Source organism: Triticum urartu, chromosome 7A, assembly GCF_056163025.1.
Source record: "Triticum urartu cultivar PI428250 chromosome 7A, HENAU_Tu73, whole genome shotgun sequence".
In the NCBI taxonomy this organism is placed as follows: domain Eukaryota; kingdom Viridiplantae; phylum Streptophyta; class Magnoliopsida; order Poales; family Poaceae; genus Triticum; species Triticum urartu.
This window is the reverse complement of record NC_141879.1, coordinates 280,825,533-280,896,647: the sequence shown is the minus strand read 5'-3', so window position 1 is coordinate 280,896,647 and position 71,115 is coordinate 280,825,533. Positions and strand designations below refer to the sequence as shown.

The 71,115-nt window shown below is 50.7% G+C and overlaps 3 protein-coding genes and 1 pseudogene across 3 annotated transcripts; 1 reads left to right on the top strand and 3 right to left on the bottom strand.

Annotated features, from left to right (window-relative positions):
- Positions 1-20,277: 20,277 nt before the first annotated feature.
- On the bottom strand, positions 20,278-22,031 carry LOC125524941 (UPF0481 protein At3g47200). Its single transcript, XM_048689970.2, has one exon. The coding sequence runs from the start codon at positions 22,013-22,015 to the stop codon at positions 20,483-20,485; it is 1,533 nt and encodes a 510-aa protein (XP_048545927.1). The 5' UTR covers positions 22,016-22,031; the 3' UTR covers positions 20,278-20,482.
- Positions 22,032-22,177: 146 nt separating this feature from the next.
- On the bottom strand, positions 22,178-27,584 carry LOC125524940 (glycine--tRNA ligase, mitochondrial 1). The gene is made up of 9 exons (XM_048689969.2): positions 27,039-27,584; positions 25,627-26,009; positions 25,425-25,542; positions 24,390-24,584; positions 24,003-24,227; positions 23,771-23,830; positions 23,461-23,541; positions 22,956-23,361; positions 22,178-22,705 (listed from the first exon to the last, which is right to left on the bottom strand). The coding sequence occupies exons 1-9, from the start codon at positions 27,558-27,560 to the stop codon at positions 22,470-22,472; spliced, it is 2,226 nt and encodes a 741-aa protein (XP_048545926.2). The 5' UTR covers positions 27,561-27,584; the 3' UTR covers positions 22,178-22,469.
- Positions 27,585-46,818: 19,234 nt separating this feature from the next.
- Positions 46,819-48,218, bottom strand: LOC125518742 (uncharacterized). Its single transcript, XM_048683594.2, has 4 exons — positions 47,829-48,218; positions 47,574-47,658; positions 47,153-47,419; positions 46,819-47,069 (listed from the first exon to the last, which is right to left on the bottom strand). Exons 1-4 carry the CDS (start codon positions 48,216-48,218, stop codon positions 46,819-46,821), a joined length of 993 nt encoding a protein of 330 aa, XP_048539551.2.
- A 4,543-nt stretch (positions 48,219-52,761) lies between these two features.
- Positions 52,762-53,382, top strand: LOC147959311 (uncharacterized; annotated as a pseudogene).
- The last annotated feature ends 17,733 nt before the right edge of the window (positions 53,383-71,115 follow it).

Sequence of the window (71,115 nt, the reverse complement as noted above, 5' to 3'; positions counted from 1 at the left end):
TTTTCTAGCAACAAAGTCATTTTTATCATACCTTTTATTCTTAGGTTGTGGGTTATCAAGATCAACAGGTGGTTCTATCTCAACATCATTGTCTTGTTCTTTTTCATTATTAGGTTGAGAGTCTTCATGAACATCAGCATTATCTTTTTCATTGTCACTAGGTGAATGTTCATTATGAGACTGAGTGTCAGCATCAGAGATAGAAGTTTCATTATCATTATCAGGAGGTTTTTCTATTTCAAGTTCACTAGGAGCATGCAAAGTCCTATCATTTTCTTCTTATTTTTCTTTCTAGAAGGACTAGGTGCACTAGTATTATTTCTTTGAGAATCTTGTTCAATTATTTTTGGGTGTCCCTCAGGATAAAGTGGTTCCTGAGTCATTTTACCTCCTATAGTTGCAACTCTAACAGCAAAGTCATGTATATTATTATACATTTCACCAAGCAATTCTCTTTGAGATTTAGCAACTTGTTCTAACTGAGTTTGAACCATAGAAGCATGCTTTCCAACACCGCTAACATCATTTGATATTCTAAATAACAAGTCACTCAAGCGAGCAATCATATCAGAACTGTAATTCAATTGTTTCATAACATTTGCATTGAAGTGATCTTGTTTTCTAATGTAGTTTTCAAACTCATAAAGGCATTGGCTAGGGTCCATATTGTGAGTTGTACTTATCACTGAATTTCATAAGAGAATTTACCTCTACCACCTTAGGAGGTGGTGGTGTATTAAGCCCATGTATTTCTTCAATAGGAGGTAAATTTTTAACATCCTGAGCTTTAATACATTTTTCCTTCATAGATTTCTTTGCCTCTTGCATATCTTCAGGACTGAGATATAATATACCCCTCTTCTTCGGAGTGGGCTTAGGCGGTGGTTCAGGAAGAGTCCAATCATCATAATTTTTCAATATGTTATTCAGTAATTCTTCAGCTTGACCAACAGTTCATTCCCTAGAAACACAACCAGCACAACTATCTAGGAAATCCCTAGAAGCATCGGTTAGTCCATTATAGAGGATATCAGGTATTTCATTTTTCTTAAGAGGATGATCAGGCAAAGCATTAAGTAACTGGCAAAGCCTCCCCCAAGCTTGTGGGAGACTCTCTTCTTTGGTTTGCACAAAGTTAAATACTTCTTGTAAAGCAGCTTGTTTCTTATGAGCAGGGAAATAATTTTTAGAGAAGTAATAAATCATATCCTGGGGACTACGCACACAACCAGGAGCAAGAGTATTGTACCAAGCTTTAGCATCACCCTTTAATGAGAACGGAAATAATTTGAGAATAAAGTAGTAGCGAGTTTTCTCATCATGAGTAAAAAGGGTGGCTCTGTCATTCAACTTAGTAAGATGTGCCACAATAGTTTCAGTTTCATAACCATGGAAAGGATCAGATTCAACCAAAGTAATTAACTATAGGTCGATAGAGAATTCATAATACTTATCATCAATAAAGATAGGTCAAGTAGCAAACTAAGGATCATATTGCATTCTATCATTCAGAGATTTTTCTTTATACTTGCATAATAATTTCTCTAGATCATCTCTATCCTTACAAGCGAGAATATCTCTAGTTGTCTCCTCATTCATAACATAACCTTATGGTACCTTATGCAATTCATATCTAAGAAGGCTAGTTCTAGCAGGTGTTTCAGGAGTTTCAGTTTCAAGCTCATCATCAAATTCAACAACATCATGTTGTATTAGTCTAGCAATTTGTTCTTCAAGAAAGTCACCAAGTGGCACATCATCATTATCAAGCAAGGTACTAGAATCATCATAATTATCATTCACAGCAGAAGTAGCATCATCAATAACTTGCGACATATCATGATTAATAGCATGTGGTGGTGTTGCAAGTTTACTTATAATAGAAGGTGAATCTAAAGCAGAACTGGATGGCAGTTCCTTACCTCCCCTCGTCTTTGAGGGAAAAATCTTAGTCTTAGCATCCTTCAGATTCTTCATAGTGATAAATTGATAATAATCCCAAGTGACTCAACAAATATAGTTATGCTCCCCAGCAATGGCGCCAGAAAAGGGTCTTGATACCCCACAAGTATAGGGGGTCGCAACAGTTTTCGAGGGTAGAGTATTCAACCCAAATTTATAGATTCGACACAAGGGGAGCCAAAGAATATTTGAAGGTATTAGCAGCTGAGTTGTCAATTCAACCACACCTGGAGATTAATTATCTGCGGGAAATTGATCAGTAGCAAAGTAATATGATAGTTTGATAATAGTGACAGTAGTAATAGTAACAGTAACAGTGATAGCAGTAGTTTTGTAACAAGTGCAACAGTAACAGCAGCAGTAGTAACTTAGCAAGATCAATATAAGATAAATCCGTAGGCATTGGATCGATGACTTGTTGGATGATATTCATCATGAGACAGTTATAACCTAGGGCGATACGGCACTAGCTCCAGTTCATCAATATAATGTAGGCATGTATTCCGTAAATAGTCATACATGCTTATGGAAAGAACTTGCATGACATTTTTTTCCTACCCTCCCGTGACAGCGGGGTCCTATTGGAAACTAAGGGGTATTAAGGCCTCCTTTTAATAGAGAACATGAATAGAGCATTAACACACCGTGAATACATGAACTCCTCAAACTACGGTCATCACCGGGAGTGGTCCCGACTATTGTCACTCCAGGGTTGCCGGATCATAACACGTAGTAGGTGACTATAACTTGCAAGATCAGGTCTAGAACATGGATATAATGTTAAACGGTTCAGATCTGAAATCATGGCACCCGGGCCCAAAGTGACAAGCATTAAGCATGGCAAAGTCATAGCAACATCAATCTTAGAATATAGTGGATACTAGGGATCAGGCCCTAACAAAACTAACTCAACTACATGATGAATATCATCCAACTCCTCACCGACCAGCGAGCCTACGAAGGAATTACTCACTCCCGGTGGGAAGCATCATGGAATTGGCGATGGAGAAGGGTTGGTGATGACGAAGAACGAAGATCCCCCTCTCCGGAGCCCCAAACGGACTCCGGATCTGGCCTCCTGATGAAGAACATGAGGTGACGGCGGCTCTGTCTCGTGGATCACGATAATTCTTTCTCCTTGGTTTTTTCTGGAAAAATAGGATTTTATAGCGTTGGTTTCAGGGTCTGCAGGGCCTCCAGGTGGGGACAACCCACCTGGGCGTGCCAGGAGGGGCGCGCCATGGTGGGTTGTGCCCACCCAGGTGCCCCCCTCCAATGGATCTTGGCTCCAGAAATTCTTATTTATTGTATAAAAAATCATCGCAAAGTTTCATTCCATTCCGACAACTTTATTTCTGCACAAAAACAACACCATGGTAGTTCTGCTGAAAACAGCATCAGTCCGGGGTTAGTTTCATTCAAATCATGCAAATTAGAGTCCAAACCAAGAGGAAAAGCGTTAGGAAAAGTAGATACGTTGGAGACGTATCACGGGCCTCCCCGGGTGAGCGACGGCGGCGTCCAAGGCTAAAGACGAGGTTCGGAGGCGGCGCTTCCTCCTGTTTTAACCCTGCAACATTTACTGTGCCTCGTGGAGGCGTGAGAACTTCTGCTCTGAGTTTTAAGAGACAGTGTGTTTTGTAATAATTTGCTAGGATTTTGCGATTCCTCCCTGTTTGCTTTAGTGTTTTGCGTCGGTAGGGCCCGGCCCCGCACATACCTCAGCCGCCGTTGGGGCATCCGGATCACCAAGACAAGACCAAGGGGTGAGGGGCTACGCGACCAGTGAGGCCCCTAAGTCGCGATGCTCAGGGGTCCCCCTTGACGTGCGAATAGCCCTCAGGAAGGAGACGTGAGTGTTGTTTTTAGCATTCTGCGTCGGCAGGGCCCGGCCCCGCGCATACCTCAGTCGTCGTCGGGGCGTCCGGACCACCAGGACGAGACCAGGGGGTGAGGGGCTACATGACCAATGAGGCCCCTGAGTCGTGATGCTTAGGGGTCCCCTTGATGTACGAACATCTCTCCATACCTTTCCTCGTCGGGCTTTTGCTCGGGAGGGGTGCGAGAAGACCAGGCCCGAGGGACCTGGTGAGGTGGTATACACTAGGCGTGACCTGAGCGTAGCCCCGTGCCCAGCCCCCTCGTGCGACCTTCCTGAGGGGAAAGCGGTGCGGTGAGGCTGAGCAGCGAGCCTGGTGGCTCTCCTGAGGTTACTGCAGCCGCTAGGCTTCCCTCGGTTGTGTATTCACCAGCGTAGAGCATGGTGCTTCCGCTCTTGCACGGGCATAGCCGCTCCTCGACCGTGTCGTTCGCCAGCGCGGAGCATGGGGCTTCCACTGGTTCGTGGGTGGGAACTCCCTCTAAGGGGAGACTCTGGGGCGTGTACAGCCCCGTCAAGGCGGGTTGAGCCTGAATTTGGTTCGGGACATTTGCAAGGGTCCTGCGAGATGGTTAGGTAGCCTGCGCCGAGTGAATCTCCTGAGGATATCGCATGAGAAGGCCAAACACCAACGACCCCAAGCAGAGCTCGGCCATTGGGTTTGTCGACGCTGTAGGGACCGACTCGAGCACAGACGTTGTGCTCTGTCTTCTCATGCGAAGATCCTGAAGAAAGACAACCGGTGTGCGGCTCCCGTGACGGCGAGGCACTGGGTCGTGCGCCCTAATTTACCCGCTCTTGATTAGCTCATGAGAGAACAAGGCACCAAGGACCATGGGAGGTGATGTGCACGGGAGTTGGCCCGCGAGACAGAGCTCAGCCACTTGGGTTTACCGATGCTACAGGACGGGCCCAAGCATAGATGTCATGCCAGTCCTTCATCATGAGGCGGTCACGGGCGGGTTTGCAAGGGCGTACGACGTTCATGGCGACGAAGGACCGGACAAGCAGGTGATGACATAAAGCAACTCATGAAAGGGTAAGGCCAATTCTGATATATGCGAAAAACGATACATGCCGCGGGGATGGGCCTACGGCTTGGGGATAATGCAGCCCGAGGGGCACCCCCAACTGAACAAATCAAAAAGTGTCACCTAGCACCATTGCTGAAGAAGTGTTGGATTAGCTGAAGACGCGTGCCACAGAAGTTGCTCCTCACGAGCCGTCCAGCTCCCGAACCTCGTGAGGCTCCAAAGGCCCAAGGGGCTCCGAAGGTTCGTCACCTCTTCCGTCTGGAATGCCTCACACCTGGCCTCGTCAGCCTCCAGGACGGCCTGCATGTGGCGCTGGTGCACGGCAGCTGATGTCTACTACACAACCTTCTTCTTGTAGACGTTGTTGGGCCTCCAAGTGCAGAGGTTTGTAGACAGTAGCAAATTTCCCTTAAGTGGATGACCTAAGGTTTATCAATCCGTGGGAGGCATAGGATGAAGACTGTCTCTCTCAAACAACCCTGCAACCAAATAACAAAGAGTCTCTTGTGTCCCCAACACACCCAATACAATGGTGAATTGTATAGGTGCGCTAGTTCGGCGAAGAGATGGTGATACAAGTGCAATATGGATGGTAGATATAGGTTTTTGTAATCTGAAAATATAAAAACAGCAAGGTAACTAATGATAAAAGTGAGCACAAACGGTATTGCAATGCTTCAGAACAAGGCCTAGAGTTCATACTTTCACTAGTGCAAGTTCTCTCAACAATAATAACATAATTGGATCATATAACTATCCCTCAACATGCAACAAAGAGTCACTCCAAAGTCACTAATAGCGGAGAACAAACGAAGAGATTATTGTAGGGTACGAAACCACCTCAAAGTTATTCTTTCTGATTGATCTATTCAAGAGTCCGGAGTAAAATAACACGAAGTTATTCTTTCCGTTCGATCTATCCTAGAGTTCGTACTAGAATAACACCTTAAGACACAAATCAAACAAAACCGTAATGTCACCTAGATACTCCAATGTCACCTCAAGTATCCGTGGGTATGATTATACGATATGCATCACACAATCTCAGATTCATCTATTCAACCAACAAAAAGAACTTCAAAGAGTGCCCCAAAGTTTCTACCGAAGAGTCAAGACGAAAATGTGTGCCAACCCCTATGCATAAGTTCACGAGGTCACGGAACTCGCAAGTTGATCACCAAAACATACATCAAGTAGATCACGTGAATATCCCATTGTCACCACAGATAAGCACATGCAAGACATACATCAAGTGTTCTCAAATCCTTAAAGACTCAATCCGATAAGATAACTTCAAAGGGAAAACTCAATCCATTACAAGAGAGTAGAGGGGGAGAAACATCATAAGATCCAACTATAATAGCAAAGCTCGCGATACATCAAGATCGTGCCGAATCAAGAACATGAGAGAGAGAACAGAGAGAGAGAGAGAGATCAAACACATAGCTACCGGTACAGACCCTCAGCCCCGAGGGTGAACTACTCCATCCTCGTCATGGAGAGCGCTGGGATGATGAAGATGGCCACCAGAGAGGGATTCCCCCCTCCGGCAGGATGACGGAACGGGTCTAGATTGGATTTCGGTGGCTACGGAGGCTTGAGGCGGCGGAACTCCCGATCTAGGTTTCTTTCTGGAAGTTTGGGGTCATATAAGAAGCGTTGGCGTCGGGAACAAGTCAGGGGGGTCCACGAGGCGGCCACGAGATAGGGGGCGTGCCCAGGGGGTAGGGCGCGCCCCCACCCTCGTGGTGGCCTCGGGACTCTTCTGGTCCATCTCCGGTACTCTGTGGGCTTCTTCTGGTCCAAAAACAATCTCCGTAAATTTTAAGGTCAATTGGACTCCGTTTGATATTCCTTTTCTGCGATACTCAAAACAAGGAAAAAACAGAAACTGGCACTAGGCTCTAGGTTAATAGGTTAGTCCCAAAAATCATATAAAATAGCATATAAATGCATATAAAACATCCTAGATAGATAATATAATAGTATGGAACAATCAAAAAATATAGATACGTTGGAGACGTATCAGCAACCACGCTCGGCAGACCGAAAGGCATGCGAACGTAGCTGTGAGGGGGGCCCTCACACCGGCCAACGTGGGACGGCTAGAAGAGCTCCTGAGACGCGGATCTATTGAGCCCTGGGATGTTGACGCAGGCACGCAGCTCGCTGCCCTCGCCAAGGAAGGGAGCCGCACTGGGTGGAGCGAGGCGACGCTTGCCCCGCATGGTGCTTGCTTCCTGAAGCTCCTCGATTGCCTTGGTGATGAACTCCTAAGCACCTGGTGCCCCGCTCCCTGCACTCTTTTCGCGGAAGTGCGCTTTGAAGCACGCCTCCACATGGTGCCTGCACGCCTCCCTCATGACGCTGGCCAAGTCTGAGGCCCTCCAGAGGAGAGCCCCTGAGCCCAACTTGAGAGGGGCGTTGGGCACTCCTTCCTATGCGAGAGGGGAAGGCACCCCATCGGTGGGCGCAGGGCCTGAGACACGATCGTGGTCGCCCCCTCTTCCTGAGATCCTCGGGGGAGAAGCTGCTTCTTCTTCTTGGGAATGACCTCCGGGGGGTGGACGGCGCCTTCGTCATCCGGGTTCTCGACCGCCGCAGCTTGGTAGGCGCGCTCAAGGGAGCACACCGCATCCTTTTCATCGCAAGAGACCATGATGATGTCGCCGCTCCCCGGCATCTTGAGGACATTGTAGCCATGGTGGGTCGCGGCCATGAACTTGGCTAGATATGGATATCCAAGGATGGCGTTGTACGGGAGGCGAATGTGGGCGACGTCGATGTCGATGAGCTCCGTGCGGTAGTTGTCGCGCTTGCCGAAGGTGACGGGGAGGCGGATATGCCCTATGGGGATAGTGGAGACGTCGGTTACCCCCAAGAAGGGCTTGGTAGGCTGGAGCTGGTTGATACGTCTCCGTTGTATCTATAATTTTTGATTGTTCCATGCCAATATTCTACAACTTTCATATACTTTTGGCAACTTTTTATACTATTTTTGGGACTAACATATTGATCCAGTGCCCAGTGCCAGTTCCTGTTTGCTGCATGTTTTTTGTTTCGCGGAATATCCATATCAAACGGATTCCAAACGGGATAAAACCTGACGGAGATTTTTTTTGGAATATATATGATTTTTGGGAAGAAAAATCCACACGAGACGGTGCCCGAGGGAGGCACAAGGCAGGGGGGCGCGCCCCACCCCCCTGGGCGTGCCCCTGACCCTCGTGGCCACCCCGTAAGGCGGTTGGTTCCCTTCTTTCGCCACAAGAAAGCTAATATCCGGATAGAGATCGTGTTAAAATTTCAGCCCAATCGGAGTTACGGATCTCCGAGAATGTAAGAAACGGTGAAAGGGTAGAATCTAAAAACGCAGAAACAGAGAGAGACAGAGAGACAGATCCAATCTCGGAGGGGCTCTCGCCCCTCCCACACCATGGAGGCCAAGGACCAGAGGGGAAACCCTTCTCCCATCTAGGGAGGAGGTCAAGGGAGGAGAAGACGAAGGGGCCCCCTCTCCCCTTCTCTTCCGGTGGCGCCGGAACGCTGCCGTGGCCATCATCATCACCGCAATCTTCACCAACAACTTCACCGCCATCATCACCAACTCTTCCCCCCTCTATGCAGCGGTGTAACCTCTCTCTTACCCGCTGTAATCTCTACTTAAACATGGTGCTCAACGCGCTATCCTATGATGTTTGAGTAGATCTGTTTTGTCCTATGGGCTATTTGATCAAGATTGGTTTGGGTTGCATGTTTTATTATTGGTGTTGTCATATGGTGCTCTCCGTGTCGCGCAAGCGTGAGGGATCCCCGCTTTAGGGTGTTACAATACGTTCATGATTTGCTTATAGTGGGTTGCGTGAGTGACTGAAACACAAACCCGAGTAAGGGGGTTGTTGCGTATGGGATAAAGAGGACTTGATGCTTTAATGCTATGGTTGGGTTTTACCTTAATGATCTTTAGTAGTTGCGGATGCTTGCTAGAGTTCCAATCATAAGTGCATATGATCCAAGTAGAGAGAGTATGTTAGCTTATGCCTCTCCCTCATATGAAACTGCAATAATGATTACCGGTCTAGTTATCGATTGCCTAGGGACAAATAACTTTCTCGTACAAAAAGTTGTTTACTAAAACTAACTTAGTTGTGTCTTTACCTAAACAGCCCCTACTTTTTATTTACTTGCTCTTTATTATCTTGCAAACCTATCCAACAACACCTACAAAGTACTTCTAGTTCCATACTTGTTCTAGGTAAAGCGAACATCAAGCGTGCCTAGAGTTGTATCGTTGGTTGATAGAACTTGAGGGAATATTTGTTCTACCTTTAGCTCCTCGTTGGGTTCGACACTCTTACTTATCGAAAACGGTTGCGATCCCCTATACTTGTGGGTTATCAAGACCTTTTTCTGGCGCCGTTGCCAGGGAGCAATAGCATGGGGTGAATATTCTCATGTGTGCTTGTTTTCTTTATCACTAAGGAATTTTTATTTGATGTTCTTAGTTGTTCTTTATCTTTAGTTATGGATATGGAACACGAAATACCAAAAAAATATTAGGTGTACTTGCTGCTCATGGAGATGAGGAACCTCCTAAAACCTTCGATGCTCGTTATGTGACAGATATTATGTACTACTTTGATAATCCAGAGAAAACCCCATTCAATTTGGTAATGGGAGACACGTTGGATCAACATGAATACTTTAGGGATTATCGCTTGACTCAAAAAGGGAAACTATTATGGGATCAAATTTATATGTTGTATTGGTATGCTAGGCAACTATGCTTGAGATATGATTATACTTGTTGCTCTAGGATGAAGGCTCCACACCTTCCCTTTTCATGTGAATTTAATGATAATGAAACTTTGGCTTCTTATGCTAGAGGTATATATGACTACTATGATGTGGAACAAATAGAAGAATTTGTTGCTTTTATGGGTGCTTATGAAATTGAATCTATGTTCAAAGAATATGAAAATCTTTATGATGTTGTCTACAGACCTGAAAATTTAGCTATCCTTAAATATTGTTATGAGAATTATGAATACAATTCTGATATTGATGCGTTTATTGAGAAAGTCTCCGCTGTCCCAGAAGAGACTAATATTTTGCAGGAATCTATGGAAGAAGAAATTGATGAAACTGTGAGCTCATTGGATGAAAAAGATGAGGAGGAGAGCGAAGAACAAAAGGAGGAAGAGCGGATTGATCACCCATGCCCACCTTCTAATGAGAATAACTCTTCAACTCATACATTGTTTAATTTCCCTTCATGCTTATCAAAGGATGAATGCTATGACAATTGTTATGATCCCGTTGATTCTTTTGAAATATCCCTTTTTGATGATGCTTGCTATGCTTGTGGCCAAGATGCCAATATGAATTATGTTTATGGAGATGAACTTGCTATAGTTCCTTATGTTAAACATGAAATTGTTGCTATTGCACCCATGCGTGATAGTCCTATTATCGTTTTGAATTCTCCCAACTACACTATATCGGAGAAGTTTGCACTTATTAAGGATTATATTGATGGGTTGCCTTTTACTACTACACATGATGATTTTGATAGATATAATATGCATGTTCTTGCTGCTCCTACTTGCAATATTATGAGAGAGGAACTATATCTCCATCTCTCTATGTTTCCAATGCAATAAAATTGCAAGAAACCGTTTATATTATGCATTGGCCTTTACTATGTGTGCATGAATTGTTCTTTTATGACATGCCGATGCATAGGAAGAGAGTTAGACTTTGTTGTTACATGATATATGTTACTTTGTGCTCACTACTAAATTACAAATCATTGTTAATTAAAATTGGATTTGATATACCTTGGGATCCGGGTGGATTCACTACTTGAGCACTATATGCCTAGCTTAATGGCTTTAAAGAAAGTGCTGCCAGGGAGACAACCCGGAAGTTTTAGAGAGTCATTTATTTCTGTTGAGTGCTTTCATATAGTTTTAAAACAACAAAAATAAAGAGGGAACCCAAAACTTTTTCAAAAAGGAAAGTGAAAGTGGGAGAGACAAGCATTGTTGAAGTGGGAGCTAGCCTTGAACTTTGTTCATGCTCATGGAAACTTTGATTACAGAAACTTTTCAACAAAAATAATTATCCCCTTGTACAATTCCATTGTATTATAAAAATAATGTGCCAAGGTTTGCCTTTAGGATGTTTACAATGCTTGTTGGTTTGTACGGTGCAGGACAGAAACTTTGGCTGTAGTGCGCGATTTTACATTTTTTAATGGAACCTCAAATGGTTCTGATTATTTTTGCACTGTCTTTCTATACGAATTTTTTATTATTCCTAATTTTGGCAGAATTATTCAAGTATCAGAAGTATGGTGAATGTTCAGACTATTACAGACTATTCTGTTTTAGACAGATTCTGTTTTTGATGCATAGTTTGCTTGTTTTGATGAAACTATCGATTTATATCAGTGGATTAAGCCATGAAAAATTTATACTAAAGTAGACACAATGCCAAAACAAAATATGAATTGGTTTGCAACAGTACTTAGAGTAGTGATTTGCTTTATTATACTAACGGATCTTACCGAGTTTTCTGTTAAAGTTTTGTGTGGATGAAGTGTTCGATGATCGAGAAGGTCACGATGTGAGAAGAAGGAAGAGAGGCAAGAGCTCAAGCTTGGGGATGCACGGGGCACCCCAAGTAAATATTCAAGGAGACTCAAGCATCTAAGCTTGGGGATGTCCCGGAAGGCATCCCCTCTTTCTTCAACAAGCATCGGTATGTTTTCGGATTCGTTTCGTTCATGCGATATGTGCAATCTTGGAGCGTCTTTTGCATTTAGTTTTCATTTTTCTTTTATGCACCATGCTGGTATGAGATAGTCCTTGGTTGATTTATAGAATGCTCACTGCACTTCACTTATATCTTTTGAGTATGGCTTTATAGAATGCTTCATGTGCTTCACTTATATCATTTGAAGTTTGGATTGCCCGTTTCTCTTTACATAGAAAACCGCCATTTGTAGAATGCTCTTTTGCTTCACTTATATTTGTTAGAGCGTGGGCATATCTTTTGTAGAAAGATTTAAACTCTCTTGCTTCACTTATATCTATTTAGAGAGATGACGGGAACTGGTCATTCACATGGTTAGTCATAAAATCCTACATAAAACTTGTAGATCACTGAATATGATATGTTTGATTCCTTGCAATAGTTTTGCAATATAAAGATGGTGATATTAGAGTCATGCTAGTGGGTAGTTGTGGATTAGTAGAAATACTTGTGTTGAGGTTGGTGATTCCCGTAGCATGCACGTATGGTGAACCGTTATGTAACGAAGTCAGAGCATGAGGTATTTATTGATTGTCTTCCTTATGAGTGGCGGTCGGGGACGAGCGATGGTCTTTTCCTACCAATATATCCCCCTAGGAGCATGCGCATAGTATTTTGTTTCGATAGCTGATAGACTTTTGCAATAAGTATGTGAGTTCTTTATGACTAATGTTGAGTCCATGGATTATACGCACTCTCACCCTTCCACCATTGCTAGCCTCTCTACTATCGCGCAACTTTCACCGGTACCATAAACCCACCATATACCTTCCTCAAAACAGCCACCATACCTACCTATTATGGCATTTCCATAGCCATTCCGAGATATATTGCCATGCAACTTCCATCATCATCATATACATGACTTGAGCATTCATTGTCATATTGCTTTGCATGATCGTAAGATAGCTAGCATGATATTTTCATGGCTTGTCCGTTTTTGTGATATCTTTGCTACGCTAGATCATTGCACATCCCGGTACACCGCCGGAGGCATCCATATAGAGTCATACTTTGTTCTAGACATTGAGTTGTAATATTGAGTTGTAAGTAAATAAAAGTGTGATGATGATCATTATTAGAGCATTGCCCCAGTGAGGAAAGGAAGATGGAGACTATGATTCCCCCACAAGTCGGTATGAGACTCTAGACGAAAAAAAATAAAAAAAATAAAAGAGAAAGGCCAAAAAAAGAGAAGGCACAAAAAAAGAGAAAATAAAAAGGAAATAAAAATGAGAGAAAAAGAGAGAAGGGGCAATGTTACTATCCTTTTACCACACTTGTGCTTTAGAGTAGCACCGTGTTCTTCATATAGAGAGTCTCTTGAGTTATCACTTTCATATACTAGTGGGAATTTTCATTATAGAACTTGACTTGTATATTCCGATGATGGGCTTCCTCAAATGCCCGAGTTCTTCATGAACAAGCAAGTTGAATGCACACCCACTTAGTTTCAGTTGGAGCTTTCATACACTTATAGCTCTAGTGCATCCGTTGCATGGCAATCCCTACTCACTCACATTGATATCTATTGATGGGCATCTCCATAGCCCGTTGATACGCCTAGTTGATGTGAGACTATCTTCTCCTTTTTGTCTTCTCCACAACCACCATTCTATCCCACCTATAGTGCTATGTCCATGGCTCACGCTCATGTATTGTGTGAAAGTTGAAAAGGCTTGAGAACGTCAAAAGTATGAAACAATTGCTTGGCTTGTCATCGGGGTTGTGCATGATGTGAATATTTTGTGTGGTGAAGATGGAGCATAGCCAGACTATATGATTTTGTAGGGATAACTTTCTTTGTCCATGTTATTTTGAAAAGACATGATCGCTTTATTAGTAGGCTTGAAGTATTATTATTTTTATGTCAAATGATAGACTATTGCTTTGAATCACTCGTATCTTAATATTCATGCCATGATTACATACATGATCAAGATTATGCTAGGTAGCATTCCACATCAAAAATTATCTTTTTTACCATTTACCTACTCGAGGACGAGCAGGAATTAATCTTGGGGATGCTGATACGTCTCTGTCGTATCTATAATTTTTCATTGTTCCATGCCAATATTCTACAACTTTCATATACTTTTGGCAACTTTTTATACTTCTTTGGGACTAACAATTGATCCAGTGCCCAGTGTCAGTTCCTGTTTGTTGCATGTTTTTTGTTTCGTAGAATATCCATATCAAACGGAGTCCAAACGGGATAAAAACTGAAGGAGATTTTTTTTGGAATATATATGATTTTTGGGAAGAAAAATCCACGCGAGACGGTGCCCGAGGGAGGCATGAGGCAGGGGGGCGCGCCCTACCCCCCTGGGCGCACCCCTAACCCTTGTGGCCACCCCGTAAGGCGGCTGGTGCCCTTCTTTCACCACAAGAAAGCTAATATCCGGATAGAGACCGTGTTAAAATTTCAGCCCAATAGGAGTTACGGATCTCCAGGAATATAAGAAACGGTGAAAGGGTAGAATCTAAAAAGGCAGAAACAGAGAGAGACAGAGAGACAGATAAAATCTTGGAGGGGCTCTCGCCCCTCCCACGCCATGGAGGCCAAGGACCAGAGGGGAAACCCTTCTCCCATATAGGGAGGAGGTCAAGGAAGGAGAAGACGAAGGGGCCCCTCTCCCCTTCTCTTCCGGTGGCGCCGGAACGCTGCCGTGGTCATCATCAACAACTTCACCGCCATCATCACCAACTCTTCCTCCCTCTTTGCAGCGGTGTAACCTCTCTCTTACCCACTGTAATCTCTACTTAAACATGGTGCTCAACGCTATATATTATTTCCCAATGATGTATGGCTATCCTATGATGTTTGAGTAGATCCGTTTTGTCCTATGGGCTATTTGATGATCAAGATTGGTTTGAGTTGCATGTTTTATTACTGGTGTTGTCCTATGGTGCTCTCTGTGTCGCGCAAGCGTGAGGGATCCCCGCTGTAGGGTGATGCAATACGTTCATGATTCGCTTATAGTGGGTTGCGTCAGTGACTGAAACACAAACCCGAGTAAGGGGGTTGTTGCGTATGGGATAAAGAGGACTTGATGCTTTAATGCTATGGTTGGGTTTTACCTTAATGATCTTTAGTAGTTGCGGATGCTTGCTACCTCTTGAGCACTGCATTGGTTTTCCCCGAAGAGGAAGGGATGATGCAGCAAAGTAGCGTAAGTATTTCCCTCAGTTTTTGAGAACCAAGGTATCAATCCAGTAGGAGGCTACGTGCAAGTCCCTCGTACCTGCACAAAACAAATAAATCCTCGCAACCAACGCAAATAGGGGTTGTCAATCCTTATAAGGCAACTTACGAGAGTGAGATCTGATAGATATGATAAGATAATATTTTTGGTATTTTTATGATAAAGATGCAAAGTAAAATAAACGCAAAGTAAATAGCAAAGTAGTAGGAGAACAATATGATGAAGATAGACCCGGGGGCCATAGGTTTCACTAGTGGCTTCTCTCGAGAGCATAAGGATTATACGGTGGGAGAACAAATTACTGTTGAGCAATTGACAGAATTGAGCATAGTTATGAGAATATCTAGGCATGATCATGTATATAGGCATCATGTCCGAGACAAGTAGACCGACTCCTGCCTACATCTACTACTATTACTCCACTCATCGACCGCTATCCAGCATGCATCTAGAGTATTAAGTTAAAAACAGAGTAACGCCTTAAGCAAGATGACATGATGTAGAGGGATAGACTCATGCAATATGAAGAAAACCCCATCTTGTTATCCTCGATGGCAACAATACAATACGTGCCTTGTTGCCCTTACTATCACCGGGAAAGGACACCGCAAGGTTGAACCCAAAGCTAAGCACTTCTCCCATTGCAAGAAAGATCAATCTAGTAGGCCAAACCAAACTGATAATTCGAAGAGACTTGCAAAGATAACCAATTATACATAAAAGAATTCAGAGAAGATTCAAATATTATTCATAGATAGACTTGATCATAAACCCACAATTCATCGGTCTCAACAAACACACTGCAAAAAGAAGATTACATCGAATAGATCTCCACAAGAGAGGGGGAGAACATTGTATTGAGATCCAAAAAGAGAGAAGAAGCCATCTAGCTACTAACTATGGACCCGTAGGTCTGAGATAAACTACTCACACTTCATCGGAGAGGCTATGGTGTTGATGTAGAAGCCCTCCGTGATCGATGCCCCCTCCAGCGGAGCTCCGGAACAAACCCCAAGATGGGATCTCATGGATACAGAAAGTTACGACGGTGGAATTAGGGTTTTGGCTCCTGTTTTGATCGTTTGGGGGTACGTGGATATATATAGGAGGAAGAAGTACGTCGGTGGAGCAACAGGGGGCCCACGAGGGTGGGGGCGCGCCTGGTAGGGTAGGGCGCGCCCCCCCTACCTCGTGGCCTCCTGTTACGTGCCTTGGCATAGGGTCCAAGTCTCCCGGGTCTTATCTGTTGAGAAAACCACGTTCCCGAAGGTTTCATTCCGTTTGGACTCCGTTTGATATTCCTTTTCTTCGAAACCCTAAAACAGGCAAAAACAGCAATTCTGGGCTGGGCCTCCGGTTAATAAGTTAGTCCCAAAAATAATATAAAAGTGGATAATAAAGCCCAGTAATGTGTAAAACAGTAGATAATATAGGATGGAGCAATCAAAAATTATAGATACGTTGGAGAGGTATCAATGCTTGCTAGAGTTCCAATCATAAGTGCATATGATCCAAGTAGAGAGAGTATGTTAGCTTGTGCCTCTCCCTCATATGAAACTGCAATAATGATTACCGGTCTAGTTATCGATTGCCTAGGGACAAATAACTTTCTCGTAACAAAAAGTTGTTTACTAAAACTAACTTAGTTGTGTCTTTACCTAAACAGCCCCTACTTTTTATTTACTTGCTCTTTATTATCTTGCAAACCTATCCAACAACACCTACAAAGTACTTCTAGTTTCATACTTGTTCTAGGTAAAGCGAACGTCAAGCGTGCGTAGAGTTGTAGCGGTGGTTGACAGAACTTGAGGGAATATTTGTTCTACCTTTAGCTCCTCGTTGGGTTCGACACTCTTACTTATCGAAAACTGTTGCGATCCCCTATACTTGTGGGTTATCACTGGTCGTATGGCACCTGGAGCGTGTCGAACGTCTCGACGGAGAGGACATTGAGCCCTGCGCCGCCATCGATAAGTGTCTTGGTGGCGAGGACGATGCTGATGGTGGGCGAGCAGAGCATCAGGAGCGTGCCGGCAGTGGCCGCGCACTTGAGTGGTCAGTAGAGTCGAAGGTGATGGTGTACTTGGAACACCTGAGCGGATGCGTTGCCTCCAGCTTAGGGAGGGCCGCGTTCACCTTGCGAGTGAACCGCTTGAAGATGTGATGGGAGGCGGGGGCCTCAGCGCCGCCTGGGATGCAAGCGATGGCACGAGGCTCTTGGAAGCCCCCAGCCCCATCGTCTTGGTGGTGGTTGTCATTCCTCCTTGGTGGTGGCGGCAGCGGAGGAAGGCCAGCATTGCCCTAAGGACGGTCCTCACGAGACTGATCCTCCAGGGGCCCTCGCGAGGCTGGCCCTGCCAGCGATCCTCACGAGGCTGATCGCGCCAGTCCTGGCAGGGGTCGCGGTTGTCCCAGCGTCCCCCACCTCGGCCTCCTCCATGGCTGTAGCCGCAGTCGTTGCGCTCGGGGCATTGGCCAAGGCGCCCGTCTTGGATAGCCCTGAGCTCCTAGCAGTCATTGGTGTTGTGGCTATGCATGTTGTGGAAGATGTAGAATGGGCGGCTGCCCTTGGAAGACTTCGGGTGGTCACAACCGCGCTTCATCTTGGGTTCAGCCACGAGCATAGCTGGGCCCTTGCACTTCATGTCCTTGGCTTGGCCTTCTTGTCCTCTGATCGGCCCCCGGGAGCTCCAGGAGGGAGAGGCGACCTTCCTCGGCCCTCGTGCATCTGGTTGCCATGTTGAACATCTCCAGAGCCGAGCACATGTCCTCGTGTATGGTGAGCTCCTCCTTCATCTTGACATCCCGGACGCCATTAGTGAACGCCGAAATGATGGCCTCATCCGACACCTTGGGGATCTTGAGACGAACGCTGTTGAGCGCTGGATGTATTTGTGCAAGGTCTCCCCTGGCTGCTGCTTGATGCGCCGCAGGTCACCCGCGGTAGGAGCGCGGTCGCGAGTGCCCTGGAAGTTGGTGATGAAGCACTCTCGCATTTCATCCCAGGAGGAGATCAATCCCGCGGGGAGGTTCAGGAGCCACGAGCACGCCCCATCCTTGAGGGCCATAGGGAACCAGTTTGCCATGACCTTCTCGTTGCCGTTGACCGCCTCGATGCTCAGCTCGTAGAGCTGGAGGAACTCGGCAGAGTTGGGGGTGCCATCGTAGCTTGGAGGCAGGTCTGGCTTGAACTTCCCACACCAAACGACGCGGCGCAGCTCTAGGGTGAACGCGCGGCAACCCGCCGCGCTCATGGGGGCCACCACAGAGGGGGAGCCTGGTCTTGGCGCTCCCGCACCACCGCCTCGGGTGGCACGCGGTCTTGACGTGGCGGTGCTGGGAGCACACGCGCCTCTCCTTGGGGCCGCTGCATCACTTGGCAACTTTCTTCGTCGTGCGCTAGCGCCCTGAGCGGCGGGTCACGCCGAGGGGCCTCACGCCTTGGCTCGGGGGCGGCATCTTGCGTGGGAGGCGGAGGAGGCGCATCGTGAGCCACGTCGCCCGCGAGAGGCGACGGGGGAGGCAGCGAGCGGGATGGTGCAAGGGCCTCTCCAGCGGTGCTGACAAGCTCGGCAATGCGGTCCAGCCAGTCCTCGTAGAGGTCATCGGTCGGGCGGTAGCGCAGAAGCTCGTGCGCCCATGAGCAGCACGGCCTGCGCGTTCGCCGGCCCGCGACGAGCATGGGAAGACGAAGCAGCCACCGGAGTCAGTGATGGAGTGGCGGTGCGCCCATTGCGCCACACAGAAGGCTGCAGCGATGAAGCCTACTGCTCATGGGCCGCGGGGCCGGTGGCGGCATTTGCCGCAGGTGATGGGGAATGACGGGGGCGCCGTCGCCCGCAGGTGCTGTTTGGGTGACGCGGGCGGGGTGAGGGCAGCCCAGCGCTCAACACAAACTCGACGAGCATCGGCCATGAGGACGGCGGAACGGTGGCGGATCGACCGGTGGGAGAGAGGCTGCGACGCACCCCTACCTGACGCGTGAAATGTCGGATTCGGGGCTCCGCAGACCCAAGGAAGATTCGAACTCTGAGGTGCGTGCGAAGAACTCAATCTCCCCGGTCTACCAACTCGTCGAGCTCACGGCCTAGCTCGATGAACGGGAAAGGAGAGAGGCACAGCAGTTTACCCAGGTTCGGGCCACCTTGCGGTGTAAAACCCTACTACTACTTTGTGGTGGATTAGCCTCGAGGTAGGCTGAGGATAAACTAGTATAGAGGAAGAACAACCTCAGAAGGCATGTTCTTGTGTTGATGTGAGCTGATGAGAGTTTTGATGGCTCGATTCATCCGTCCCCCTCTATGGTGATGGCTAAGCTATATTATAGTGACCTTGGTCCTCTTCCCCCAAAACGAAGGCGGAAAGGAATCCCACAACGGCCAAGTTTGAAGGGAGACAAATAGTACATCTTATCCTGGCGAAACGTGGTCTTCGTCTGCAAAGATTCTGGTCGTGACATCATGATGGGCTCGGCGATGACCTCCGTCCTGCCGTCCTGACGGTCTTGGTCTTGTAGCACGGGAATGAAAACCTTTGGCTGATTCCTCGGGACTCCACGCGTGCGCTTGCCTCTTTAGCACCAAAGAGGAAACCTGTTGTACCGTGCCCGCTGGCGCCCGCCTGACCTTGGTCGTCATGGCTTGCGTCACCTTAACCTCACGAGGTAGGCGCCTGCATAGAAATCTCCGCTCCTCGGGATCCAGCCTAGGGAGGCCACTTCTTCTGGAGGTCTTTGCGTCGTCCGCCTCGTGAGGCTTGGCCCCCTCGTGAGGGTCTTGTGTTGTTGATGCTGAAGGTGGGCCGTACCAGACCGCTGATGGAGCCACGCCGTGGGTCGCAGGCAGGCAAGTCTGGATACCCTGGTTTCCAGAACGCCGACAGAGCCAGATGTGGATGCAAGTGGATGAGGCCAGGCCCCGCGCACGTGTGGGTTAAGAAAGGACGCTTCCACTGGCTGACTAGTGGGCTTGCTATCAGTAGTCGTCATAAATTACACGACGGGTGGTAGTTGGGTGCCCATCAAGTGAGACCGCGGCGGACACCGAGAAGACACGCGGTGCGAACGTATTTCAACCATAATTTTGGGTCGGAAATGGGTTGGCGCAGGCGCGAAGCGGACGGCTTTTGGGAATGAGTCGGCGCATTGGGCCGGTGTTCTCGACCGCAGTGATTCAAACGAACATGGACGGACGAAACGGGAGTTGCTCTTACTCTTTTATTCAGTCCACTTTTCTTTCCTATTCCTCTATTTCTCCCCGTTCCTTTGTTTTGCATACATGCATTCCGAACATGCCCTAAAACGTTTGGCTGTATCGTGACACGGAAAGAGAATCAACTGAAATCCAGCGTCCTGCAGGATTCAAAGTAGGAGCACTCGTATGTCGTATATATATGAACAGCAACGCAAATTGACAGGAGAATCGGCTCAAGCTGAAAGGTTTACATAATAAGATCGTGTGGCAGCTAAGACGTTCGCTGGGAGTTTCCCCCTGGCGAACGTTCACCAGTTACTATTTCGCTGGGAGTACTCCAAGATTGTGACTACTCGGTGCATGCGTGAATGCAGGATGATGGATCAATGATTAAGGGTGGTAATACGGCAGCACGGTGTACACGGTCTGCACGACGGTGAGGACGAGCAGGAGCACGGCGGCGGCGGCGGACATGCTCGTCCACGGGTTGCTGAAGTAGTCGTGAGCGAGCACGGCGCGGTGCCTGTTCCAGCTGCGGCCGCAGTACTCCCTCACGTCGCGGAACATGTCGGCGTAGCAGTTGTTGGCGACGCCCGGTGTGCCGGCGGCGGCACCGCCGCAGAGCTCGCCAAGGTGCGCGTAGAACGCCGCCGTCTCCTCGTCCCCCTTGACGAACACCCCGGCCCGCTGCAGGATGTCCACGTCGCGCCGCCCGTGCGATGCCACCGACGCCATGAGCACCACGTAGCTCATCAGGCGCTGCAGCTCCCACCGGCCCCGGCTCTGCTCGTACGCGAGGAGGTTGGCGAACATGGCGCGGTTCGTGTAGCTCTCCACGGCCGGGATCTCGAGCACGCCGTCGCGGGCGCGGAACGTCACGTCGACGAGGCTCCGGGGGGACTTCTTGGCCCGGAACGTGACGCCGGCGTCCTCCAGCTCCGACGCCGAGGGGAGCAGCCACGGCAAGCGCTCGTCCATGGGCTTGGCTAGCCACTCGTTGAACGCCTCCTCCTCCTCGGTGACCTTGTTGTTGCCGCCAGCGGGAGGGACGGCGGCGTCCTCATCTTGTGGTGGGAGGAACCAGTGGTAGTAGAGGTGCAGCAGGTGGAGGATCTCGCCGTCGGGGGGCTTCGCCGTGGCGGCGTCCTGCGGTGTCTCGACGGTGAGGTACTTGGCGAGGAGGCTGGTGACGAGGTGGTCGCGGCCTCGGCCGCCGGTGGCGATGGCGTAGAAGCGCTCGAGGACGAAGAAGGGGAGCTGGTTCTCGAGCAGGAAGAGGTCGCTGTAGACATTCTGCATGGCCCAGGCGGCGTCGATGAGCGCGTCGGCGGCGCCGTCCTCGCCCTTGAGGAAGAACTCGATGATGAAGCAGCCGTCGAGGAGGAGCATCTCGGCGAAGCCACGCGGCCTGAGGTCCTCGGTGGGCTCAGCGTAGCGGCGGCGCGCCGCGGGTTCGAGGGCCCGCGCGGCGCGGGCGTAGGACGCGAGCGGCTCGTGGCCCCGCGCGAGGAGGTCGCGGAGGTAGCGCCACTTGTGCTCCTCCATGGCGCGGAGGCGGGCGGCGCCCCGGTGGAAGGGACCGACGGAGACCATCTGCGGCTCGTAGAGGTGACGGTTGCGGTCGCGCATGGGCCCCGCCACCCGGAAGATGGTGAAGGGCTCGCTCTCGTGCGGCTTCCCCGGAAGCGCGTCCAGACGCTGCTGCATGCGCGATGCCATCTCTTCGTCCTCGTCCGCCTCGTCGCCGGCGCCAGCCGAGGCTGTGCCGCTCTCCTCCAACCGGCTCTGCATGGACGTGGACATCTCCTCCGCCTCTGCGTCCTCGGCGTGTTTGTTTCCGTTCCCGGGCACGACGGCGATGCGCCCGTCAGCCTCGTGGTCGTGCTCCGCCGTGGCGAGCAGTGGCTGGGCCGCAGGGTCCATCTTCACCTAAACCGCTCAGGAGACAATGGCGATGTCCGTGTACCAGGCCGTGTTAAACAGGCGTCAAAGGTAGTGGAGGAGAATGCGTGGGAGACCCGGAGCCACCTTACAAGACTTCCAACACATGGGCGGCGAGAAAAATCTTCGACTGTCCACTAGAGATGCCACAAGTAGGTGAAAGATTGAAAATTCAATAGCTTCATTACAACTTGACGTACTCCTTAAGACTCAAAATGTATGGTAGATGATGTCAATTCCATTGTGTGTGTATGGTAAAACATTCTCGAAATGTATAGGTAAGATAATGACAATGGGTGAACTAAGTACGGGTGTCTGCAGCATGTATGCATGCAGAACTCGCATCAACAGCAGTACGGTATCAACCGGGCAACTGGAAGATGAATTGACGTTTTGGTGATCTGGACGAGGACGGTGCAAACTGTAGCCAGACAACTTACTCCTGGTCACCTTGGGGACCGATATGGCTGGGATACTTGAATGAAATATCGGTCCAGGTGCTTTGGCCTTCTGTCAGCTCCTTCACCACCGATGCCACCTCGTCGATGCCCACCCTCACCTGCTGTTTGCTGTCCCTCTCTCGGATCGTCACCTCTGTTGCAGAATCGACAGTTACTGCAAAAGGAACACCGATCTCGTCCGTTCTTGCGTACCTCCTCCCGATAGAAATGCCTTCAGAAGCAAATAACAATATGAGCATGTGCAGTTAGTAAGCCTTGGTGCTATGTCCAATGGTGATTTGTACATGTCCCAGTGTATATAGCTATTCAGCCACATCAGCTTCCATCATGAAATTCCACGATATACTTCGCGGTATGACAAACAATGCTGTTTAAGTTTCTTTATTTTTTTTATTTATAAGAAGCTAAGAAAGGTAATGGTCGAGAAACTATTTTCCTGCTCAATATGGTATATCACGTACCAGTCGTGTCAATAATGTGTGAGATGCCTGCGGCTGTTAATTCTTTATCAAGCACTTTGGCGGCATCATCAAACTCTTGATTCTTTACCAGCGGGAACACAGTGCACTTGATAGGAGCCACGATAGGAGGGAACCGGAAGACATTCAGCTGCTCCTCTTCTGATTTGCTAGGTCTTGTGTAGAAGGAATGCTCAAACAGACAATAGATTATCCTCCCTATGCCAAATGAGGGCTCAACAACTGAAGGGGTGAAGACTCGCTGGTGCTCCAGCTTCTTCTCCATACTGATCGATACCATTTTCTTTGTAATCACCACTTCCTTTCCAAGTGTGCAAACTTGGAAGTTCGTCTCCCCATTAGATTCCAGTGCAGCCTTCATGTCCATTGCTTCCTTCTCACTCATAGCCTGTTTGTCCAAGAATAAAGTCAATGACAAAAGTTTCTACTTTGGTAGACATGATAAAACTTGCCTAAGAAATTGTAGACAGAGCACAAGATGTGTTACCTCCAATGCTCCAACCACCATCTTCTGATTGCCCTTGAAAGCAAGCCCTAGGTCTTTCTTTGAGGGCACGATAACAAGTTTCTGTAGCAGCAAGGAAATTCAGATATATTAATGGTAGACCTAATTGATTGTGCATTAAAGGACAAAGACTGTAATAATGTCATGAAAGAATGCTTCTTGATGATGGAACTTGTAATATACTCCTTCAGGAGCAAAAATAAAACATAACTAGTAGCACACATTATTCAATAGTGGTACATTATTAGTGACTCCAAAAATACTGAAGAATCAAATCTGATAGATAACTCACCTCAACTTCTCTAGGCTTTGAAAACTTTTCATGAGCAACAAGTGGAACGCCACTTTTCTCCTATGACACACCAATCAGGAAAGCATTATCAACATTAGTTGCACACTCAAGAACACAGTCGAGACTAAATATATTAATGAATGAAAGGAGCGACTTCCATTTCAATTGCAACATGTCCAAAGGACTAAAATCAGTAACTGCAAAAGTATTCATGGGATGAGATATAGCTTACAGAATGAGCTTTTAAATCATATGCAGATCTATCTGCAATGCCCACACACTCTGTCCATCCATAAGAACACTCAATCTCTGCATCCCAGCAGTCAGCAGCATAATGAGCCATCTCATTAGGTAGATGCTGTCTGAAGCGCAATCGGCTCTTATCAATTCCCAAACGTGTCAGGAAAAGATAGACCCTTCCAATAAAGTAACCAAGTGTCTCATTATTAACAGTTCCCTGTAAGGAAGAAACATATTATAAGTTCTAGAAATAGAAGCGAACCACCTCTAATCCAAAGTGGAAGAAGATGAAAAGTGACTAACTCAACTGCCTCTAATCCAAACGGAAGAAGAAAAACAAGTAACTCAACAAAAGATAAGATAGACATCAAGTTCAAACCTTCGAAACTGCTTCTGCAAGCTTCGTTAACTTGGCCGACTCCCCTGAGAGCTGCAGCTCTCTCGGAAACATCAAGAACTCCAAATCAGCAACATCAACAAACTTGGGATGTGACTTATCCTCAGGATCTACGAAGTGCTCAATCTCGGCCAATGTGAATTCACGCACTCGTAGAAGACCTTGACGTGGAGAGATCTGATTGTCAAATAAGTAGAAAGTAGTGAGTGGATGAAAAGGATATATATCTTACTACTGCAAGCGAATTTTCCACTCTTCAAATGTTTATTAACATTATAGTGCATGACAAATGTATGTTTAGCCATGTATGTTAGCAGGTCTAAATTTCTCCCAAGCATTCAAGTCTGAACGCAATGAAGGTTTTATATAAATGGAATAATGAAATAACAGCACATATTTTAAATCACATTGTTCATGCAGGTATTCAAAACAATCATATGAAGTGTGATGTAAATGGAGAACGTTGCATCTTATTTTAAACAGGTATATCACCTATCATTCATTCAAAATCATGTTGCGGAAGTGGGTAGTTTAACAACAGCATAATACACTCTGTGTATAAAAAGTCTAGATTTACCGTTCATCTTCTTTTCACAGCATGAAGATCAACAACCATTCATTCAAAAATCATGTTGCAAAACATTTTTAACAAAAACAGAAGTAGAGTAGTTTAAACAACAGCACCACACATTCTCTATATAAAAAAGTCTAGGTTTAGCAGTATTGTTGCCACATGAAGAACGCCCATCATTCATTAAAAATCATGTTGCATAAATATTTTTAATAAAAACAGTAGTAGTCTAAGTCAACAGAATCATAAATTCCATGAAAAACAGAAGTCGAGATTGAACATTTGATTAAATTCATGAAGCAAACACTATGTGCTGAATCATCATATGAAGAATAATCTGTTAGTGAAGTATAATACCATTGCAAACATGCAAAGAATTAACAAGTGAAATGGCAGTTACTGACAATCCAATGAAAGCCAAAAGCATGGTGTGACACAGCACAGACCTCGTTACGGAATGCTTGACCAATTTGAGCTGCTGCAAAGGGAAGCTTTTGGCCATTGTAGTAGTACAAGTCCTTGAAGTTGACAAAAATACCCTGTGCAGTCTCTGGCCTCATATACCTGTTTGTTCACACAAAAAATGAGCATGTTTGATCAATTCAACACAAAAAACATGATTAATGTGGTGACTGGTAATCTTCTTACCCCACGCTAAGACCTGTTGGGCCAATTGATGTCTGGAACATAAGATTGAATGGGTAGGGAGCAGAGAGTGGGTTCTTTGTATCAGGGGCAACAATGCCATATTCCTTGATCTTTGCACCGAGTTCCTCTCGTGAGAGGTCATCTAACACAGCAAGGACGCGCTTAAACTCGGCAGCCGTCTCAGGGGACAAGGTGAGATCCTTCTCAAGTTTGTCCTTGCAGAAATCTTTCAACAGGTGATCAGCACGATAGCATGTGCCTGTCTTCTCATCCTTAACCATGAGGTCGGTGAACTTATCGACGTGCCCTGATGCCTTCAAGACAACCTCAGGTGTCACACAGGGGCAGTCAACCTCCAACATATTCTCCTCCAAAACAAAATGCTGGAAAAGGAATGGAGAAATTAGCATCTTCCCAGAACAAATTGCACGAGATGATGTCATAAAATACAGCGCCATAAAATATATTACTATCTAAACCCAACCAACATCAAGCACAGAAAATAATTCAGAAAGAAACAGAACCGTACCAATACAAGCTAGCAAATCGAACCCTGATCTCCACCAATATCAGGCATAGAAATGAACTGACAAAATCCATATTTGCCAACTAGTACTAATGAATTGACATCAGGAATCTTCGTCATAAATAAATTGCCATATGTAATTCGAGTACTGCAGTGGCAGAAAATGCAAGTGATATGTAAAAACTAAAAAAAGCTTGTTTAATTGCCTTTAGAGGTGTGCACTTGTAAGTTTCCATATCTAGATTCCATATGCAAGTTCCACATAAAACACAGTGCAAGTAGTAAATCATCCCTACCCCAGTACCCCTACATCAAATTGCAGCAGCTAGGCAACATCAAGTAGTAAATCATCGCTACCCCAGTACCCCAATATGGATTGGAGCATCTAAATCCAACCAACATCAAGCACAGAAACTAATTCAGAAAAAAAACAGAACCATGCCAATACAAACAAGCAAATCGAACACTGATCCACCAATATCAGGCATAGAAATGACCCGACAAAATCCATATTTGCCAACTAGTACTAATGAACTGACACCAGGAATCTTCGTCATAAGTAAATTGCCATATTGTAATCCGAGTACTACAGCAGCAGAAAATGCAAGTGATATGTAAAAACTAAAAACAGCTTGTTTAATTGACTTTAGAGGTGTGCACTTGAAATATTCCATATCTAGATTCTTTACTAAAACATGGGTAACTGTCTTCTTTGCTTAATATCAAGATTCCATATGCAATTTCCACATAAACCACAGTGCAAGTGGTAAATCATCGCTACCCCAGTACCCCTACATCAAATCGCAGCAGCTAGGCAACATCGACTACGATACAAGCATGAAAAATAAACCACGACATTTCGAGATGGGCTGGCGGCCTCACTCACCTGCCTCCAGAAGGCCAGGACGTTGGACTTGACCGCACACCCGGGCGGACCGTAGTCGTACAGGCCGGCGACGCCGCGGTAGATCTTGAAAGATGGTATGTAGAAGAGCTTCCGCTCGAGGGTGTTCCCCACTGCCTGCCGCATCTCCTCCCGCGCCGCGCCTCCGCCGGACCCGACGGCGGCCTGCAGCCTGCGCGCGGCCGCGCCAGCCTCGATCTTTAGCGCCTTCAGCGCCTCGACCGCCGCGTCGACGCCCACCTTGGCGCCGGAGGCCTTGAGTGACCGCACGGCCTCGGCCTGCGCGTCCACTGCCGCCTGCCTCTCCGCCAGCGCCCGGCGGAGCGCTTCTTCCGAGGGTGCTGCCCCGGCCATGGAGGAGGAGGAGGAGAAGGAAAGGGTCGCGGTGAGGGAGCGGCGGCGCGCGGCGGCGGCGAGGGGCTGTGGGGCTAGGGTTCTGCTGGGTTTAGGGGCTCGGGAGAGGGAGGAGGCGATAAGCTGGGGGCGGAATCGCATAAACACCATCGACAGGGTCCGAGGTCGCGGCGGTTGTGCGTTTCCACCCTCGTGTTACCAACTTATTGCCATTCGGTGGAAGTGTGTCTGCGTGATCCGGGCCTGGCTTGTTAGGTGCCTCGTGTGTGATAGAGTATTGGAGGGATGTTTACGCAAGAGTGGCAGTGTGTTGGGATTATAGGTGGCCAAACGGGCCGGGATAGCTGGGCCGGCACGGCACGGCACGTGCTAAACGGGCCAGGCCCGGCACGCGGCACGCCAAGGGCCGTGCCTGGGCCTGAAGGCCGAGCACGCGGGCCGACACGGCACGGCCTGGTTATCTTTTTTTAATTTTTTTTATGTATCCTAATGTGGCCCAACAGGTAAAAATAGGCTAAAAACGCCCAGTGCGCAAAATAGGAGGCATATTAGCGGGCCTAGCGGGCCGATGGGCCGGCCCGATTAGCATACGGGCCGTGCCTGGGCTGCAGGCTGTAGCACGCGGGCCGGCACGGCACGGCCCGTATAATAATCGTGCCTTCGCGGGGCGAGCCGTGCCAGGCACGATTAGGATGGGCCGTGCCGTGCCGGGCCGGGCCGGCCCGTTTTGACAGCTATAGTTGGAATGTGATCTGGACCATTGGGGCATTAGTATCGGACGATGAAGATTTGCAGCACAGGGATAAAGCACGGATTGACTCCGTGGGTTCACCGTCACAATACACTTCTTCCTGAGAATTTACGCTTTCGGTTTAAATTTAAAACATATACGCGAGGTGGTACTAATAAATTTTGATACGTCGCACGCTAGCCTCGCTAGCCAGGACCTCCAATGTCGCACGCTAACTCGTGTAGACCAACAGCGATCACTCGTGTTTGCGCCGAGTGCCGGGTCTGTTGTCCCTTCTCGTCCAGGCGGGTGGCTAGGGTTTTCGGCTTCAACATTACCCGGTGTCTTCAGATCGGGTAAGGATTTCAGTCATGGCTGCGGAAGGTACAGGAGGGTCAGCGTCTGCCGGCGGCTCCACTTCCGCGACAGAGATCGAGCAACTCATGGCGGAGCTGGGTCTCCAGGAGGACGACATGGATGATGTAGTGGTGGATGAAGATGCTGTCCCCCAACATGTTGCTAGATGGATGGCGGTGGCACGTGTGCACATCGATAAACCCTATAGTCAGGGATGGTTCTTCAGGAACATGAGATCGGCCTGGGATCTCGCGCAGACGGTGAACTTCAAGCCCCTTGAATCGAATCTGTACACTATGCAATTCCACTGCCTTGCCGATTGGGAGAGAGTCACGCTGGAGGGACCATGGAATTTCAGAGGTCATGCGGTCATCATATCCCCCTATGACGGGGAGACTCAGCCATCTAAGGTGAAGCTTGACACAATAGATATATGGATCCAGATCCATGATGTACCAAGCCTGTTTGCACATCTTGTTCCGTCCTTGGCTGCAAAAGTAGGGGAAGTCTTATTCTCAGAAGCGGCTTCGTTTGACTTCGCTGGAAATTTTTATCGTGTTTGGGTCAGAGTCAATGTCCACAAGCCCCTAAAAATGCAGTGTCTCTGATCAGGAATTAGAAGAGACAAATCTACCGGGTGAAATATGAGCGTTTGCCAGATTGGTGTGCAATTTGTGGGCATCTGGGACATGTTTTCAAAGAACATGGTGATGGAGTCCACCCTCCATCGTCTCTGGTTTTCAAGGACCTACAGGCTAGCTGGACTATGCGGCCTGGGCGTGGTCCAGGAGGCAACCGGGGTCGCCGAGGAGGCAGAAGAGGAGGTAGATCAGGAGGAAAACGTACTGCTGGGAAGGAGGATCTTGGGGCAGGAAACTAGGAGGACGAGCTGGAGGTCACAGATGATATGGCAACGGATGAGGCGAGTAGAAAGCGCGTTGACAGAACACCTCCTGGACAGAATCGCGGAGGTGCTGGCTTGCAATCCAACACGCGCCCAAATGCTACTGAATTGGCTCTTGTGGTTATGGGAAATAACATGGTCAGCCCAACGCTGCATAGGGATCCGAAGAGGACAAGGCTAGAAGATGAAGCAAAGGACATCCCAAGTACTGTTGTTAAGAATTTGGCGGGCTCCTTCAAGGAGCGCCGCCCATCCCAGTGAGTACTTTGTGTTGGAACTGTCGCGGTGTGGGCAACCCCGCGACAGTCCAAGAACTTTGCGAATTCACGAGGAAATTTGCCCCTACCCTTTTGTGTATTGTTGAAACACAAATAGAAGGTTCTAGGGTAGAAGCTTTAGCTGGTACTTTGGGATATGATAGTTCTTATGTGGTGGATAGCCGAGGTAGAAGTGGTGGACTAGGGATTTTCTGGAATAATGAAATAAATGTGGAGATTTTGGGTTACTCTTGTTACCATCTTGATGTGTCTGTATAGGAACAGGGTCACGACAAGTGGAGATTGACAGTTGTATACGGAGAGGCTCAAACCAACTTGAGGCATCAAACTTGGAGTGTTCTGAAGAATATTAGCACTTTGAGCAATCTCCCCTGGGTGTGCATGGGGGATTTCAATGGAGTGTTACGTCCAGACAAACACGAGGGCACCGGAAGACGTAGCAATGCCCAGATGCAAGCATTTCGAGAAGCCACAGATGTTTGCATGTTGCTAGACATCGGCTTCAAGGGCCATTTTGGACGTTTGAAAAAAGAGTGGCGGGAGGCACTTACACCAGATGTAGGCTAGACCGTGCCCTGGTTAACACTGATTGGATGGCGCGCTACCCAATGGCGACAGTAGAGCATCTCTCGGCTGCAACCTCGGATCATGGGCCCATACTACTGGATTTCGGCCGAGCACATGAGACAGTGCAAAACCGATCCTTCCGTTACGAGGCAATGTGGGAAAAGCATGAGGAGTTCAGGGGGACAGTTGAAACAGAATGGGCAGCGATGGGACCATGCGCTACGGTACATCAGCTGCAAGATAAACTGTCGAGAGTGTCCAGGGGTTTAACCAGATGGAATAAACAATCATTTGGTAGCGTGCAATGGGAGATAAAGGAACTAAAGAAGAAGGTGGATGAGCTGAAAGGCGACCTACTGCGTGCAGCACCAAGCCATGTGGAACTAAAGATCAATGAAAGACTGGTGGAACTATACCACTGCGAAGAGATAATGTGGAGACAACGGGCGAGAATTGAGTGGCTCTCATCAGGTGACAAAAACACGAAATTCTTCCACCTCCGAGCAAGCATGAGGAGGAAGAAAAATATGATCCGGGCGCTGCAGAACACTTTGGGTGTAATGGTAGAGGACAAAGCTTAGTTAAAAGCCATGGCAAACAATTTCTACCAAGAACTTTATGCATCAGAGGGAGTGCAGGGTATAGCAGACGTGCTTCAACATGTACCGTGCAAAGTTACAACGGCCATGAACAGGGACCTATGTGCCCCATATACACGGGAGGAGGTAAAAACGGCCCTTTTTCAGATGTACCCTACGAAGGCTCCGGGGCTTGATGGTTTTCCATCCCTGTTTTATTAGAAACATTGGGACGTGTGTTGGGAGGATGTCACTAACATAGTGCTCAGAATTGTCCGAGGGGGAAGAAAGCCCCAAAAGAATCAATGGCACGATCCTTGTCCTAATACCAAAGGTAACCAATCAGACTCACATGTCCCAGTTTAGACCGATCAGCCTGTGCAATGTTTTATATAAGATCGCTTCGAAGGTGATTGCGAACAAATTAAAACAGGTGTTGCCAGATATAATATCAGAGGAACAGTCCGCTTTTGTGCCGGGAAGATTGATAACGGACAATATTATTTGTGCTTATGAATGCCTACACTTTTGACGCCCCAAGGCTGGAGCTTCAGATGCCTTCCAGGGTTTCCGGGTTTTCGTCGTGTGAGTTGTTGGTTTGTTGCATTCATCTTTGCATCATGTGCATTGCATCATGTCATAAATCTTTTGCATCTCAACTAAATAATTTGTGTGGATCTTCGATCCATTTAAATCGAGGGAAGGATGACTTCTCTTTATAACATATCCTCCCGGTAGTAGGGAGCTATATTAAAATATTTCTTTAATTTGAAATTCACCATAACACACTTGTAAAAATCCCAATGTTGTAGTTATCACAACTCTTGGCCTCTATCTTTGCTATATATCTTTTCTCTATTTTCCGGAGCTCCACCAAGTATCCGAACATTTTTGGACCTCCTATCACCCACTTCCCATTCAAATCATTTGAAATTAAATCAAATGAGTTTGAATTTAAATCTTTCTATCATGGCCTTTTCTATTTTCTCTGAACGATCATATTTTTGCGAGTCCGGAAAAATATTCCGCATGCCCAAATCCTTCCTCTAATCCTTTCTTTCCTTTCCTTTCTTTCTTTGCGGTTTTCTGATTTCTAGAAGGTTTTTTTAAAGACTTAAGGGAGAAGAGAGACCCAGGCCTCTCTAGGGCCCATCCACTTCCGGCCCAAACCTCCCTAGGCGCAGCCTTTCCTCTCCCTGGGCCGGCCTCCCTAAGGCCCAGTAAAGCTCCCCCCGTAACCCTAGCTCGATCCCCATCTCCCCTCTCCCTCGTTCCCTCCAGTGCGCCGCTACCTCATACGCACGCATCGAGCCAGGAGGCGTGCTCGATCCCATCTCTCCCTCCTGCGCCGCCTTGTCTCTCCCTTCGCTCGATCCCCTCTCCCTCCTCTCGCTCTTCCTTGCGCCGAACCCCATGGTCCTGCTGCAGCTGCTCTTCCCGGCTCCTCCCGTGGCGCCCGCGTCCCTGTTCACCTCCACTGCCTCCGTGACAGGGTCCCTCGCAGGCTCCTCCTCGTCGACTTGCCTCGCCGCCGCGCGTCCCTGCCCCGCGGCTTTCTCCTTGTCGGCGCCGAGGCCCCGCTGAGCTCACTGCTGCACATCGTCGCGTCACTGCTGCATCCTCGCCGCCGGCCATCCTCGCCGCCGCTCGGGATCCTCCTTCCACCTCGCCTCTCTGAAACCCCCGCGGATGCCATCTTCCAGCCTCGCCGGATGCCGTCCAGGGAACCCATGGCGCCATCAAGGCCAGCGTCGCCAGCACCGTCCTCCTCTGCCTGCACCTGCTCGTCATCCTTGGGATCTGCGAGAAGCAGCTCCGAAGTGCTCCAGCAGCCCGAGGTTGTAGCAGCATCGGTCTAGGCGTGTCGGGCTCCCGAGAGCCTCCTCCTGCTGGCCTGGCGTGCAGCAGCAGCGTACTACTTCGCCCTTCATGCATCTCCGCTTTCTGTTGATGCTAAGACCGTGGCTCTAAGACCGTATCCGGATTCGCCAAGTACCACGACGCCCCCCGAAGAGTTCGGGTTCGACAAGTTCGATGACGCTATTGTACAACCACGTTACCGAGATCAGCAAGACCGACGGAACGAGACAGCCAAGTACACCACCGACAAGACCTTGGATGTCCGAACGAGTACCGAACGAAACGCCAAGTACCACCACCGCCGAGTACGACCACTTCCACGATGATACGAGAACAACTACCGTCGACCCTCGAAGCCTCCATGGACGTCAAGCCCTCGTCGTGATCCCGAACATCTATGAAAAATTGTGCAACTAAGAACGTGAACGACTACCATCGCCGTGAACCACTACCATCGCCGATGAACGATAGGACGACTACTTCGACTACCGTCTCGTGAACCACTACTTCCCTCGACGTCCGAGAACGTCTACTTCCACTACTTCCTCTACGCCGACTCGAACCGCTCCGATAATGCACGCTTCAAAGGTATAACCGCCGAGATGACCGCCCGTGAACTAATGCATGTGTGATGTATGAGATGCTCGTGCTTGCTCCGTGCTCGAATTGTCGATGCACGTTGCCCCTCTTTTGCCTTGTTACCATCGTCTCGTGGGACATCCGGAATCTGGGAGCGCCCCACCATCTTTTGCACGCATCCGCACACTTCTCTTTGCATCGGTATCTCAATCGAGTTACCGGAACCGGAACGCTGTCGTGGCAGCGTTTTCGTTGTCGTTGCCGTGGCACCCCTTCCTTTCCATCACGGTGACAAATGCTTCATAATGCTCTTATCAACATTTTCATAAAAATTGCATAAACTTGATTCATGCCATCTGCATCATGATAACAACAATTAGAATGTTTAAAATTGTTGTTTGCTTTAAATTGCTAATTGCATATGGGGTTTTACCGGAATTGTTGTTTGGCGTTCCGGCCTCATTTAAACTTGCCTAAATAGATGATTTCCTTATGCTCTCCTCTTGCCATGTTTAGCAACATTTAATATTGTTGAGTACCTAAACGAGATCGAACTAAATAAGGCATGTGGTGTTCCATCAATATGCAACTCGTTGCATATTGAGCTCCACTTAATTTGTAGGATTGCTTGTGCACTTTGCCATGCCATGCATATTAAACCGGACATGCATCATACTTGGTTGTGCATCGTGCCATGCTTATGTGGTGGTTGTTTATTATGTTGTTTGCTCCTTTCCGGTGTTGCTTCTTCGGGCTAGTTCCGATAACGTCGCGTTTGTGAGGAACCGTTCGACTACGTCCGTTTGTCTTCTTCAGGGACTCGTTCTTCTTTCTTGCGGGATCTCAGGCAAGATGACCATACCCTCGAAATCACTTCTATCTTTGCTTGCTAGTTGCTCGCTCTTTTGCTATGCCTATGCTGCGATACCGACCACTTGCTTATCATGCCTCCCATATTGTTAAACCAAGCCTCTAACCCACCTTGTCCTAGAAAACCGTTGTTTGGCTATGTTACCGCTTTGCTCAGCCCCTCTTATAGCGTTGTTAGTTGCAGGTGAAGATTGAAGCTTGTTCCATGTTGGAACATGGATATTTTGTTGGGACATCACGATATATCTTATTTAATTAATGCATCTATATACTTGGTAAAGGGTGGAAGGCTCGGCCTTATGCCTGGTGTTTTGTTCCACTCTTTCCACCCTAGTTTCCGTCATATCGGTGTTATGTTCCCGGATTTTGCGTTCCTTACGCGGTTGGGTTATAATGGGAACCCCTTGACAGTTCGCTTTGAATAAAACTCCTCCAGCAAGGCCCAACATTGGTTTTACCATTTGCCACCTAGCCTTTTTCCCTTGGGTTAGGCCAGCCCAAGGGTCATCTTTATTTTAAACCCCCCGGGCCAGTGCTTGTCTAAGTGTTGGTCCAAACTAGAGCCCCTTGCAGCGCCACCTCGGGGAAACTCGAGGGCTGGTTTTAGTTGTACGGATTGCTTATCCGGTGTTGCCCTGAGAACGAGATATGTGCAGCTCCTATCGGGATGTCGGCGCATCGGGTGGTCTTGCTGGACTTGTTTTACCATTGTCGAGGATGTCTTGTAACCGGGATTCCGAGTCTGATCGGGTCTTCCCGCTAGAAGGAATATCCTTCGTTGACTGTGAGAGCTTGTGATGGGCTAAGTTGGGACACCCCTGCAGGGTTTTGAACTTTCGAGAGCCGTGCCCGCGGTTATGGGCAGATGGGAATTTGTTAATATCCGGTTGTAGAAAACCTGAAGTTGACCTTAATTAAAATACATCAACCGCGTGTGTTACCGTGATGGTCTCTTCTCGGCGGGGTCCGGAAAGTGAACACGGTGTTGGAGTTATGTTTGACGTAGGTTGTGCTAGGATCACTTCTTGATCATAACTTCTCGAACGTGCTTTGCCTTCTCTTCTCGCTCTCATTTGCGTATGTTAGCCATCATATATGCTAGTCGCTTGCTGCAGCTCCACCTCATACCACTACCTTACCTTTAAGCTTAAATAGTCTTGATCGTGAGGGTGTGAGATTGCTGAGTCCCTGTGGCTCACAGATACTTCCAAAACCATCTTGCAAGTGCCGAGGTTACCGTGTAGATGACGCAACCAAGCTCAGGAGGAGCTCGATGAAGATCTTGTCCTTTGTGTTGTTTCGTTCTAGTTGATCAGTAGTGGAGCCCAGTTGGGGTTGATCGGGGATCTGTGTAGCTTTTGGGGTAGTCTTCTTTTATTTTGGTTCCGTAGTCGGACCTTGATTGTATCTGGATGATGTAATGCTTTATTCATGTATTGTGTGAAGTGGCGATTGTAAGCCAACTATGTACCTCTGTCCCTTATGTATTACATGGGTTGTGTGAAGATTACCTCACTTGCGACATTGCTTTCAATGCGGTTATGCCTCTAAGTCGTTCTTCGACACGTGGGAGATATAGCCGCATCGAGGGCGTTACAACACTTTATGAAGCGCAACAGATCGAGGAACAATAGTTACTGTGCTCTAAAGCTTGACATGATGAAAGCATATGACAGACTTGAATGGCCTTACCCGAAGGCTATTATGGAGAAATTGGGGTTTGCTGAGTCATGGGTGCACACAATCATGGCCATGGTCTCGTCTGTCTCTTTCTCAGTGCTATTTAATGGAGAAAAGCTAGATTTTTTTTATCCATCCAGAGGTATCCGTCAGGGAGATCCCCTCTCCCCTTACCTTTTATTGATTGCAGCAGAGGGCCTTTCGTGCCTCCTGAAATCCAGTTCTGAGTCATCATTGGTAGGTATTAAGGTGGCACCCACGGCCCCGACCGTTAACCATCTTTTGTTTGCAGATGACAGCCTGTTGCTTTTCAAGGCCAGTGCAGAGTGAGTGTCAAATCTGCTGGAGACATATTGCAATGCATCAGGGCAGCGAGTAAATACAGCAAAGTCCACCATCTTTTTTAATAGAGGATGTGCTGAGAATATGAGAACAGATGTTAAAAACCTGCTCCAGGTGCAGAATGAATCCCTCAGTGATAAGTATTTGGGAATGCCAACTGATGTGGGACACTCAAAAAATGGAACATTTAAATACTTGCGAGATAGAGTATGGGAGAAAGTGAAAGGTTGGATGGAAAAACTTTTGTCTACAACAGGAAAAGAGGTCCTTATCAAGAGTGTGGCTCAGGCAATACTTGTTTACTCTATGTCTTGCTTCAGACTCCCAAGAGGTCTCTGTGAAAGTGTCCCATCGATCATCAAGCAGTTTTGGTGGGGGAGTAAAAGGGGGAGGCGCAAGCCTGCATGGGTAGCATGGGATGTTATTACTAAACCAAAGTATATGGGAGGCCTAGGCTTTCGAGACATGGAACTTTTCAATCTTTCACTCCTTGCCAGGCAAGCATGGAGGCTCCTGCAAGAACATGGCTCCTTGAGCGCAAGGATACTGATGGCCATATATTTCCCATCATGCACACTGCTACAAGCCGAGTTGGGATCTCATCCTTCCCAAATCTGGAGGGCTATCCTAGACAGTAGAGATGTCATGGCCCAAGGTATTATTCAGAGAGTTGGGCATGGTGAATTTACCCATATCTGGGAGCACAATTGTCTACCTAGAGAGAGTTTCAGGAGACCGATTCACAGCTTGGTCCAAGACCCACCCCGTAAGGTTTCCGAACTGATTAATGCAGCGACCGCCTCGTGGAACGAAGATTATATCCGGTCTGTTTTCATCCCTCTGGATGCGGAGGCAATCCTGAAAATACCACTCTGTACGAGGCGAATCGATGATTTTTGGGCTTGGAGCGAGGAACCGCGTGGAAACTTCACTGTTAGCTTGGCATATCATATGCTGGTCCGTACAAAAATCAACAGAGAAAGCTGGCTAGAGGGGCATCAAGAAGCATCTGACACAACACTACACAGTGATGAATGGAAATCGATATGGAAAGTGCAGGTGCCGTCGAAAGTCAGGATGTTTATTTGGCGTCTAGCAAGGGACTCAATACCAGCGGGAGAGTTGCTGAAACACCGAAACATGTCGACTACGGCAGCATGCCACTTGTGTGGAGCTCATGACACATGGAAGCACGCGCTTTTGGAGTGTGCGGTAAGCAGGAGCACATGGGCCTTGTCCTCGGAGGCTATACTGGATCAGCTGAGTGTCAACAGGGATGAATGCCCGAAGAAGTGGATGTTTGCAATGAAAAAAGCCCTACCTACTGATGAGTTCGTAAGATTCGTAGTGTCGCTATGGGCGATATGGGATGCACGCAGGAAAGCAATCTACGAGGATATCCACAAGAGCCCTTATGCTATTCATAGCTTTATCAACATGTTCCTCACAGAGATTGAAATGATGGCAAAACCCACCAGCGGCAATGATCCTACAAGAAGGTTTCCAACACCTCATATGGCGAGATGGATAGCACAGCCGGATGGCTTTGCAAAGCTTAATGTCGATGCAGCAGTGGGACGCGGAGGCCGTGACAGCGCTGTTGGAGCAGTGTGCAGGGACCAATCAGGTGTATTCTTGGGTGCTTCTGCTGTTGTGTTAAGAATAGGAGACCCAGCTACTTTGGAGGCTTTAGCGATTATAGAAGGATTAGCCCTATGCATGGACTTGAATCTGAATCGAATCCAGGGGCATCTGACTGCAAAGGAGTTGTCATAGTAAACGACCACGGGTAGCCTAGCCGGCTCCCCCGGCCCTTCTGAAAAAATTATGCGTCGATCCGGCCCTCAAGAATCCAAGACGTGGGGCCGCCTTCCCCTTGTCGGCTGTCTCCCAGACCGACTATCAGAAGGCGGCCCGGCTTTAGCCCTCATGAAGAAAGCCACGGGAGGGCCGGCTCCAAGAAGCCGGCCGTGAGAAGCCGACTCCCACAAAGCGGTCAAGATCGTACCCTCGAAGTTTGCATCCACATAACGGCGATGTGACGGGGCATGGCAACAGTAAAGCCCGCCACCCCCGAATCCTGGAGCACGCCTGCACAGTGCGTCGTACGGGGTGGCCATGACCCGTCCGGCGCGGCACTGTTGCCATGTCGACCCTGATGACACCCACGACGGGCTGTCAGCGCGGCCCACGGGCTGTGGGCCCCTTCAGGCAGAGAGACACCCGAAGGCGGCCAGGCCTCCCCCAGTCGGCCCAAGATAGGGCCGGCTCCCCACAGCCGGCTTGCTTCCTCCCTCGAAGGAGACACCTCATTAAGGAGACAAGACGAGGTGAGGCTACAGCGATCGCCAACCGGTCGGCGACACTATAGCCACACTTACCTCGGCGAAGCCCTCGTCACCAGGTTTGAGGCAACAGTAACCAGCCACCGACAAGGCCCTGGACAGTGGGGCCTGCCTGTCGACCAAGGAGCTGGCAGCCGACGGGACCCAGCAGCCGGCGCAGAAGCCGGCGAGCGTAGACACAGACGGCCGGGGCCCACGCCTAGCCGGATTACCATTGTACCCCCGGGGGGTGGGCCTATATAAACCCCCCGGGGCACCCATGCAAAGGGTTGATCTGAGCTAGTTTTAGACACCCCATAGAGAGGAGAGGAGAGCTAGCCGTGCCCTTCTTCTTCTTCTCGCCAAACAGCTCAAGGAGCATCTTGTAGCCACTCGTTCATCTAGTGACCATGCGGAGACCCTGCAGAGCAGCAGTAGGGGTGTTATCTCCACGGAGAGCCTTGAAGCTGGGTAAGATTCGTCGGCGTGCATGTCTTCGCCTCATCCCGCTTCCAGGCACTGGCGACGTCTTACTGGCTCCCACAATGATAAGCCACCCATTGGCATATGTCGCACCTACCACCCGACATTTGGCGCCCACCGTGGGGCCAGGTGCACCGTCGTCCAGAGACCTGTTCTGGACGGGAACCCTCTTCCTCCCCAGCGAGCGTAGCCAGCCCAGCACGCCCGATGGCGCTTGCAATGACGCGCTGCAAGGCGTCGCCAACATCTGCGCAGCGAGCGGCCTCGCCGATCTCCTTGACGAGACCCTAATCTCCAACGAGCTCGCCTCTGACGCGGGCACCGACCACCTCGTCAACCTCCTCGGCCAGCTCCACGTCTCCGGCGAGCCTGCTGTGGACTTGGAGTCTGTTGGCTCCACCGATCCGATGCCTGTCGACTCCGACACGGCCTCGCTCGACGCTTTCCCCACCGACGTCGCGATCTACAATGACCCGCTTCCCCGGGCCGATGGCTGCGACGGTGCCACCACCGAGGTGATGGTCATCGGCCACGGCGGCGCTTCTGGCGAGAACGCCCTCGACGCCCCGCATGCGGCGGTCCACGACTTGTCCATCCCCCTCCCGGCCGATGCCGATGCCGAAGCACTGGAGGCTCGCCGCCTCGCCCTCCTCGCGGAGGGCCGGAAGTTGGCTTCCATGAGACGCCTCACTGAGGCCCACCGGCGCGAAGCGGACCGCGCCACCTTTGGCACGCCACCCCCAGGCGGGCCAAGCCGAGCCGGCGTTGTCAGACAGCGCGGCGCTGCCCTCGCCGACGCGTTAGGAGTCGACCGCCCAGTCTACGCCACTCCACTCGAGAACCTGCGCGCCGCCCAGGCAGCCGTAGACGAGCTAGACAGATTGGGGGCCGAAGAACTCCCCCACATGACCAGACACATCCAACAACTAATTGATGCAGCCGCACAGCGGCACGAAGCCGACGCCCGCGCGGAAAGCCCTCCCCCGCGCCGAGAGCACGGCGCGACGTCCCGGACGCCGACTGCGGGTAAAACCCGCGCGCGACACGAGAAAGAGCCGGCTGCCAGCCGAAGCCGAACCCGGATCTCCATCGAGCGAGACGCAGAAGGCCGTCCCCAGGCCGTGGAGCGGCGGGGCAACCCGCCTCCGCCTCGTGGGGAGAGATATCCCACCCCACCGCCTGTCACGCATCCGACTCTCAGCGGCCGACTAGGTTGCCGCGAAGGAGACGGCGAGAACGACGCCCGCCATCGGATCGACCGCCTAGCGCGATCCCTGGCGCTAGAAGAAGAAGATGATGTCGGCCCGCCTTGCTTCGGCCCCTGCATCCATGACGAGCCTTTCCCCAAAGGGTTCTTGCTCCCAAGAGACACGCCCAAGTACAACGGCTCTGTGAAGCCGGAAGATTGGTTGATCGACTACTCCACAGCGGTTCGCATAGCAAACGGCAACAGGCGCGTTGCCGTGAAGTACGTGCCCCTCATGCTGCAAGGCACGACGCGGACGTGGCTCAACAGCCTCAGGCCATATAGCATCAACAGCTGGCTAGACTTCACAGAAGCCTTCGTCCGCAACTTCACCAGCACCTACAAGCGGGCTCCCAAGCCCAGACAGCTCTCCTTGTGCGTACAAGGCCCCGCCGAATCCACTCGCGACTACCTCACGCGTTGGGCCGAGCTCCGTAACTCTTGCGAAGGGGTGCACGAGGTGCAAGCCATAGAATACTTCACTGCCGGGTGCCGAGAAGGCACCCTCCTCAAGCACAAGCTCCTCTGCGACGAGCCGGCTACCCTCGACGAGCTTCTGGTCATAGCGGACAAGTACGCCACCGCCGACTCCTCAATGAAGACTGAACTCCGGGTAGACGCGTCCGGGAAGGTACTCAACCCAGTGCCCAAGACGCCGGTTGGGGACTCCGGCCAACGCCCGTACCAGAACGACCACAAGCGCAAGGGCCCCGTGCCGCTCTCCACCAGTCGGCAGGTGGCCACAGTCGAAGACGAGCAGCCCGAAGGGCGGCCCGCACCCAAGAAGCAGAGGGGCGGCAGGCCGGCTTGGCAGCCGACCTTCTCCTACGAGCAAACTCTCGACGCCCCATGCAAGTTCCACAGCGGCGCGAAGCCGTCCAACCACACAACCCGGAAGTGCCACTGGCTCACCCGAATCTCCAAAGGCGAAGGGCTCACGCCGCCTCCACCTGCTGGTCCGCCGCCTCCGGCTCTGCAGCTGCCGACTGCTCGGCCAGCAGTCGGAGCTGTGCATGATGAGTTCCCCGACGAGCATGCCGCCTATGTCGTCTTTACAAGCCAGCCCGAAGACCGGCGCAGCAGACGCCGAGAGCACCAGGAAGTCAATGTGGTCGCTACCAACCCCGCCGAGCACATGCACTGGTCAGAAAAGCCTATCAGCTGGAGCCGGGCCGACCACCCAGAGGTGATGCCATCTCCCGGCTCTTATGCGTTGGTTTTGGATGCCACCCTTGCAACGGATAGACGCGCCGCCCGTTTCTACCGCGTGCTGATAGACGGCGAGAGCAGCATCAACATCCTGTACCGTGACACCCTGGAGAAGCTGAACGTCAAGACGAAGCAACTCATGCCTACTCGGACTGTGTTCCATGGCATTGTACCTGGCCTGTCCTGCGCCCCCATTGGCAAGATCAAGATTGATGTTCTCTTTGGGGACAAGGATCATTTCCGCCGGGAAGCGATCTGGTTTGAAGTGGTGGACCTGGAGAGCCCCTACCATGCATTGCTTGGCCGTCCTGCCTTGGCCAGGTTCATGGCTGTTCCCCACTATGCTTACCTCAAGATGAAGATGCCGAGCGCCAAGGGCATCCTCACCATAGCCGGCGATTACAAGAAATCTTCCGAGTGCGTAGCAGCCAGCAGCCGGCTGGCCGAGTCCCTTGTGATTGCCGAAGAAAAGAAGATGTTGGACCGAGTCGTGGCCATGGCCGGCAAACAGCCGGCCCTGTCCCCCGATCCCAAGGAGTGTGATGCCCAAGGATCTTTCCAGCCGGCCAAGGAGACGAAGAAGATACCTCTTGACCCCGAGCACCCAAAAAGGTTTGCCGTCATCGGGGCAAACCTAAACAGCAAATAGGAAGGCGAGCTCGCTGATTTCCTCCGTGAGAATCGGGACATCTTTGCATGGTCCCCTAAGGACATGCCGGGTGTTCCGAAGGAATTCGCCGAGCACAAGCTACACGTCCGAGAAGGCGCAAAACCAGTCAAACAACCCCTCCGCCGACTGTCGGAGGAGAAAAGAAGGATTGTAGGAGAAGAGATAGCCCGGCTTCTGGCAGCTGGCTTCATTATGGAGGTTTTCTTTCCAGAGTGGCTCGCCAACCCGGTCCTCGTGCTAAAGAAGAACAACAAGTGGCGCATGTGCATAGACTACACGAGCCTCAACAAGGCCTGCCCCAAAGATCCCTTTGCCCTGCAAAGGATTGATCAAGTGATAGACTCCATGGCCGGATGCGAGCTGTTGAGTTTCTTGGATGCTTACTCAGGATACCACCAGATAAAGCTAGATCCGGCTGACCGCCTGAAGACCGCCTTCATCACGCCATTCGGATCTTTTTGCTACCTGACTATGACATTCGGCTTAAGAAATGCCGGTGCCACTTTTCAGCGTTGCATGCAGAAGTGCCTCCTCAAGCAGCTCGGCAGAAATGCCCACGTCTACGTAGACGACATTGTGGTGAAGACGGAGAAGCGCGACACCTTGCTGGAAGACCTCAAGGAAACATTTGAGAACCTACGCCGGTTCCAAATCAAGCTCAACCCCAAGAAATGCGTGTTCGGAGTGCCAGCCGGCCAGCTCCTAGGCTTCCTGGTCTCCGAACGTGGCATCGAATGCAACCCAGCAAAGATCAAGGCCATTGAGAGAATGGCGATTTTCCCACCAAACTTCGAGACGTCCAGAAGTTCACTGGGTGCTTGGCCTCCCTGAACCGCCTCATCAGCCGGCTCGGAGAGAAAGCTCTCCCCCTCTACCGCCTCATGAAGAAGACCACTCACTTCGAGTGGAACAACCAAGCCGACCAAGCTTTTCATGAGTTGAAGAAGATGCTGGCCACGCCGCCTGTCCTGGCAGCGCCGACTGAGAAAGAGCCCATGCTCCTCTACATTGCTGCAACCAGCCGGGTGGTCAGCACCGTCATCGTAGTCCAGCGCCTAGAAGAGGGCCGAGCCCAGCCGGTCCAGAGGCCGGTGTACTATTTGAGTGAGGTGTTGTCTACCTCGAAGCAGAACTACCCGCACTACCAGAAGATGTGCTATGGCGTGTACTTCGCCGCCAAGAAGCTGAAGCCCTACTTCCAAGAGCACCCCATCACGGTCGTATGCACCGCCCCGCTTGCCGAGATCATAGGCAGCCGGGATGCATCCGGCCGGGTGGCGAAATGGGCCATCGAGCTGGCCCCCTACACGATCTTCTACCAGCCTCGCACCGCCATCAAGTCCCAAGCACTGGTCGACTTCCTCGTCGACTGGGCCGAGACCCAGTACCTGCCGCCGGCTCCCGACTACACTCATTGGCGCATGCACTTCGACGGGTCCAAGATGCGCACCGGCTTGGGAGCCGGCGTCATCCTCACCTCTCCCAAAGGCGACCGGCTCAGATACACGCTGCAGATTCACTTTGCCGCCTCCAACAACGTGGCCGAGTACGAGGCGCTCATACACGGGCTCCGGCTTGCCAAAGAGCTCGGCATACGCCGGATCCTATGTTACGGCGACTCGGACTTGGCAATCCAGCAATCATCCGGCGACTGGGATGCCAAGGACGCAAATATGGCAAGCTACCGCTTCCTCGTTCAGCAGATCAGCGGGTACTTTGAAGGATGCGAGTTCCTCCACGTACCGCGAGCCGACAACGAGCCAGCTGATACCCTGGCTCGAATAGGCTCCACTCGGTAGGCAATACCAACCGGTGTCTCTCTGCAACGCCTCCTCAAGCCGTCTATCAAGCCGTCTCCAGAGTCCGATTCCATCTTCGTGCCGCCTGACCCCGACGCAGCCGGGTCCGGCTCGGAGAACCAAGCAGGTGACCCGGGGACTTCGATAGTCGGCCCGGGGACGTCAGTAGGCGGCTCGGGGACTTCCGTAGTTACGCCCGACCCGGGGACTGCCACACCCGGCTCGGGGACTGCGGTAGTCGGCCCAGGGACTGCACCAACACAACAGGCGGTGGCTGACTCCAGCATTTCACCACCCAGCCCGCCCGCCCTGGTCGCAGTAGCCGTGTTGGCAATAGATGAAGTCGCAGCTCCATCATGGGCCCAGTCCATCCTCAACTTCCTAATAAACCAAGATCTGCCGGCTGACAAAACAGAGGCAAGACAAGTCCAACACCGAGCCGGAGCATACACAATCGTCAATAGAGAGCTCGTCAGGCGCAGTGTCACCGGAGTCTTCCAGCGATGCGTCGAGCAAGAGAAGGGCATTGCAATCCTCAGAGACATCCACCAAGGAGAATGCGGCCACCATGCGGCCTCAAGATCACTCATTGCCAAAGCTTTTCGCCATGGGTTCTTTTGGCCGACTGCTTTGGATGATGCCAAGGAGTTAGTTAAACATTGCAAAGGGTGCCAAGTCTTCAGCTCCAAGCAACACATGCCGGCTTCGTCACTCAAGACCATTCCCCTCACTTGGCCCTTTGCCGTTTGGGGACTGGACATGGTGGGCCCATTCAAGATGGCGCACGGCGGCATGACACATCTGCTTGTCGCGTGGACAAATTCACCAAATGGATTGAGGCAAAGCCGATCAAGAAGCTGAATGGGACGACTGCCATGACATTCATCGCAGATATAACAACTCGGTACGGCGTGCCACACAGCATCATCACCGACAACAGCACGAATTTCGCCAAGGGAGCATTGGCACGTTTCTGCGCGACGCAGGGCATCCGGTTGGACTTAGCGTCCGTTGCCCACCCGCAGTCAAACGGCCAAGTCGAGCGAGCCAACGGCCTCATCCTTTCCGGCATCAAGCCCCGACTGGTCGTACCACTGGAAAGTTTGGCCGGCTGTTGGCTCGATGAGCTGCCGGCCGTCCTCTAGAGTCTGCGCACTACCCCAAACAAGTCAACCGGCTTCACTCCTTTCTTCCTCGTGTATGGTGCCGAGGCGGTCATCCCAACTGAAATCGAGTTCGACTCGCCTCGAGTAACCATGTACACGGAGGCGGAGGCCAAGGAAGCACGAGAAGATGGAGTCGACCTGCTGGAAGAAGGCCGGCTGTTAGCCCTCAGCCGGTCCGCCATCTACCAGCAGGGCTTGCGCCGCTACCACAGCCGGAAGGTCAGACCAAGATCTTTCCAAGAAGGCGACCTCGTGCTCCGGCTGATCCAGCAAACAGCCGGCCAGCACAAGCTCTCGGCCCCTTGGGAAGGCCCCTTTGTCATCAGCAGAGCGCTGGGAAATGACTCCTACTACCTGATCGACGCACAGAAGCCGAAGGTACGAAAGAGAGACGACTCCGGCAAGGAGTCGGAACGACCATGGAACGCCAACCTCCTCCGAAGATTTTACAGTTGAAATGCAGTATGTATCACGCTAACTTTTGTACTAAGTACGAGACAATAGGCCCCCCGAGGAGAGCTCGGGGACTGCCATCTTTTATCTATGAATGAAGAGTATCATGCTTATAATCATGTCATTACATTCACCTTTTTTTCTCTCGTCCGGCACCGGGTTCGACTAATCGGCCCGGGGACTGGCCGCCTTGAGTTATATTAGGAGTCCTACCCGCGGTCAGACAAGTAGTGTGCCGGCACCCAAGCCTTCTCTTGCCAAAAGTCACAGTTCGAAGAACCGGCTGTCCGGCTGGCAAGAGTTAAAGGCAGGAAAGGACGCCCACACGAAAAACGGCTAGGGACTAACGGACTAATATAACAAAAGCCGGTTTCTCTCCCACCACCGACCGACTACCAGAGTAGCCGGCCGGCCGGCTTCCATTCACCTCGCTTCAATCTAAGAAAGCTCGAGTACTTGCCTTCCCCCCCCCCCCCAAAATAAATAAATATAGCCAAGTCCTTCCCTAGCCACAGGCTGCAGAGTAGCTGCCGGTTGGGAAGGCAGCAGCCAGGGGAAGGCGGCAGCCAGGGGAAGGCGGCAAAGGAAACAGCCTAAGGATAAAAAGCATACGCGAATGGAAGCCAAACACACACACGATCATATTTATACAAAAGACCTTCGAAAGGCCAGCATTCAACATAGTTTGAATACACCCCCAGTGGGTGGAATTGCGCAAGTTTAATAAAAATTGATCAAAGAGTAACAAGCAGGAAAAGCAAGGATGACAGATTAAGCCAAGGGAGCGACTGGTGAGTCGGGCAGGTCGGTAGAGACGGCAGTGCTGGCTGGAGGAGTGGCCGGCTGGCGAACCTCGGCATGATCACCACCTCCCGCAGAGGGTGCGCTAGCACGCGCCCCGTTGCTGGAGGCACGATCAAGCTGAGGCTGGCTGGTCGCTTCACCGGCCGGCTCAACGTCTTTGCCTTCCTCTCCTTCATCGTCTTCACCTTCATCACTGGAGGCGATCTCCTCCGCCGAGTCCTCACCCTCTGCCGGGTTCAGCCCGAACCATTCCTCCGGCTGGGCAATGCCGTCGTCATTTATCTCAGGAGCAAAGGCGCTGATGTCAGTGCACTCGGCGATCGTCGAGGCATGCTGAGAGATAGCCGACCGCACCTCCTCCATCTCCTCGTCGGCTTCCAGCCCCCAGGTGCGCAGCTAGTCCAGGTTCAGCCCGGGATACCAGGCTCGGACGAACTCCAGCGCCCGCCCAGCTCCAAGTCGGGCTACCGATGCTTTCCAGGCCTCGAACGGCCAACCGCAACCTCCAGCTAGTCAGCAGTCCGACTCGGGGTGCGGGGAATCGCTTCGCCTGGCCAGAGGGCGGCCAACACCTGCGCCCCGGCGCGCTGGAGGCGGCGAAGCATGCGGTGAGCCGGCTGCAGCCGGGCTTGGACCGCCAAGAGTTGCTCCTCAAGTGTCCGGCTCGCGTCCGACGCGATTTCAGCCCCCGCCTGCCGGCGCGCCTCGCGGTGGGCCTCGATGGTCTGGGTGGCAAAGACGGAGTAGCCGGGGAAGTAGTCTGCACAAAGAACAAAAAGCAGCACAAGTCAGAACACAAATCAGGGGGCAAGGGGCAAGCAAGGAGTAAGGAAGGTGGCTTACCATCGATCAGATCCTCAACCCGGCCGTAGCCCTCGCTCAGCGCTTGTTTTGCCTCAGCCCAGCCCGCCGCTTCGGTCTCGAACTCAGCTTTGAGGGCGTCCTCGCTGTCCTGCACCTTCTTCAGGGCCGCCTTGTGGCTCTCCTCCTGGTCGGCCAACTTCTTGGCCAGGCGGTCACGCTCCAGGACTAAGGCGTTGCACTCGGCTTCCTTAGCGCGAAGGGCGGTCTGGGCCCCGCTGAGCTGCTCCCTCAAGTCGGCATTGGCTCCTGCAAGCATGAAGACAAAGGAAAAATCAATAAGGAAGAAGTTGTCAGGGAAGATCCGACCCGACTGCTCAGCAGTCGGCCCGAATCTCGGGGACTACACCCAGTGGGTGCGCTGACGCGCCCCCACAGGAGATGAACGAGACAAAGCACGCACTCTGGCTGTTGGTCAGGTCCTTGGTTTTCTGGCCCAGCTCCTGTGCCTGGGAGTTGAAGGCAGCAGCGCGGAGGTTATGGTATTCCTCGAAGATCAGACAGGATGCAAGAATAAGATAGCTGACAAGACCTAGTAAGTTCCAAGCCGCCTGCTCAGCAGCCAACTCGGAACTCGGGGACTACACCCAGTGGGTGCGCTGACGCGCCCCCACGGAAGAAATCAAAAAAGCAAAACAACCAAGGCCAGAAGGCTCACCCGAATGACGGCCCGCGTCGTGAGGAACTCTTGGGTATATCGCTGCAGCGAAGCGGCCTGGGCTTGAAGCCGGTTCTGGACCTCCTGGGCCGCCGTATTCAGCTCGGCCGTCCCCCCGCTGGGCGTCCACTCGGACGTGCTGGTGCTGACCGCCTCCAGGGCCTTCGCCGTCCGGCTGGCGCCCGCAGCTCTGTGCGGCTCCGGCGCGGAGGTAGCTCCCCCTGCGCGCCGGCAAAATGTCGGCTGCACCTCAAGGCCGGCCCCTGCCTCCGGCTCGCCCCCGGCCGGCTGCTCTGGCGCCGTGGCTAGTTGGCCGCTTTGGCCCGCTCCAGTCGGCGCCATCTGCGGCGCCTCCTCCACAAAGACCACGTGGTCCTCCCTCCTCTCCATCACCGGTGGGTCTCGGTCGACCTCCTCCGACGGGGGCACGGGGATGTCGGGGGCCACGGCGCGGAGGGGAACGACGAGCTGCGAAGGCTGATCGCGCGAGGCCTCCGCCTCCTTCTCCACGGCCGCCGCCTCCGCCTGGGCCTTGGCCGCCGCGTCGGCCTGCTCCTTCGCCGCCTGGGCGGTCCTTCGCTCCGCCGCCTCCCGCTCCTCCCGCGCCTCCCGTGCGTTCCGCTCCGTGGCCTCCATGAGGTCGGCGCGGGGATCCACGCGGCGGGAGCCTGAGGACCCTCTAGTCGGCCCGACTACGAAGTCGCCAGGACCTCGCTCGAGGGAAAGCGGTGCCCTGCTCGGCGCGCAAAGAAAAGTTTAGAAGAGCCTCAATCGAAGAGGACAACAAAAAATACAAGACGTTTTGACGCTTACGCTGAGATCGCCTGCGGCTGTTTCACCTCTTTGTGGAAGCGGGCCGCCTTCACGGCCGCCTCATCCCGCTTGGTCGCCACCGTGGAACCCTTGGATTTCTTCGGCCGGCTGCCGAAGTAGGTCGACGCGGCCCGGCGTTTCTGCGCGCCGCCACGGGCAGCCGGCGCGGCAGACGGGCCCGTGCCTTGATGATCAAGCTCCGGCTGGTGGTGCGGAACGGCTTCGACCTCGTCATCGTCCGCCCAGTCCTCGAGGCCGGCCCCGAGCCCCGCGTCGCCTGCCTCATCGCCTTCCCCCACGACGACATCTTCCATGGCGGCCGCTCCCAGGTCCGGATCATCGACGTCGTCCACTGTGCGATCGGGGAGGAGCTGGCGCTCTATCCCTGCGGCCCCGGCCATCGGCGGAAGAAGAGGGTTCTGCTGAGGACAAACCAATTGATCAGAAGTCAGCCATCATGCGGCCGGCTACAAAAAGGAAGAAAAGAAGAAAAACTTATGGCAGGCGGAGGGTTGGCGCGAGAATACGGCCCCTTGCCGTATCGCCAATCCTCGGCGAGCTTGCAGTTGGAGATGTAGTTCACCATGTAAGACACCTCGGCATGAGGCATCTCCCTGGTGCTCAGCCGGCACAGGTCGAAGCGGCCGCTCTTCTGACAAATCATGTGAGGCCAGCCTTGGAGCGGAAGTACTCGGCGCTCCACGAAGGCGGCCACCAGGTCGGCTCCGGTCAGACCCTCCGACTGGATCATCATCCGGAGCCGGGCGACGGCTGCGTTTCCGGCCTGAGACAACGACCTGGCCCGGTAGCTCCACGAGGGTTGCCTCCCAGCCGGCGGGCCGGCTACGTAAGCCGGCAGGTTGACGAAGTCGCCTTGCTAGGCGACGTTCTTCACGTAAAAATAGGACTTCTGCCAGAGCTTCACCGACTGGATCAGCGGGATGGGCGGGAACGAATTGTTCTCGCCCGTCCGCCTCATGGCAATGAAGGCTCCGCAGGGGGCAGGCACGCCCGCGACAACGGTGCTGAGCTTGCTCTGGAAGAATTCTCCCCAGAGCTTGAGAGTTGGGAGAACCCCAAGAAAGCCCTCGCACAGGGTAATGAAAGCCGACAGCAGCATCACCGCGTTGGGTGTAAGGTGATGCGGCTGGAGGTGGTAAAACTCAAGAAAAGCGCGAAGGAATCCGCTCGCCGGGAGGCCGAAGCCGCGCAGGCAGTGTGAGCGGAAGATTACCCGCTCGCCCTCCTCCGGTGCCGGCGAAATCTCCCTCGCCGGCGCACGACGAACCGGCACGTAGTTCTCGCCCGGCAGACGCCGTGTCCGGCGGAGGAACTCAATGTGGTCCTCGTGGACGTTGGAGCTGTCCCACGAGCTCGACAACGCCATGGGAGCGACGCGGCGAGGAACAAGGCGATGCGACGGCGGAAATGCGCACGACCCCGCTACGGCGGGACCGAAGGAACCGAGAGGTCCGACGGCGGAGCGGCGCGGCAATGGGTCGCTGCGGCGGCGGAAGGAAGGAGAAGGAAGGTGAGAAAGGGTGGAGCGAGGGAGAGTGTGCGAGCCTCTGCCGCTCCCTCTCCTCCCCCTACTTATAGACCCGCGCGGCGGAGCCGAGGAGGTGTGGTGTGGGGGAACGTGGGATCAACTGTGCCCACTCCCCCACGTCCCGCGATTATTGCACCCTGATGACGAAATGGAACCGCCGCGGGAAGGCGAGCGGTCCGTTGTGGGCCGCAGAAGATCCGCGCTTGGGCCGAGGCCTAGAAGTGGCGGGCCCGGGCCTGCAGCGGCGTCCCATCGCGCGCGTGCGTTGGCAGGTTTTCCTTGCCACGTTACCCGCGGGGTGGCGCGCGGTCAGCTCGCAGGCCGACCCACGTTCCCGCCTACAAGATACGGAGCTTTCCGAAGACGGCGCGCATAAGCAAAGCCGGCTCCTCAGGATAGGAAGCTGACCAAGCTTCTCGTCCCTTTGTCAGCCTCGAAGCTCGGTCAACTTCGGGGACTACTGTCGGAGTAAATGACCACGGGTAGCCTAGCCGGCTCCCCCCGGCCCTTCTGAAAAAATTACGCGCCGATCCGGCCCTCAAGAATCCAAGACGTGGGGCCGCCTTCCCCTTGCCGGCTGTCTCCCAGACCGACTATCGGAAGGCGGCCCGGCTTTAGCCCTCATGAAGAAAGCCGTCAAGATCGTACCCTCGAAGTCTGCATCCACATAACGGCGATGTGACGGGGCGTGGCAACAGTAAAGCCCGCCACCCCCGAATCCCGGAGCACGCCTGGCACAGTGCGCCGTACGGGGTGGCCATGCCCCGTCCAGCGCGGCACTGTTGCCATGTCGACCCTGATGACACCCACGACGGGCTGTCAGCGCGGCCCACGGGCTGTGGGCCCCTTCAGGCAGAGAGACACCCGAAGGCGGCCAGGCCTCCCCCAGTCGGCCCAAGATAGGGCCGACTCCCCACAGCCGGCTTGCTTCCTCCCTCGAAGGAGAAGCCCCATTAAGGAGACAAGACGAGGTGAGGCTACAGCGATCGCCCGCCGGTCGGCGGCACTGTAGCCACGCTTACCTCGGCGAAGCCCTCGTCACCAGATTTGAGGCAACAGTAACCAGCCACCGACAAGGCCCTGGACAGTGGGGCCTGCCTGTCGACCAAGGAGCCGGCAGCCGACGGGACCCACCAGCCGGTGGGCCCCAGCAGTCGGCGCAGAAGCCGGCGAGCGTAGACACAGACGGCTGGGGCCCACGCCCAGCCGGATTACCATTGTACCCCCGGGGGTGGGCCTACATAAACCCCCCGGGGCACCCATGCAAAGGGTTGATCTGAGCTAGTTTTAGACACCCCATAGAGAGGAGAGGAGAGCTAGCCGTGCCCTTCTTCTTCTTCTCGCCAAACAGCTCAAGGAGCATCTTGTAGCCACTCGTTCATCTAGTGACCATGCGGAGACCCCGCAGAGCAGCAGTAGGGGTGTTATCTCCACAGAGAGCCCTGAAGCTGGGTAAGATTCGCCGGCGTGCGTGTCTTCGCCTCATCCCGCTTCCAGGCACCGACGACGTCTTTCTGGCTCCCATAATGATAAGCCACCCGTTGGCATATGTCGCACCTACCACCCGACAGGAGTTGTGCAAGAAGTTGACTCGGGGAGTGGATCATCGTATGGCGCAATCATTCAAGAAATCAAGCAGCAAACTACAGCTTTTATTTCATGTAATTTAGTCTATGAATCTAGGAGGTCTAATGTAGATGCTCACAACTTAGCGAGACACGCACTTTCTTTGCCGGTTGGCCGCCATGTTTGGTTAGGCCAGCCGGAGGGGATTCCCTTCATCCATGTAAATGGTGTGACGGTTTAATAAAAAGTCTCACGAGGTTGCCTCAAAAAAAGAAACTCATGTTTGCGCCGTCTGGGCCTAGCTCGTGCACCGCCCACGGCCCATCGCTCGCGTCGCCTGGGCCAAGCTTGTGAGCTGCCCACCTATCCTGGCCCATTTAAGACACAAGGAAGCAAAAATAGTGCCGGTGCAACGATTCGAAGGGACAACCTCATGCTAAATAACTAGCGTTGCTACCGTTGGGCTACATCCTGTTATTTGCACGATAGTAGGTTGACTCGCATATTGAACTGTCCCACCTTGCCTTTTTACACCCAATTCTCTCAATTTATATATGTCTTCTAGTTTGCTGGGCATCAAGGAGTTGTGTCGAAAATTAATAAGCGGAGGATGAAGACTTGGTCCTATTTATCTCTAGAAGAATATGAAAGAAAAAATGAGGTCTCCAGCAGCTAAGGCATGCTTACAAAAAACGCCGCAGACATTAGACGAAGACGGGACATGAGTTGTAAGCGTGCACAATTCGGATGTGTGTGCGTCTCTCTACCATGACCGGGCACAATTCAAATGTTGTTGGGTCGTGTTGACGGATATTTCAATGGACTAATAATAAAACAAATATCGCTGCCTCCTCTACCCCTCATTTCATCCTTTCTTCCTAAAGAAAAAAATCCAATCCTAATTCATCTACAACTCAGAGAAGATTTCTTTACAATTCGAAGAAGAACAAGGAAATCCATCAGTTAATTTCTCTTCGATCCAAACATGCCGTCAACTTTCAATCCATGGGGCGGCGGAGCACGAGTGCGATAGCGGCAGCCCGTGCGCTGGCGGTGCTCTGCCTCAACCACACGGCGGGGCACCACCGATGGCACCATCACACCTACGATGATTCAGCACACATTCATGTTCCTTGCGGCCAATGACAGCTGCATGTACGTACCTCGATGTCCGGGTCCTCTAGGAGCCTACACCATGCAGCGTTGAGGTCGTCCGGTTCCTGGAGTGTGTCCGTCGTGCGTGCATTGACACACCCAGAAGGCGTCTCCGTGATGAAGCAATGTCCCGCGTCGTGCAGCAGTTCGCGCGGACGCTGGGGTGAGGTCGAGCTCCTCTGCCGCTGCAAATGCATTGGTGCTCCCAGGCGATGGTTCATGCCTGAAGCGAGTATTGCGTCCGCGGATGAGAACGAAGCAAAGGCGCAGCTGGACTGCTGGGGGAAAGAGCGCCACGGAGTAGGCCAAGATGGTCCTCCTGGAGACACACATGGTTTCGGCGCCACGCCATGGTTGTGATCCCCGTGGACGTGGTGTTGTGCCTGACTATCTGGTTCGTTCGGTGTGTGGATGGCGGCGTGCCATTGGTTCAGCTTCAGCTGCATGCAGCGGTTAAGCACATTCATATGAGATCGTGATTACTAGCTATAACGTGCAGGTGTTCTCTTGTTAGCATACTGTCCATGAAGGAATTCTACATCGTCTTATTGTACCAATTAGCCGGCGACTAGCTTTTTTTGTAGGGAGCCACCGACTAGCTAGATCGGTCTATTATATCCAGTCTATTATTATTGACAAGTCCGTCTATTCTTAAACCATGTGCACCTTATTTTGTTTTTGTAATTGCTTCAGTATTATCTCCAAGGTTGAGAGTTTTTTCTGCAGTATATATTTTCATGGCAGCCGATTTCAAAGAGTTTGTTCATGTCATCATGCCTGGCGTTGTGTCGTGGAATGAGAGGGGGTCTTGAGCAATTGGGTTAGGAAAGTGTGGTTTTTTTTCACCCGATGCAATGCACGGGCATATGTACTAGTAGAATACCAAATCAAATATCATTAGATTAGCCATGAAATGTATTGTCATATATGGTATATATTTGGTACTCCCTCTATCCATATATATAGGGCCTAATGCAGTTTTCAAGGATAATTTGACCACATGTTAGAGGAAATAATATATGACATGCAAGTTACACAAGGAATACCGTCAAATTCATACATGAGTTTTATGGGACAAACTTGTTCAAATTTTGTGAAGCTTAACTTTCACGAATATCAATGTGCACTATATTATGGAAAAGGGGTGTATGATGTCATAATAAAATCTATAGAAAATGCCATAAAAATTCTATAGGAGTTGGAGACATAGGATATACAATAGAAGTTGTTTGGTTGCACCATGTAGAAATACAAAAAATCTTGCTAGTAGAATATTATCTGCATGCCATAGTTGTTACAACCCAAAGAAAAATTCATGAAGTGGCATTGCATGCAAAGTAAAACCATAGAAAAAAATCATATATTTTCTAATCATGCATACAAAACAAGCTCTATAAGCAAGAAAATGTTGAGTATTGGAATCCTCGAGAAATCCTACGGAATCACTTTGAACCAGGCTTAATGTTAATGAAGGGGTGTAAATCACTGCTGAGCCGAACCAGAGGATGGCTCTCGCGACGGAGCGCTCTGGCGACGTGCCCCCGCCCTCGGCGCACGCCACGGCCGGCGCCTCTCCTCCGCCATGCTCCTCGCTGGAGCCCCGGCTACTCTCCTCCGCCCCCGCCTGCACTGCCCTCGCCTATGTCCCCTCCGCCATGCCCTGCGGCCCCATCGAAGTTCCGATGGGCAGACGTCGCAGATGACGAGGAAAACCCCTCCCCCCCGCGTCGCTGGCCGTCCTGGCGTTCCGCCTCCCTCCTGTAACCCCGTCCTCGCTGCGCCGACCAGCGTGACTGCTGGCTTAGCCTTTGCCTCCGGCTCACGGTGGCTGTGGCAGACGCGGACGACGAGCTCCGCTTGGCCGCCTAGGGTCCAAGGCGGTGCCTTGCGGAGGATGGGTGGTCGCCAGTGTTGGAATAAGCCACGACGTGTGTGGTCGGACTCGTCGGGCGCGTAGGATGCGCGCCGGATGGGCGGGACGCACTGATGTCGTCGGGCTCGTCGGGCGCGTCGGTGACGCGCGGGACGGACGGAACGATGCGGGACGCAGCAGCGTGGCGCGTGTGTGTGGGTGGTGTGTGGCCGCGTCAGGTTCGTAGGTGCGTGCGTGTGTTGGAGTTAGTTAGCTGGACATGCATAGGAGCTGTGTGCATGCACCATGCAGTAGGGAGGCTGTTACGATCAGATGGATCGAGCGCGTGGTGTGCGCGTCATTGGCCGGGCAGATCGTTCGCTCCGCTACGTACATGTATGCGCAGGAGACGTGGGCGCTGCGTAGCTGTAGGACTACAAAGTCGCGGACGCGACTATGTATTTGTTGAGAAGAGTAACGGGGCTGTGAAGCCGGGTGAAACTCCAGTGTACTGTGCGCTCCTCCTTCTTCTACCTCTAGCTACGAGAGAGAGAGAGCTGCGCCAACAATTGGTATCAGAGCCAGGTTCGAGGGACGACCGTGGCGCGCGGCGGCGTCCGCGATGCGCGGCGGACATGAAGGTCTTGGCAACGGGGTGCAGTGAGCACGTGGCGTCGGCAACGCGCGGCGAGTCCATGGTGGTGTGGCGTGATGCCGGGCGCGCGGCGAGCGCGTGGCGTCGGCAACGCGCGGCAAGTCCAAGGCGGTGTGGTGTGATGCCGTGCGCGCGACGAGCAGCGGCGGTCGCGGAGACGAGGAGGCCGCGCAGGACCTGCGTGGTGTCGCAGAGGCCGCGGCGGCTCGGCGCGACGACCGTGGAGGCGCTGCGCTGCGGTTGACGGCGCAGCGGTGCAGGGCAATAAGCTCGGCGGTGAGCCGGGCGCGACCGGTGCGTGTTATGGGTGTGCACCAGATGCGTCGGGCGCGTCGGGACCACGGGAGTGGACCGCGTCGAGGCGCTGGACCTGGTTGCGCAGATCGCGTACGTGCGCGGCAGGAGCGCGGGGACGTGGGGAGTACGGCTACGACGACGACGGCGTGGCGAAGGCAGCGGAGGACTGACCGCGTCGGGGCGCTGGACTCGGGCCGTGGCAACTGCGTGCGTGCGCGTCGTGTACACGAGTTTGGAAGCGTAGGACGTGGGGTGCTGCTCGGCGGAGGCCGCAGCAGCACGGTGCGACGGCCATGGCGCGATGTCGACGACGAGCCTGGCATGTGCAAGGGCCATGGCTTGGGGTGTGAATGTTAGCAGCAAGCCATGCATGTGTAGGTAGACACCGTGCGTGTGAGTGTAGGCCAGGCCGTGGCTTAGGGGGTGTGTGTTGAAATAAGCCACGACGTGTGTGGTCGGACTCGTCGGGCGCGTCGGATGCGCGCGGGACGGGCGGGACGCACTGATGTCGTCGGGTTCGTCGGGCACGTCGGTGACGCGCGGGACGGATGAAACGATGCGGGACGCAGAAGCGTGGCGCGTGTGTGTGGGCGGTGTGTGGCCGCGTCAGGTTCGTAGGTGCATGTGTGTGTTGGAGTTAGTTAGCTGGACATGCATAGGAGCTGTGTGCATGCACCATGCAGTAGGGAGGCTGTTACGATCAGATGGATCAAGTGCGTGGTGTGCGCGTAGTTGGCCGGGTGGATCGTTCGCTCCGCTACGTACATGTATGCGCAGGAGACGTGGGCGCTGCGTAGCTGTAGGACTACAAAGCCGCGGATGCGACTATGTATTTGTTGAGAAGAGTAACGGGGCTGTGAAGCCGGGTGAAACTTCAGTGTACTGTGTCCTCCTCCTCCTTCTTCTACCTCTAGCTACGAGAGATAGAGAGCTGCGCCAACAGCCAGCGCCGTTCCTGGGGGGTGGCTGGCCGTTCGGAGTTGGGGCATGCCCGCTCGTCATGGCATTCCTCTCCGGCGACCCCGCTCTGCCCTTCGCCGGCATGCTCTCCGGCCTCCCTCAGCGTTCCGGCTGCTCATTTTCTGACTGCCCGTCGCTCGCCCTTTCGCCCTTTCATAGCCGTGTTCGGATCCTCCGCGCTCCTGTTCCGGTCATCCCCAGCTCCCCGGCGACCCTAGCTAGCCCTGGCGTCCCCCCTCGCCTCGATGGCGGCGGCGGCTACCGTCCGTAGAGGGGAAACCCTCCGGATTGGTTCCTCGCTCCCCCTCCGCCCTAGGTCGTGCCGCGCTGGGCCGTGATGATCGGGCCCGTATGCCCCTTGTGGCCTGCTCGGTCCGCAGTGAGCTTGGGCCCGCGGTGCCGGTTGGCGTGGGCGGGCCTTTGATTCTTGGGCGTGCCGTGCCCCTAGGCCCACCTCGCCCCATCGATCGATCTGGCCCGCGTATGCCCCCCCCGAGTCTGCTTCCAACCACCACCCCCTCGCCCCGTTTCCAACAGCCTCCTCCCCTGTCCCGCCTCCAACCGCCTCTCCTCGCGTCCCGTCCCCCTCGTCCCCGTGGCTCGCCACCCCTGTGGTTGCCTGCCCAGACCCCCCGTTGCCGGTCCCCTGCCTCACGCGTTGGCCCCGCCCATGACGCGGGAATGGGATGACGGCGAGGATCGCCGCAAGCGGCATTTCGACTACTGCCCCGCCCCTCTCCGGACGCCATGCGCCATGAAGATGAGCTCCACCGAGAGCTGCGTGACCGTGATGGTCGCCTGTCTCAGGGCCATGATGACTGACGTGACGAGCGGCACTCGCCGGGTCGCTCGGAGTGGAGGGGTCGGTCTCGCTCCCCCTCCTGCAGCTGGTGACTGGCACGCGGCTCGCCGGCGTTCCCCCTCCCCGGCTCGTCGTCGCGAAAGATGCCCCTTCCCCCAGACCGGCCCGCGCCTCCCTCCCCGCGCGCTCAACCCCAGTTGCCCACAGCCTCGTCCCGGAAGTATGTGCCGCCCACGCCTCCAACTCTTCTAGACCTCCTGCTATCGGCAGCGGTGGCGATGTCCCAAATCGGGGCCGCCAAGGACCGGATAAGAAGAAGAAGAAGAAGAAGAAGCAAGGTCAGGCCTGGGCTCCTCCCAACCCGGCGGCCCCTTTGCCGGCTGCCTCGGGGCATGTTGACATCCCCGGCCTTGTCTCCGGCCTGCCCCGCCCCCTGCTTCAATTGTGGGGTGGCCAACCACTCAGATCAACTACGTTAACCCTCCATGTTGCTACATATGCAAGGATATGTCTCACCCCGCTCTGCTATGCCCGGATAGGCCCTTGGCCGAGGAGTTGATGATGTACGGCCACGGGATCGAGGGGTTGGGGTTCTTCCACATCGAGGTTCCAAACATCCCACCCCCACCCCCTCCCTCGAGGCAATTGTCACGGTGGTGGACAGAGTGGCCTCCCCCGAGATGGTCGAGGCCGAGCTCAACCACCTCTATCGTTGCCAGTGGTACTGGCAGGTTACTCTGACCTCCGGGAATGCGTTTACCGTGGTCTTCCACGATGCTCTCAGCCACGGCTACGCCACGCGCAGCGACCAGATCACCCTCGCCCTCAACAAGCTCGTCGTCGACATCACCGAGCCGATCCTTGACCCCAAGGCAGTCACGGTCCTGGACATGGCCTGGATCCTTATCACCGGGCTTTCGGACATTGCTCGGTCCGAGCGTGTTATTCGCAATATGTCTCGGATTCTTGGCAAGGTGCTGGTGGTCGATGAGCTCTCCCTTCGCAAGGAGGAGGAGGTCCGGGTCAAGGTCAAGTGCCTCGATTCCTCCAAGCTCCGCGCTAAGGTCTGGTTTTCTTCAATGACCATGGTTTCGATCTCCGGATTGCCCCGGAGCCCCCCAACCACGTAGGCGGCCCTCGCTTCATGGATGACGTCCCTCCCGGTGGCAACCCTGGAGATGGGGTGACTACCACGGGCTAAAGGAAATATGCCCTAGAGGCAATAATGAAGTTGTTATTTATATTTCCTTATATCATGATAAATGTTTATTATTCATGCCAGAATTGTATTAACCGGAAACTTAGTACATGTGTGAATACATAGACAAACAGAGTGTCACTAGTTTGCCTCTACTTGACTAGCTCATTGAATCAACGATGGTTATGTTTCCTAACCATAGACATGACTTGCCATTTGATTAACGGGATCACATCATTAGAGAATGATGTGATTGACTTGACCCATCCTTTAGCACAGCATGATGATTGTTTAGTTTGTTGCTATTGCTTTCTCCATAACTTATACATGTTCCTATGACTATGAGATCATGCAACTCCCGAATACCGGAGGAACACTTTGTGTGCTACCAAACATCACAACATAACTGGGTGATTATAAAGGTGCTCTACATGTGTCTTCGATGGTGTTTGTTGAGTTGGCATAGATCGAGATTAGGATTTGTCACTCTGATTGTCGGAGAGGTATCTCTAGGCCCTCTCGGTAATGTACATCACTATAAGCCTTGCAAGCAATGTAGATAATGAGTTAGTTAAGGGATGTAGCATTACGGAATGAGTAAAGAGACTTGCCGGTAACGAGATTGAACTAGGTATTGAGATACCGACGATCAAATCTCGGGCAAGTAACATGCCGATGACAAAGGGAACAACGTATATCGTTGTGCGATTTGACCGATAAAGATCTTCGTAGAATATGGAGGAACCAATATGAGCATCCAGGTTCCGCTATTGGTTATTGACCAGAGACGTGTCTCGGTCATGTCTACATAGTTCTCAAACCCATAGGGTCCGCACGCTTAACGTTCGGTGACGATCGTATTATGAGTTTATGTGTTTTGATGTACCGAAGGTAGTTCAGAGTCCCGGATATGATCATGGACATGACGAGGAGTCTCGAAATGGTTGAGACATAAAGATCGATATATTGGACGACTATATTTGGACATCGGAATGGTTCTGGGTGAGATCGGGCATTTAGCGATGAACCGGGAGGTTACCGGAACCCCCGGGAGGTATATGGCCTTATTGGGCCATAGTGGGAGAGAGGAGAAGGGAGGAAAGGAGGGGCGCCCCCAAAGCCCAATCCGAATTGGGAGGGGGGCCGCCCCCCTTTCCTTCCTCCTTCCTCCCCCTTCCTTCTCTCCTAGTCCAACTAGGAAAGGAGGGGAATCCTACTCCCGATGGGAGTAGGACTCCCCTTGGGGCGCGCCTACGAGGCCGGCCCCCTCCCCCTCCTCCACTCCTTTATATATGGGGGAGGGGGCACCCCATAGACACACAAGTTGTTCATTGATCTTTTAGTCATGTGCAGTGCCCCTCTCCACCATAATCCACCTCGGTCATATCGTAGTGGTGCTTAGGCGACGCCCTATTCCGGTAGCATCATCATCACCATCATCACGTCGTCATGCTGACGAAGCTCTTCCCCGACACTCTACTGGATCGTGTGTTCGTGGGACGTCACTGAGCCGAACGTGTGCAGATCACGGAGGTGTCATACCTTCGGTGCTAGGATTGGTCAATCGTGAAGACGTACGACTACATCAAGCACGTTGTCACAACGCTTCCGCTTACGGTCTATGAGGGTACGTAGACAACACTCTTCCCTCTCGTTGCTATGCATCACCATGATCTTGCGTGTGCGTAGGAATTTTTTTGAAATTACTACGTTCCCAACAGTGGCATCCGAGCCAGGTTTATGTGTAGATGTTATATGCATGAGTAGAACACAAAGGAGTTGTGGGCGTGGGTATATACATATTGCTTGCCGTCACTAGTTGATTCTTGATTCGGCGGTATTGTTGGATGAAGCGGCCCAGACCGACATTACGCGTACGCTTACACGAGACTGGTTCTACCGACATGCTTTGCACACAGGTGGCTGGTGGGTGTCAGTTTCTCCAACTTTAGTTGAATCAGATTCAATGAATAGTGTCGTGGAATTGTCACGCCAGATGTCCTAGTGTGAGGACTTAGTCGTGAGGTCAACGCATCTATGCGGTAGCTTGAGAGGGGTTGAGCGGAATCGAGAGACGCAACACAAGACAAGGATTTAGACAACTTCGGGCCCCGGGAAACATCATCCGGTAACAACCCTACATGCTGTTTGTGGCTAGGTCTCATTATCATCACGAGGGAGTCGCCGTAAACCGGCTCTCCCAGTTATGCCTAACCCTTAAGATTATTCCTCCCATTGGGGTGCCCAGCCCCTCCTTATATATGTTGAAGGGGCGGGTTACATGTAGAGTCCAACTCGGATTAAGACTTAAACTATTCTGACTTCTCTTCATGGGCTTCTTAACGTCTTGGGCTTCATAGTGTCTCGGGCTTCATAACCCCAGATGACTCTATCTGCCGGGTTATGAGTGTCAACCAGTTATCACTGTCTGCCGGGTTAGGACTTCCTGCCGGTTTATGATTGTCTGCTGGTTTATGATGGTCTATCGGGTTATGACTTAACACCTGTCGGGTTATAATCTGACTTATCACCTGTCAGGTTATCATCAAGCTTAACACCTGACGGGTTATCATCTGACTTAACACCTGCCGGGTTACCAAGTCCCAGCCGGGTTATAACTCCGGCCAGGTCATACCGCAGGGTATATCCCCGACAAACAGGGTTCTTTCTGAAGATCAAAAAGCAATCACTATACTGCGTTGTGGTTTTTGATCCGTAGGTAAGAACTGTTCTTGCTCAGCCCATAGCAGCCACGTAAAACTTGCAACAACAAAGTAGAGGACATCTAACTTGTTTTTGCAGGGCATGTTGTGATGTGATATGGTCAAGACATGATGCTAAATTTTATTGTATGAGATGATCATGTATTGTAACATAGTTATCGGCAACTGGCAGGAGCCATATGGTTGTCGCTTTATTGTATGAAATGCAATCACCATGCAATTGCTTTACTTTATCACTAAACGGTAGCGATAGTCGTAGAAGCAATAGTTGGCGAGATGACAACGATGCTTCGATGGAGATCAAGGTGTCAAGCCGGTGACGATGGTGATCATGATGGTGCTTTGGAGATGGAGATCAAAGGCACAAGATGATGATGGCCATATCATATCACTTATATTGATTGCATGTGATGTTTATCTTTTATGCATCTTATTTTGCTTAGTTCGATGGTAGCATTATAAGATGATCTCTCACTAAATTTCAAGGTATGAGTGTTCTCCCTGAGTATGCACCGTTGCTACAGTTCGTCGTGCCGAGACACCACGTGATGATCGGGTGTGATAAGCTCTACGTTCACATACAACGGGTGCAAGCCAGTTTTGCACACGCAGAATACTCGGGTTAAACTTGACAAGCCTAGCATATGCAGATATGGCCTCAGAACACTGACACCGAAAGGTCGAGCGTGAATCATATAGTAGATATGATCAACATAGTGATGTTCACCATTGAAAACTACTCCATCTCACGTGATGATCAGACATGGTTTAGTTGATATGGATCACGTGATCACTTAGATGATTAGAGAGATGTCTATCTAAGTGGGGGTTCTTAAGTAATTTGATTAATTGAACTTTAATTTATGATGAACTTAGTACCTGATAGTATTTTGCATGTCTATGTTGTTGTAGAAAGATGGCCCGTGTTATTGTTCCATTGAATTTTAATGCATTCCTAGAGAAAGCTAAGTTGAAAGATTATGGTAGCAACTACACGGACTGGGTCCGTAACTTGAGGATTATCCTCATTGCTGCACAGAAGAATTACGCCCTAGAAGCACCGCTAGGTGACAAACCCGTTGCAGGAGCAACGCCAGATGTTGTGAACACCTGGCAGAGCAAAGGTGATGAGTACTCGATAGTTCAGTGCGCCATGCTTTATGGCTTAGAACTGGGACTTCAACGATGTTTTGAATGTCATGGAGCATATGAGATGTTCCAGGAGTTGAAGTTAATATTTCAAGCAAATGCCCGGATTGAGATATATGAAGTCTCCAATAAGTTCTACAGCTGCAAGATGGAGGAGAATAATTCTGTCAATGAACATATACTCAGAATGTCTGGGTACCACAAGCACTTGACTCAACTGGGAGTTAATCTTCCTGATGATAGTGTCATTGACAGAGTTCTCCAATCACTGCCACCAAGCTACAAGAGCTTCGTGATTAACTATAATATGCAAGGGATGGATAATATGATTCCTGAGCTCTTCGCAATGCTAAAGGCTGCGGAGGTGGAAATCAAGAAGGAGCATCAAGTGTTGATGGTCAACAAGACCACCAGTTTCAAGAAAAAGGGTAAAGGGAAGAAGGGGAACTTCAAGAAGAAGAGCAAGCCAGTTGCTGCTCAAGTGAAGAAACCCAAATCTGGCCTAAGCCTGAAACTGAGTGCTTCTACTGCAAAGGAACTGGTCACTAGAAGCGGAACTGCCCCAAGTATTTGGCAGAGAAGAAGGATGGCAAAGTGAAAGGTATATTTGATATACATGTTATTGATGTGTACCTTACTAATGCTCTCAGTAGTGCATGGGTATTTGATTCTGGTTTAGTTGATAACATTTGCAACTCGAAACAGGGGCTACAGATTAAGCAAAGATGGGCTAAGGACGATGTGACGATGCGCGTGGGAAATGGTTCCAAAGTCGATGTGATCGCCGTCGGCACGCTACCTCTACATCTACCTTCAGGATTAGTTTTAGACCTAAATAATTGTTATTTAGTGCCAGCGTTGAGCATGAACATTATATCTGGATCTTGTTTGATGCGAGACAGTTATTCATTTAAATCAGAGAATAATGGTTGTCCTATTTATATGAGTAATATCTTTTATGGTCATGCACCCTAGATGAGTAGTCTATTTTTACTAAATCTTGATAGTAGTGATACACATGTTCATAGTATTGAAGCCAAAAATGCAGAGTTGATAATGATAGCGCAACTTATTTGTGGCACTACCGTTTAGGTCATATTGGTGTAAAGCGCATGAAGAAACTCCATTCTGATGGACTTCTGGAATCACTTGATTATGAATCACTTGGTACTTGCGAACCATGCCACATGGGCAAGATGACTAAAACTCTGTTCTCCGCAACAATGGAGCGAGCAATAGAGTTATTGGAAATCATACATACTGATGTATGTGGTCCAAAGAACATTGAAGCTCGCAGCGGATATCTTTATTTTCTCACCTTCACAGATGATTTGAGCAGATATGGGTATTTCTACTTAAGGAAGCATAAGTATGAAACATTTGAAAAGTTCAAAGAATTTCAGAGTGAAGTGGAAAATCATCGTAACAAGAAAATAAAGTTTCTACGATCTGATCGTGGAGGAGAATATTTGAGTTATGAGTTTGGTCTTTATTTGAAACAATGCGGAATAGTTTCGCAACTCATGCCACCTGGAACACCACAACGTAATGGTGTGTCCGAATGTCGTAACCGCACTTTATTAGATATGGTGCGATCTATGATGTCTCTCACTGATTTACCGCTATCTTTTTGGGGTTATGCTTTAGATACGACTGCATTCACATTAAATAGGGCACCATCTAAATCCGTTGAGACGACACCTTATGAACTGTGGTTTGGCAAGAAACCCAAGTTGTCATTTCTTAAAGTTTGGGGCTGCGATGCTTATGTGAAGAAGCTTCAACGTGATAAGCTCGAACCCAAATCGGAGAAATGTGTCTTCATAGGATACCCAAAGGAGACTGTCAAGTACACCTTATATCACATATCCGAAGGCAAGATATTCGTTGCTAAAAATGGATCCTCTCTAGAGAAGGAGTTTCTCTCTAAAGAAGTGAGTGGGAGGAAAGTAGAACTTGACGAGGTAATTGTACCTTCTCCCCTATTGGAAAGTAGTTCATCACTAAAATCAGTTCCAGTGATTCCTACACCAGTAAGTGAGGAAGCTAATGATGATGATCATGAAACTTCTGATCAAGTTACTACCGAACCTCGTAGGTCAACCAGAGTAAGATCCGCACCAGAGTGGTATGGTAACCCTATTCTAGAAGTCATGTTACTTGACCATGACGAACCTACGAACTATGAGGAAGCGATGATGAGCCCAGATTCCGCAAAATGGCTTGAGGCCATGAAATTGAGATAGGATCCATGTACGAGAACAAAATATGGACTTTGGTTGACTTGTCCGATGATCGGCAGGCCATAGAGAATAAATGGATCTTCAAGAAGAAGACTGACGCTGACGGTAATATTACTGTCTACAAAGCTCGACTTGTTGCAAAAGGTTTTCGACAAGTTCAAGGACTTGATTACGATGAGACCTTCTCACCCGTAGCGATGCTTATGTCCGTCCGAATCATGTTAGCAATTGCTGCATTTTATGATTATGAAATTTGTCAAATGGATGTCAAAACTGCATTCCTTAATGGATATCTTAAAGAAGAGTTGTATATGATGCAACCAGAAGGTTTTGTCAATCCAACAGGTGCTAACAAAGTGTGCAAGCTCCAGCAATCCATTTATAGACTGGTGCAAGCCTCTCGGAGTTGGAATATACGCTTTGATAGTGTGATCAAAGCATATGGTTTTATACAGACTTTTGGAGAAGCCTGTATTTACAAGAAAGTAAGTGGGAGCTCCGTAGCATTTCTGATATTATATGTAGAGGACATATTTTTGATCGGAAATAATACTGAATTTCTGAATAGCATAAAGGATACTTGAATAAGAATTTTTCAATGAAAGACCTCGGTGAAGCTGCTTATATATTGGGCATCAAGATCTATAGAGATAGATCAAGACGCTTAATTGGACTTTCACAAAGCACATACCTTGATAAAGTTTTGAAGAAGTTCAAAATGGAACAGGCAAAGAAAGGGTTCTTGCATGTATTACAAGGTGTGAAGTTGAGTCAGACTCAATGCCCGACCACTGTAGAAGATAGAGAGAAAATGAAAGGTGTTCCCTATGCTTTAGCCATAGGCTCTATCATGGATGCAATGCTATGTACCAGACCTGATGTGTGCCTTGCTATCAGTTTAGCATGGAGGTACCAAAGTAATCCAGGAGTGGATCACTGGACAGCGGTCAAGAATATCGTGAAATACCTGAAAAGGACTAAGGATATGTTTCTCGTATATGGAGGTGACAAAGAGCTCGTCGTAAACGGTTACGTCGATGCAAGCTTTGACACTGATCCGGATGACTCTAAGTCACAAACCGGATACATGTTTTTATTAAATGGTGGAGCTGTCAGTTGGTGCAGTTCCAAGCAGAGCATCGTGGCGGGATCTACGTGTGAAGCGGAATAGATAGCTGCTTAGGAAGCAGCAAATGAAGGAGTCTGGATGAAGGAGTTCATATCCGATCTAGGTGTCATACCTAGTGCATCGGGTCCAATCAAAATCGCTTGTGACAATACTGGTGCAATTGCCTTGGCAAAGGAATCCGGATTTCACAAGAGAACCAAGCACATCAAGAGACGCTTCAATTCCATCCGCGATCAAGTCAAGGAGGGAGACATAGAGATTTGCAAGATAACATACGGATATGAATGTTGCAGACACGTTTACTAAGCCTCTCTCACGAGCAAAAAATGATCAGCACCAAGACTCCATGGGTGTTAGAATCATTACAATGTAATCTAGATTATTGACTCTAGTGCAAGTGGGAGACTGAAGGGAATATGCCCTAGAGGCAACAATAAAGTTGTTATTTATATTTCCTTATATCATGATAAATGTTTATTATTCTTGCTAGAATTGTATTAACCAGAAACTTAGTACATGTGTGAATACATAGACAAACAGAGTGTCACTAGTTTGCCTCTACTTGACTAGCTCATTGAATCAATGATGGTTATGTTTCCTCACCATATACATGAGTTGTCATTTGATTAACGGGATCACATCATTAGAGAATGATGTCATTGACTTGACCCATCCATTAGCTTAGCACGATGATCATTTAGTTTGAGGCTATTGCTTTCTCTATAACTTATACATGTTCCTATGACTATGAGATCATGCAACTCCCGAATACCGGAGGAACACTTTGTGTGCTACCAAACGTCACAACGTAACTCGGTGATTATTGAAGGAAATATGCCCTAGAGGCAATAATAAAGTTGTTATTTATATTTCCTTATATCATGATAAATGTTTATTATTCATGCTAGAATTGTATTAACCGGAAACTTAGTACATGTGTGAATGCATAGACAAACAGAGTGTCACTAGTTTGCCTCTACTTGACTAGCTCGTTGAATCAATGATGGTTATATTTCCTAACCATAGACATGAGTTGTCATTTGATTAACGGGATCACATCATTAGAGAATGATGTGATTGACTTGACCCATCGTTAGCTTAGCACGACGATCGTTTAGTTTGTTGCTATTGCTTTCTCCATAACTATACATGTTCCTATGACTATGAGATCATGAAACTCCTGAGTACCGGAGGAACACTTTGTGTGCTACCAAACGTCACAACATAACTAGGTGATTATAAAGGAACTCTACAGGTGTCTCCGATGGTGTTTGTTGAGTTGGCATGGATCAAGATTAGGATTTGTCACTCCGATTGTCGGAGAGGTATCTCTGGGCCCTCTCGGTAATGTACATCACTATAAGCCTTGCAAGCAATGTAGCTAATGATTTAGTTACAGGATGTAGCATTACGGAACGAGTAAAGAGACTTGCCGGTAACAAGATTGAAGTAGTTATTGAGATACCGACGATCGAATCTCGGGCAAGTAACATACCGATGACAAAGGGAACAACGTATATCGTTATGCGTTTGACCGATGAAGATCTTCGTTGAATATGTAGGAACCAATATGAGCATCCAGGTTCCGCTATTGGTTATTGACTGGAGACATGTCTCGGTCATGTCTACATACTTCTCAAACCCGTAGGGTCCGCACGCTTAACATTCGGTGACGATCGGTATTATGAGTTAATGTGTTTTGATGTACCGAAGGTAGTTCGGAGTCCCGGATTTGATCACGGATATGACGAGGAGTCTCGAAATGGTTGAGACATAAAGATAGAAATATTGGAAGCCTATGTTTGGACATCGGAATGGTTCCGGATGAGTTCGGGCATTTTCCGGAGTACTCGGAGGTTACCGGAACCCCCCGGGGAGTATACAGGCCTTATTGGGCCTTAGTGGGCCTTAGTGGAAAAGGGGAGAGGGAAGGAAAAGGTGGGAGGTGCGCCCCCCTAGCCCAATCCGAATTGGGAGGGGGCCGGCCCCCCTTTCCTTTCTCCTCCCCTCCCCTTCCTTCTCTCCTACTCTTACTACATGGAAGGGGGGAATTCTACTCCCGGTGGGAGTAGAACTACCCTAGGGTGCGCCATAGAGAGGGCCGGCACCTCCCATCATCCACTCCTTTATATACGGGGGAGGGGGCACCCCATAGACACACAAGTTGACCATTGATCTTTTAGCCGTGTGCGGTGCCCCCTCCACCATAATCCACCTCGGTAATATCGTAGCGGTGCTTAGGCGAAGCCCTGTTCCGGTAGCAACATCATCACCGTCATCACGCCGTTGTGCTGACAAAACTCTCCCTCGAAGCTCTACTAGATCATGAGTTCGCGGGACATCACCGAGCTGAACGTGTGCAGATTGCGGAGGTGCCGTATCTTCGGTACTAGATCGGTCGATCATGAAGACGTACGACTACATCAACCGCATATTGTCATAACGCTTCTGCTTACGGTCTATGAGGATAGTAGACGATACTCTCCCCTCTCGTTGCTATGCATCACCATGTTCGTGCGTGTGCGTAGATTTTTTTTGAAATTACTACGTTCCCCAACAGTGGCATCCGAGCCAGGTTTATGCGTAGATGTTATATGCATGAGTAGAACACAAAGGAGTTGTGGGCGTGGGTATATACATATTGCTTGCCGTCACTAGTTGATTCTTGATTCAGCGGCATTGTTGGATGAAGCGGCCCAGACCGACATTACGCGTACGCTTACGCGAGACTGGTTCTACCGACGTGCTTCGCACACATGTGGCTAGTGGGTGTTTGTTTCTCCAGCTTTAGTTGAATCAGATTCAATGAACATGGTTCTTTCTGAAGATCAAAAAGCAATCACTATACCGCGTTGTGGTTTTTGATGCGTAGGTAAGAACGGTTCTTGCTCAGCCCGTAGCAGCCATGTAAAACTTGCAACAACAAAGTAGAGGACGTCTAACTTGTTTTTGCAGGGCATGTTGTGATGTGATATGGTCAAGACATGATGCTAAATTTTATTGTATGAGATGATCATGTTTTGTAACATAGTTATCGGCAACTGGCAGGAGCCATATGGTTCTCGCTTTATTGTATGAAATGCAATCGCCATGTAATTGCTTTACTTTATCACTAAGCGGTAGCGATAGTCGTAGAAGCAATAGTTGGCGAGACGACAACAATGCTTCGATGGAGATGAAGGTGTCAAGCCGGTGATCATGACGGTGCTTTGGAGATGGAGATCAAAGGCACAAGATGATGATGGCCATATCATATCACTTATATTGATTGCATGTGATGTTTATCCTTTGTGCATCTTATTTTGCTTAGTTCGGTGGCAAAATTATAAGATGATCTCTCACTGAATTTCAAGGTATAAGTGTTCTCCCTGAGTATGCACCGTTGCTACAGTTCATCGTGCCGAGACACCACGTGATGATCGGGTGTGATAAGCTGTACGTTCACATACAACGGGTGCAAGCCAGTTTTGCACACGCAGAATACTTGGGTTAAACTTGACGAGCCTAGCATATGCAGATATGGCCTCGGAACACTGGATATCAAATGGTCGAGCGTCAATCATATAGTAGATATGATCAACATAGTGATGTTCACCATTGAAAACTACTCCATCTCACGTGATGATCGGACATGGTTTAGTTGATATGGATCATGTGATCACTTAGATGATTAGAAATATGTCTATCTAAGTGGGAGTTCTTAAGTAATTTGATTAATTGAACTTTAATTTATCATGAACTTAGTACCTGATAGTATTTTGCATGTCTATGTTGTTGTAGATAGATGGCGCGTGCTGTTGTTCCGTTGAATTTTAATGCGTTCCTAGAGAAAGCTAAGTTGAAAGATGATGGTAGCAACTACACGAACTGGGCCCGTAACTTGAGGATTATCCTCATTGCTGCATAGAAGAATTATGTCCTAGAAGCACCGCTAGGTGACAAACCCACTGCAGGAGCAACGCTAGATGTTATGAACACCTGGCAGAGCAAAGCTGATGACTACTCGATAGTTAAGTGTGCCATGCTTTACGGCTTAGAACTGGGACTTCAACGACGTTTTGAACGTCATGGAGCATATGAGATGTTCCAGGAGTTGAAGTTAATATTTCAAGAAAATGCCCGGATAAGAGATATGAAGTCTCCTATAAGTTCTATAGCTGCAAGATGGAGGAGAATAGTTCTGTCAGTGAACATATACTCAGAATGTCTGGGTACCACGACCACTTGACTCAACTGGGAGTTAATCTTCCTGATGATAGTGTCATTGACAGAGTTCTTCAATCACTGCCACCAAGCTACAAGAGCTTCGTGATGAACTATAATACGCAAGGGATGTATAAGAAGATTCTTGAGCTCTTCGCACCCGATCATCAAGGTATTGCTAAGGGATGTATCCCCTCTCGTTTCTATGCATCACCATGATCCTGCGTGTGTGTAGGATTTTTTTTGAAATTACTACGTTCCCCAATAGAATATACCTTTCACTTTGCCCTCCTTCTTATCCGCCAAATACTTGGGGCATCACGAAGCTCTTGTAGCTTGATGTGTCTTGGGTGCAAGCCCTACCCCTCTATTTATATGTTGAGCCTTGGGGTCGAAACTTGGAGTAAAATCCTCCACAAAGTCGGTTTCACCCGAAAGGAAAGAGTCCTTCTCGGACTCCAGGGCCAGACGCCTGGGTTCCTGGCGTTTGGCCCTAGACACCAGGGACCCTGGCGTCTGTCCCATGGACTCCGCAAAACTTCCTTTTGCGCTTTCCAAAAACCTTGTGGGCTTTCCCCTTTGGCCCAAATAAAGTGTTCTCGTACCCAAACATTTCGGGAAACATCCGGAACCCCTTCCGGTGAATTCCGGAACCCTTCCGATGACCAAACACTATTATCCCATATATCAAACTTTATCTCCGGACCATTCCGGAGTTACTCGCCATGTTCGTGATCTCATCCCGGACTCCGAACAACATTCGGCCACCAACATACATAACTCATATAGTACTATATCGTCAACGAACATTAAGCGTGCGGACCCTATGGGTTTGAGAACTATGTAGACATGACCGAGACACCTCTCTGGTCAATAACCAATAGCGGGACCTGGATGCCCATATTGGCTCCTACATATTCTACGAAGATCTTTATCGGTCAGACCGCATAACAACATACGTTGTTCCCTTTGTCATCGGTATGTTACTTGCCC

Excerpts from the sequence above, each read along its gene's own strand:
- LOC125524941 (XM_048689970.2), bottom strand. The coding sequence starts at position 22,015 with ATGGACCCTGCGGCCCAGCCACTGCTCGCCACGGCGGAGCACGACCAC.
- LOC125518742 (XM_048683594.2), bottom strand. The coding sequence starts at position 48,218 with ATGGAGAGGAGGGAGGACCACGTGGTCTTTGTGGAGGAGGCGCCGCAG. Across the intron at positions 47,420-47,573 it reads GGACCTGACCAACAGCCAGA|GAGCCAATGCCGACTTGAGG; the intron begins GTGCGTGCTTTG and ends TCATGCTTGCAG. Across the intron at positions 47,070-47,152 it reads GGTTGAGGATCTGATCGATG|ACTACTTCCCCGGCTACTCC; the intron begins GTAAGCCACCTT and ends TTCTTTGTGCAG.
- LOC125524940 (XM_048689969.2), bottom strand. The coding sequence starts at position 27,560 with ATGGTGTTTATGCGATTCCGCCCCCAGCTTATCGCCTCCTCCCTCTCC. Across the intron at positions 23,831-24,002 it reads ATGATTTAAAAGCTCATTCT|GAGAAAAGTGGCGTTCCACT; the intron begins GTAAGCTATATC and ends GGTGTGTCATAG. Across the intron at positions 23,362-23,460 it reads TGGTGGTTGGAGCATTGGAG|GCTATGAGTGAGAAGGAAGC; the intron begins GTAACACATCTT and ends TTGGACAAACAG.